Raw genomic sequence first — 72,089 nt, 5'->3', positions numbered from 1 at the left:
AGTGTTTTGCCACTGAGTAGGTGGCAGGATAGCTGAAGCTAAATGAGGGACTGATGGCACTGCCCCAGACTGTGAGGTGTGACAGTTTGAACCCTAAAAACCGAAAGGGTGTTATTTAATGGTGTTGGTGTTGCAAGATTTAAAGGTGTTGCAAGATTTAAAGGTGTTGCAAGACGATAAAGAGCAGTGTAAAATATAGCAAATGAAAAACCACGACCAGTTGCGGAGTTGTGATGCGGAGGTACTGCTGGCTGTTTGCAGGAGGCACGTTGCATCCTCGTGGACCCAGAGAGGGCTGGTTGTGTGTTTCGCAGTGAGGCTAGCCAGCTCTGCACCGGGTCCCGGGGGGGCTATCAGTGTAACGAGGCTGTTTGCAGTAATCGGTGGCAGTGCTGACAGAATGTTCCAAACCATCTGCTCGAGGGGATGGCGTTAACTCTATCAAATCCTCGTATTTTAAGAATGCTGATCTCCGGACCCAGGAGGACTGGTGACAGGGAGTTCTTGCCAGGCCTGCATTAGTCTGCCTTCATCTCATCACCACATACACTAATGCCCCCTAGACAAGATGCTAAATATGTGTGAAATTAGAGAAGCAGAGCTATGGGGTGGAGGAATAACACAGAAAATTTCCTGCTTTCTCTCAGTGGTTCAGATCTCTCTTTAATTGTAATGCAAATACATATTGTTTTGTTTTGCAAGCACTTTAATTTAGAAGAAATCACTATGAAGATGTAGAGGATACTGTATTTTCCCTCTGCTGTTAAAGTCATAAAGTAATTGAAAAGTACACACAGCATTTCAGTAACCCTGTTGCATCTCTGACTTTGGAGATCTGTATGGAAGCTGCTGGTTTGGGGAAAACTATCTCATTTTTAGCAGATAGGGAGCTGGTTAACACCTTGTGCAGAGTATGCTAATAGTCTTAACATCCTATTGAAAAAGGACTAATATTTTGTCCTGAGTGCTAAGGGCATAGAACATTACTTTGCATGTTTCCTAGAACTTTGCACTCATAAGTTTCTTCCATTCAAAACATTGAGCATTATGGAGACAGGCAATGTGCATGCAGGGTTGCTCACAAAGGTTTGGGTTAGCCTAGTGACACCAAGCCCTTGGCTTCTTGTCAAGGTGAGGGGGAAGAGAGGGGCTCCTCCAGGGCAGATGTAGAAGAACTCATCTTCTGCCTTTTCTCACAGTGCATGTGGAGGGGATCAGCCTTTTTTGACCCTGTGGCAGAGCAGGCCATGTCCCCTGGAGCCTGTGGCGGACCACGGTGGAGCAGATCTGTCACTTTTTCCTACCAAAAACTCCTTCTGGTGATTAGTTATATAATTTAATTAGTTAAATTACTTACGTATTCTCTGTTTAAAAACTGCTGCCTGAGATTTTTATTAAAGGAATATTTTAATTTTTGTGATGTGAAAAATAGTGACTAAGAGTTTCCTCCTCCCTGAGATTTGTGACCAGAAGGATTTCACTGAGGCCAAAGTGTTGTAGACAGAAGCTTCTTCATATCTCTGTTCATCTGTGGTGCTCTTCTCTATGCCTCATTCCATATTTTTGGAGGGGCATGATCAAACTGTGGATGCATGTTAGCTTATGTGGTAGCATGACTATATCATGTTTGAACTCACTTTGCGGTCATTTCTAAAGTTATTTACCTTTTTATCAGTGGTTGATCTCTGAGCTGAAAACCAGGGTACAATTCAGTTTTTTCAGGTTTGAGTCTCTTTAGAACTCTTGCATGACTTGTGTGGTTCTGTAAACTTGATATTGTTTGTTTTATTATTTTCTTTTAAAATGTATTCTCCAAACACTACTTTTGACTTCAAATGTAGAAGCACCCAATACTGTGGTTTATATAGTCTTAATAGGTATGTCTTCCAAAGACAGTAGTTCTTCATTTTTATGGAATCTGAACACTGGAAAACAAAATTGTTTTAATTTGATTTATTCTAAGCATGCAACAGCTATAGGTGTCTTCAGCAGTAATGGAATTAAAAATGTGAAATGGCTACTGTTTTAAGTTTTGAGAATATTTGCTTGAAGAACTTCAAAATCTTTTCAGCTTTTTTAAGATACAGCTTTATGACAGTTGTGGACAAAATTGGAAGTTTGAAGGTAAAGTTCTCAAATCTCAGTAAAAATCTGAATTCAGGTGGTGATAGCTCTAGAGAGAAACCCTATGACTTAAATAGTTTCAAATGCTCATTGGGTACCCTAGTGTCTTTATAGTTATTTTGAATCTTGAAAGGTCTTTTGGCAACTCTGAGCACTGTGGGATAATCCAGAGTGCAGCACATGGAAATACATACATGGGGATATTGCAGAAATAGTAAAGAGCTACATTTTTTCTCCTGTGTAGATACTTTCTGTTTTCCTTTTGGTTCTAGCCTGTAAGACTTACCAGTTTTTCTTTGTTAGCATGACCATGACATAGATCTAACAAAATATTGCTGTTTGTTTTTTCCCATTTTTCTCGAGTAGAGTCAATCTGAAAAGGCCTATCACTGCTGAGTACCTCACGTGTATATAGCAGGTCTTTTGTCTGCATGGAGACAGAGGATAGGGAAGGTGCTGACACTTAGGAAAAAAAGTAGGTGAACTCATGGGTTGTGCTACCTGAATTCTGTGACACTGATGTACTAAACATTTCTTGTGACATTCAAGTTGTCATTCTAGCATATTGTGATCAAGTATGTCAGAATAAGGCTTATTATTATCTCCTAAACATGTTTTTTATGCTGATCTGAAAAACAGTAAGGAAATTCAATGTCAGATGTATCTTGTTTTTGTGTTTGGAGGGAAACAATAAAATGGAGGGCGACTAGTGTGTCTTACTGGAGGAAGTGCTTGAGGGCTTTTACTAGTCCCTTTAGTGCATCTCGTCTCTTGCAGGTGCTTTATGGAAGTCAGTCCTTTGTAGCTCATTTTTTTCAGATGCTTCAGTGAGTACACACATTGTGTTTCATCTCCTATGGCTGCTTCATTGGCTTCCCTTAGTGTCTCTCTTCTATTTTGTTAGTCTTCCACCCTGGTCTACCCCACTCCTTCAGCTCAGTAATGTATGGAGGAAGTGATTCTAGCAGTTACGAATGACACTTCTACAATAAGAAATAATATTTGAATTTGTCCAGTTGATTCCATTCCTAGTTTTATATAAAAGGTAAATATAGGTGTTTTTCTATTATCCAGATTATCAACCTACACATTCAACTTAAATTTCCCCCAATGCACACTTTATTATAACTTCTAATTTCCAATAGACTCTGGTCACCTTATGATTTGAATTTTTCATCTCTTGGAGGAATTTAATTTTATTTCTTCAATTTCTAATTTTAAGGATTAAATTAGTTTAGTATGGAAATGAGGATGAGTGGGCGTGTGACCTTTGACAAAAAACTTCAGAAATATTTACAGTAAAGGATAAATATTTTGCTAACTTTCTCGAAAGGGTTGTTATGGGAATGCATGCAATGAGAAGAGCAATTATATGCATGGCATGTCAAGTAACTAGTATTACATGTATAGATAGTTGAGATAGTACTTGAAAGAATTCTGGTAGTAAATGGTATTCTAGAATTGGGCTAGTCATTCAAGATCTCCTTTCCCTTGTAAAGGAAGAACTGTTTTGTATTTGAGGAGAGTTTAAATAACATTTAGCATCCCAAAGTATTTTATGTTAACCGTACTTAGAGATTAGTGAATACTTAAATTACTTTTTCATGATTGCCTGCTTTGGCTTTGTTTCTATACTTTTCATCTTAATAATTGGGTTTTACTTGCAGAGTTCCTTTTAAAAATACAAAATTTATTTTTTTCAAAAATTAAAAAAATCTAGGTTGTAATTCATCAGATGTTTACACTGAAAATCTATACGTGAAGGGAACAAGAAAAACTGAACAGTGTATTCCATCAAAATAGCACATTTTGAAATATGAAATATAACAAACTATTGGAATAAAAGTCTGCATAAAATTTTGTAAGTTAAATAAGAACTGTAAGAGAAATTCAAGTGATTCACAAGCAGAGAGTCAAAAGTCATCAAAACATTTTAGGAACTAATCATTTTGCTTTGTTTCTTATTATGATGCAAATTTAGTAGTTTTTATCCAAGTAAAATATGTTTAAAGGAGTTGTTCACTGAAGTCATTCATTAGGAATGTTATTTTTGTTACCTTTATATTTATAAATTTATACATACTTTGTGTTTTTAAATGGCCTGAAATGTTGAACTTGATGCTCATTTTGCTTTGTTGTCTTAATTTCTGTTCTTCTCCAGCCTTACAGTGAAAATATGCAAGGAGTGTTTATTGTATACAGATCTTGCTTTCCTTTTGTATTTTGAGGTTTCTAAATTCTCATTTGTTTTACAATGCCTTGTGTGAAAGCAGTTCCATAAATTTCAAATTCAGCCTTAGATTTTTAGGGCCTTAAATTAAACTTTAAATGACTGCCACGTTTATCAAGACAAATGTTGATATCTCCTGTGATATGTATTGAATTTTGTTCTGATTCCATTGACAATTAGATATTTGGTAAAACCACAATGAGAAACAGAGAACCAAAATGATTAATAGGACAAATCCCTTCAGGTCTGTATAAAAATTGTAAGTCAAAGTACGTTAAACTTCACATATTCTAGAATTGTTATGGGATGCCTTTCTATGCATGCAAATTATTGTTTAGTACTCATTCACCTGTACATTTTCAGTGCCAGATGATCTGTATTTTCTTCAGAGGATTTTTAGTTAGAAGTTATTTCTTTGAATTAGTTGCAGAGATCGTTTTGTGAAGCAGATTATTTACAGAGCCAACATGTTGACACACTATCAACCATTTAAAAAAAAAAAAGACTAATAAGGTTAATTGTTATACGAACCCTCCTCTGTAGTCTGCAATCTGTAGGCTTTGATTGTTTCTCTGGGGGAAACTCTGCCCAGATGGCATTTTCCTCAAGGCCCTGACCCACAAGAGGCCTGTGGAGATGGAGAACAAGGTGCATCTCCACAGACTAATTAATTTACTATTATAGCACCTGTTCCAGAATAGATAGGGCTGGAAAGGAAAACAGTCCCTGGGCACAGTGGTAGGCTCACTGGTAAATGGATTTGAGCTGATTATATTAAGCTGATGCTTTGATCATCTAAAGGCGTTAAAATGGAAATATGTTTTTGCTGGCTGTTGGCCTCCATGTGAGTGCAGTTTGTATTATAAGTGAGCAGTAAGGAAAAAGCTGTTTTGGACTCAAGCAAATAGCTTTTTGAAAGTACACATGGAAAGTACACTCCCCTGCATTTCAAATTCAGGAATATTAACAGCGAGGATCACTTGCACTTGAAGCATTTCCTTAGATATTTCAGTCTCTTGTTCATATTCGACTAAGTCATCAATATGAAGCCCTAGAAACTCACCCGTTTTTCGTCATCCATCAGATGTCAGTACATACTCTTGCCCTTGATTAAAGCATGTTGAATGATATTTGTAGGAAATAAAGTAACCTCTTCAGTAAAATCTTGGCAAACTGTGCAATTAAATGCTGATCGAATGGTAACAGGGAATGGCAAATCCTTGTGTAAACATTGCTGGGTAGTAAGTGGATTTACGATGTGTTAATCTGTACTCACTTTCACTTTATTGCCATTTGGATTCCCAGAAGGATTAGCTGTAATTTTATTGGCCCTATGAGGCTATAATGTTATTTCCCTTTTCAAATCAACTCAGTGATTTATTTTTTTCCATTTTATTTAACAAGCATGGATCCTATAAGCTTCAGGGTAAAATTAATTGACCCTTGCCACTGTAAGGTTAGAAGTGTGTGTAATTAAGGTCCTGTAAAATAATGCTTTCTTTAAAGAAGCAGCAAAATTGCAGGAATCTGTATCAAAACTAAATAGCATGTGTAGCATTAGTGCACCAGGCAATAGTATTCTCTCCATCAAAAATATATAAAATTCTAGAACTGTTTTCAAACACATACATTATTTTAAAAGCAAATTTTATGATAATTGTATCATAAGTAAATTTATATGTTTTAAAAATGATATCATGACTTATTAATTTGTATTAACAGCAGCATAAATCCTGATAGATTATAAATACATATTAAATTATTAAATCATAATAAATTATATATATATTAAATCCTGATAGATCAGAGTGCAACTTCTGTTGTGCTGCTTCTTTTAAGGAAAAATCTTTAAGGGGGAGAAGAATTGTCCACCAATCTCCATGATACTGGGTTGAGGGATGAAGGGAGTTGCCTTTCATAAGGGAATGAAGTCTGGGTTGGTGGGTGCAACTACTTCACAACCCATTGGACTAATTTCCAGTGACACTCGGGTGCCGTAGTGCACTTAACTTTCTGGCTGGTACTGGGCCTGTGTTTTCTGGTATTAAATACTGCACTGAACTTTGGTAGGTGGCACTCTATGTAAGGAAAAAAAAAAAAAAGGGTCGTTGGTAAGGGTTGGTGTTTAAAACTGAAGGCCAAAATTTGGGATAAATCTCAGTACTTGGTTTCTGACTTGCTGAATCCATTTAATCTGAAATTGATGGCAGTTTCCTTAAAATTGGGGTGGGGAGATACTCGTGTTTTGCAAGATGATAAAATAATTTTTAATAACAGCTTTTTTTTTTTTTTTTTTTTGAGAATGGTAGGATATTATTAGTAAATTTTGCCTTAAAAAGAAAAAAAAAAAAAAAAAAAAAAAAAAACTTTTGAATTGTAATATCTGTTCCAGGATATATTTTCCTCATAATTTTGGGGATATTTTGGAGGATACAGATGATTATCTGAATGTCTACGAGTACATGTATATAAATACTTGTCCCAAAGATAGCAGACAGATAAATTCTGAAATAAAAATTCTAAATCCTTCCTAGAGGGTCAGTTGCCTGTAGAGCAGATGATAAAATCTGGACTCTAATTTTGGTTCTGTAAGCTCAAACCAGACTTCACTGTAAGCAGGAATCCACAGTATATACTGGGAAACTGATCGAGCTTGAGATAACTCCTGGGATTCAGAAAAGTTCAGAGTATAGAAAAAAGGGTGCAACAGATTAATTTAGAGTGAAAGATAGCATATGATAAGAGTTCCATCAAGTAAAAATGAAGCTATTTTCCATATGATTTTTGTTTTGACATGCTTTGCTGAAACTTCAAGCAGACAAGATACTGTAAAAGAACAATTATAATAAGCAACTTAAAAACAGATAATAGAATGAAAATGCCTGATTCCTGGGAGTCCACCAAGTCTGGAGATTGATTTCTCAGTTAAAAGTATTCATGAAGATCTCTGAAATGGTTGTAACTCTTAGAACTTAGACAACAAAACTGCTTCCCATACCTTTTGATCTGCTTAAAATCTGCTTAAAAAAGATGGAACTCCAGTGAATTCACACAGGTGCATATTTATATACCTTTTTCAAATATATATCTTTTAACTAACCTAACACTTACTCCTCCCTAGCTTCCCCATTTCCCCCTTTTTTTCCTCTTCCTCCTTGAAGATTTTAAATAACCTCTCAAAAACTTTTTTTTTTTTTTTCTTCTTCTGAGATGCAGTCTCTCTTTTCTCCATGTTTCTTCAGACATATACTAAGAAAAGGGAGTTAATCCCTGAGTATGTTGTTTGCTAAAGTTGGCATCCAAACCCTATTCTGTTTCAGATTTCCACTTGTTTCTGCTGTGGGCTGTTACCGTGTTTCTCTCTGCTGAACGTCTTCTGAGCAACTCCTCAATGGGCAAAGGGGAAGAAATGTCTCTGTCAGTGTGAAACATTTGTGCTACACTTTTGGGGCTCCTAAAAATAGCTGGAGATTGAGCTGCTTTTTAGAAACCCAGAAGTAGGCTCTTGATATCATCAATCTTCCAAAGAAACAGGGAGATTTGTCAGATACATGAAGCTTGGAACGAGCCAGTTGAGAGACTGCCAAAATATTAAATCATAGAAAACTAGAAATAGGCTGACTACAGGCTAGAGGATTTCCTCTGTTATGATGAAAAGTATTTACAGAAATTTAAAGCTGCTGTTTTCACAAAGAAAAGGAATTTTTTACTCTGAAGTCTGTATAGCTAAAAGTATACCTAGGAAAAACAGTTTGGGAAAGAGAAAACAAACAAAATGAGGAGAATGCCTAAGGCAGAATGACTGACAGAGACTTGGCAAATAAAAGAACATCTGCTGAAGGTAATGCATCTGTTTGTAAGCTATTTTTTTTTTCCTAAACTACTTAATAATTGCTACAGTATTGTGAAATCAGCAGGTATTAGGCTGTTAGCCGTCATTTTTTTAAAATTCTACTTATGCCATTTGATTAAAAACAAGAAGAGTGACTGGTGACTGAGAGCAGAGAGCTTGTTTTGAAGATTTCCAGTGGATTGGTTCAAAGGTGGTGAAGTCAAATGCTATTTAAATTTACTCAAAACTTTCCATGATGTTTGTCACCTTTTGTTAAGTCTACAAAGGTTAAAAAGGTTTGTAACCATTATGTACAAAGCAGTATAGTGCTTTCAAAACTATCCAATGATGTCCATAAACTTAAATAGCATTTTTCATTGCATATGATGTGAAGCATTCCTAGTACAGAAGAAGCAATTTGTCTGAAAATGATGATGAGTTAGGGCTAGGCATGTGAAAAATATTTATCTATTGTGGTTTGTCAAAGAAATCTGGCTGGTGTTTATTTTCAGTTATGTATGCAATGAACAAGAATAATGCAGAGGAACAGCATGTTGTAGCAACTGCATATCCCCAGCTAGTTAGGAGACTTAGTGTCTATTTGCCTATTAACTTTACATGGGTGACTCTCAATCGCCTCAGTTGTAGGCAGAGATAGGAATATTTTTAAAGTTCAAACCCATCACTATAATGCTTGCTTATTCTGTAAATCAGAAATTGTTTGCTGAATGATATTAGGCCAAGCTCTTGCTTTACTGTATCTTATCACAGTATTTGAAGGTACAGCAGTCTGCAAACTGGTACTCAGGAGGCTGTTTACAGTTTTCTATTAACATGAATGTACTGGTTGGCAAACTTAATTAAAAATAGGTTTATATTCAACCAGAGTTGTATGACATGCATATTTTAAAACATAACAGTGGCTTTTTTTCCCCCCCCAATTTGTCTACCAGATGAATAATTTGGTAGCAGTGCTGTTACTCTGGTTTGGTATTTATTACACAACTATTATCAGTGCAACTATTTTCTGCTGAATAAAAACACTGTTGAATCTTTTAAAAAGCAGGAATTTTGTTTATATATATATATATATATATATATATATATATATATATATGTATCATATCTAACTGTTTGCTGGTTGTCAGTAGGGTTCCCATTATTAGCAGACAATGTGTACTGCTACCATGCGAATTAAAAAACTAACTTAGCCACTAAGAGCTCTGGATGCTGTTATGAAAAACAGAAAAATCACATGAAAGCTGCTTAAGAAAGGCATTTATATCAATACTAGTATGGAAGAAGGAAGGACCTGGACAAATAGGGGTATAACACGTGTGTTCATACCATTAAAGAACAGGAGCAGGGTGGGGTCCTCTCTTTGAAAGGAGGTGTGAAGGAAAGGGGCAGCTGGAACAGGTGACTTAGGGTGCAGTAGATAAAAAGGGGATATGGAAAAGGAATATTTAAAATGTAACTATAATTTGAATTTAGGTGTCATTGTCTGCTCGCTCCTGTAGTGATACTTGACTGACACCTCTTTGCTTTCTAAATAATGTTTTTCCTATTCTTTATATTTCATACCCATCTGTAAGTCTTTGCCATAAGTCTGCTTGTATATTAATTTTAAATACAATCACGTATCTAAGTGTAAAGATCTTTTATTAAAAATTCCTGTTGCCAAAGTTGAGAAAGGCCAAGTGTAGCTTCTCATTATCTAAAGAAATCACTAGAAACCTGAGGAGCAGTTTTTACCAGATGGCATTGTCTAACAGTGAATGGCAGCACATGAATATGGAGGAAGTTTCACTGGACTGATGGCAGTGAATATGTTGCATCTTTTGTGGGTGAAGGTGGACACAGAAGTACTACCTGTGAAGTGATACCACTTAAACGTTCAGTTACTAAGCAGGAATGTGTTGCTGGCATCACTTCTGTTCTGCTCGATGAGAATTGTCTAAAAGTATTTCAATCACAAATACGCAGTGAGAACCAAAACAGTTGGGTTTGTATATTTTTATCAATAATATAGTAAGCATCAAACAAAAAATATCTTCTGAGAAGTATGAGCTATGGGAATTATATTAATCTTCTGAACTGGAACTGTAGAGGCTTAGAAAGCTTAAATCAAGGGCATCCAAATTTTGCCCAACTGAGGGCTGTGTTGGCATTTTGTCTGGAGCTTGAGGGTTGCAACTCATTGATTATTGCCGGCCTCCTCTCTAACACGGAGCTGCAGCTATTGGAGATGAGCTTAAAATTAGAAAGAATAAAAGATTCCTGTTACCAGCAATTTAGTTTCATTTTCATATTAAAACAACTATGTATACAGCAGAAATCGTAGTTTTTTTTTTTCATCCTTCAGTAGTTTTAATGTCCGCTGATTTCAGCGTATACTAGCTTGGAATCCAGGAAGCTCATTTCTTTCTATGTCAATAGTCTCTGCATGCAAAAATGAGGTGCCTAACCTGTGCCTATCAGTTCACTAACAGTACCCACTTTGAAGTCTGTTTCTTAGGGCCAATTCTGACTATGCATAAAGTATTACATAACAGGTAGCCAATAACAAATTAACAGAGAAACTTGTTTCAATTTTCGGCATTGCCTTTAGTCAGTTCTGTTTTTACTTGTTGGAAACTTGTAACAGTAGTATCATATGAGGTCATCTTGCAATTGCAATATACTAGTGCATATATTGAGCTCTACTATGTAACTTTTATATTGAACCAGACTGCTCCCAAAGAAACTTTAATTAAAGTGAAAGTATCCTTTTTTTTTTTTTTTTCCTGGCTTTTTACATGAGATAATTTTCCTGAAATTCCTCCTTCACTTATTCAGATCATACAACCAGGTGAACAATGTCCAAATCGTACTATATTCAAATGAGAACAGCTAAAGTAACAAATTCAGACCGTAGTGACATTATGGACTAGAGTTCCTTGTTCCCATCTCTCATATCATCACTGCAATAACCTTAATTTAAGTTTAAAACACATTTCTTGATAACTTAGGTATGAATTTATAACTAAAGGTTAGATCTTCTGATGACTCGCAACACACATAACTCTTACATTTCATGGCACGTATACTAATATATATCATGTTTCAGATTGCACCTGTTAAATGCATTAGTAAATAACTTAGTAAATAACTTTGCTTAGAACAGTAATTTGGATTGTTCAGGGTGCCAAGCGTATTTTTTATTTTTTGCAGCTAGTTAGGAAATTCTCACCAAACATTAGAATGCATCTCTATAAATAGCCAATCCACCACTTCATATCTTGCATGTGTGTTAATGATTGTTTTCAGTGATACAACGTTTTTGCTATAACTTCAATATTAAATGAAAAATACGAGTACAGTGAATGTTGCAGTGTGGCTCAGATACAAAGTAGAGGGAGCAATAAAGACATTCATTGAGGTAATCCCACAAATAATAACTTTTTATTTCTACAAGATTTTCCTCTTTGTTTTTGGTAGGGGGAAAGAAAAGGAGGCATGCATCAAATAGCCATTTAAAATAAAGGGATTATTTGAATGGATGGGTGGGGAAACGTTTATGTTATTTTAAATAGCAGAAAGTTGCTTTATGTGCAGGTGGATTGCTGAAGGTTTCCCTCTTCTGAAGGCCATCTGGGAAGTTAGTTTAGCTCTATTGATGTTTAAGATTCCTTCTTTCATCACAACCACATGCCAAGACAATAAGTAATTGAACTGCATGTTTTGCCTTTTTAAAAAGGTGTAATCTCCTTCTGAAGTGTAGAGAGATGTTTAGCAGGATTTTTCTAATTTATCTGTCATCACACCATGCAGGCGAGGTTCCAAGCCTAGACTGCAGTATCTCTTTATCATCTCCTTTTGATGAACACCTGTTTCTGGTGTACAAATGTGTATCTGCTGAGATGCAAAATTGAAATAATTTTAACAGTATAAGAATAATTAGGAATCTTTTTTTAAAGGTCCACCTGTTCAAAATACTGTTTTTTATTTCTACATTATATATAACACATGTTTAGCAATTATGATTGCATCTGCATAATTTTTTCTGTAGTACTTTAGCCAAAAAATGAAATGATTTTTAATTTAAAAAATAATTCAGAACTCTGAAAATAATAATAAAAAGGTTCATTTAGGTATAGGTTACAATTTGTCTACTGCTTTATAACATAGCTGTACATCTTTTAAAATAATAGATGTCTGTTCCATGTTTTCAAATTTAGAAGAAGAAAATAAATGAGTGCAACTTTATTCACTATATACTATGTATGTATTATTTTGGGGGATAGGACATTTTATTCATAAGACTAAAATGTCTTTCAAGAAAAAAGTAAATGCTGATTTTTTAATTATTTTATAAACAAAAATGGAAATGTACTATAGCACTTAAATATGCTTTAAACATGGATTGTTAATTTTGTAGTTTTAAAAGTAAAGAATTATTTCTGATCCCATTTATTTTTTAAAACACAATTTGATCCTTCTCATTTGTTTTGCTATAGATTATGGAACAACTGAACAAGTTGTAACAATTGAAATTTCAAACAATATATGCACTTATAAATACCAAAATACATGCCCTAGTGAATAAGTTATGTTTCTTTATTATAGACCCTCATCTCTTTATGTGGAGGCATTTTTAAGGTTGATTTTATCTTAAAGACTTGTCATTGATCTACTCTGCAGCAGATTAGGGACATATTTACAGTTACAATGTAATTTTAGTCTGTTACTGTTTGTTTTCTAATTTAATTTCCAAGTGAGATCTGAAGTATATCTAAATTAGTTAAATGTAAATTTGAATACAAAATGTGTCTCGGAAAATATGTTAAGTAAAGAAAATATAACAAATTAAGGGAAAGGAGAAATCTCATAAATACGTAGTTTTATTCTCACTGGTACTGTTTTTCATTCACTGAGGATATTGGGGAGTAACATTCCTACTTCACATACTTGTTTATGGGACTATTTGTTGATTCTTAATATCCATTGTTTTATTTTTTTTAGTTAAATAATTAAACTCTTTTGAACAGATTTCCTACAAATTTCTACGCCTGTCTCAATTACTTGTACTGCTACTGATCTCATGCAACCTTTCGTAGAAGGTTATTCCATTGTTTAATGGAACAATGGAATAAAACTCACTATTAACTATAATGAACACTGTAAATGGTAGTTAAGAATTAAGATTTAACAACAGTTTCCACCTTTCTTTCATCAGCTAAGCCTGCAAAGCTTTAACAATTTGAAAAAATTTTGCTCTACTAGTTTTTGCTCTCAGCCTATGATGTTCTGTGTTTTATTTGAAAGATGGAATAAAATCTCTCCAGCTATTTTGTAGTTGAAGGCAGTGGATACAAAATACCTTTTTGCAATATAGAGGGAAATACAATTGTAAGAATTGGTTTTAAATGGATTATAAAGGGAAAGGTAGAAGCATGGACACAGTCCTCTGTAAATATACACTTCTGCTTACCTTGGGGAAATAACGTATGGAAGCTTCTTTTGAAGAGTGGTCCTTTTTCCACATGCTCAGATTTTAGCAGAGCTTTATGATGTACTATGTTTGAAAGATAAAATTAATTTCTTCTCATGAAGAAATCTCAAAATTTTCATTTTGAAGCATTATTTTTGGCTATGTGTCACTCACTTTCATCACTCTTTTTCAAAAGTTTATGATTACAAAAATTTGTCAAATGAATGAACCATACCTAAACATAGTATACCTAAACATTGTTTAGGTAAATCTGACATTCACGTCATGATAGCAAGCTAATAGTTAAAGGACCAGAGTAAACATGTAACTACAGCAAAGACTTTTTTTCTTAATCTAAGATGGAATAAGAATATGTTTTCTTTATTCTGGTAATAAAGTTCCATATTTCCTTAATACTTCAAAAAGTCATTTGTTTAGAAACTGCCCTGAAAGAAAAAACCCAAATGATAGTTTTAAAATTAAAATTATCAAACAAACGAAATAAAACCTTACCTGCTAATTAAAAAAATAACAATCTTTAAATGCATATTACAAATTGAAATACATATTAGTCTGGTTTTTCACTTCAAAATTACTAGGTTATCTTTGAATTGTATTCATTTTAAAAATCTCAAAATCAAAACAAATTATATGTGATCAAATATTAAGATATTATTTTCATGGCAATATAAAAACAGTGAACAAATAAGCCTCAGGTAATCTGGAAAATACGTTTTTTCAACTTAAGATGGAAAAATAACAGAATAAAATAATTGAATTAATGAAAAATAGTTTGGATATAATTATAGCATGTTCTATGGAAACGTGCAGATAAGGGAGAGCCATGCATTTTTCCTTAATATGCCTGTATTTCTTAGTTCATGCTATTCTACATGTTTTAAGCTTACATTGAATATCTTGAATATCTTACAATGAATATCTTGTTGTTGGCTGTTTTTTTCCTATTGTGGTGATACAGATGTCATGGTGCAGACAGACACCTTGTCATGTTGAATTTAGTCTTGCGGAAAGGTGTCTCTAGGCAAACAATAATAGCAGCAAAAGTGGGATTGCCATGTTCCTACATCGCATTCTCTACAATGAGCACTTCACAGTCTACTTGCAACCATTTACAGTCAAACCTAATTAAACATAGGCACGTTTTTCTTTCTACTAAAAGCAAACAACGCATTTATAATGGTTATATTGTTAACTTTAATAAAAAGCTACAAACTGTGAAGGATGAGGTTCCAACAACAAGGTGAACTCAGTGATATGTTGTATGTGCATAGAGTTTCAGATTTTGCGTGGTGTTTAACAGCTTCACTAGTTAGAAAGTGAAAAGAAAGGTTTTGTATGATTCTGTATGATTCTGATTCTGTGTCAGTTTTGGAAGTTCTAAAAATTTTGGCTTCCATTCCAGGATTTCCCCCTACTTGTTTCCATTACGAATGCTGTAGTTTAATTTTTTTGTATAACTTTCCTCTGCTGCCTTTCTGTTTTTTAAACTTATGTAATAAGTGAATGATGCTTTCTTTGTGAAGCAGATCTGGCTTTTTTTCGCAACTGAGTGCATGTGTCTAAGTATACAGAACTTAGTGGAAAGAAAGGAATTATGTTGGAACACTGACCCTTTCTGAACAGATGAAGGAAAGCTTCAGAAATTATAATAGAGGTATACAGTTTCAAACAAGACTTTCTGGAGAAAAAAAAAAGTGAACAGTTCTATTTTAAAAGTTCTACTTTAAAGCTTTGTGTGGCAAAGACTCTATAATAATATATAAATGTTTAAGTAAATTGTCAGCTCTATTAAGGAGAACTTCATTTGGCACTTATTTATTACAACCGTATACTGTTTACTTGTGTAAGGTCACAAAAAGTACAGGGATGAAGACACTTATCACGTTGAATCTGCATGGTGATCTCAAAGATCAGCAAGTAAAACTACAAGCTAGCAAGTGGAGTCAAAATGAAGAGAGTCTGCCTAGTTGTTTTAGGGTCTTCTGTTCCATAATGTTTGATACTTTCTTCTCCAACTGGTTTTGATCATTTAAGTCAAACCATACATTTCTCTGGATGCTCATTCTAGGACTGATTTATTATACCATATTTCCTTGTGGCTTCTTTCACTTCACTGAGAATCAGCTTATGTACATTGATGCGTGGAGAGATGCCCATTCTGGTTTTAGGTGGAACAGTATCTCTTCTTGCTGAGGTCCTATCTGCAGAAATTCCACACAATGTTTTTCTCATTACAAATTTATGAAACTAGTTCAAATATAATAAATACAGGATTATTATTTTTTAAATCTGAAATATTTCCTTATTTACTGGCCATTGTAAGTTTGGAACCTGAAACTACTTTTGAAAGTAATTTGGAACCTGAAACTACTTTTGAAAGTAACTTTCCATTTAAGCGATCCATTATATGTACTTCGCTGAACAAAATCTTTCCTTTATTTCTCTTATGTGAATATTCACTTCTTTAGCACTTCTGCCTGCATCTTATTTTCTAAACTGTCGAATAGCATCATTGTCTCTTTTGTTTTTCTAATTCATATATAACATATTATGCTGCCCCCCAGTTACATGCATTAATTTGGTGTACAATTTAGTGATTCCTGAAAACAATAATGTGACCATATTTCTTTATTTGCTTCCTTCTCTAATCTTTTCACCATAATTGTCATGTCCTCAGACATACCTGTAAAATACACACTAATTTATTAGAGCAATTAAGGTAATTTTCTTTTTCCAATCCATGTGACAATTCAAGGCCCAGCTTCAGAAACAGATTCTGTAATGCTGTAGTTGCTATAAATATAAGAATGTTCTTGGAGCAGTTTTAATTCAGAAGTGTAGCATAGAATCATTAAGGTTGGAAAAGACCTCCAAGATCATCTGGTCCAACCATCGCCCTACTACCAATGTCAACCACAAAACTATATCCTGGATCACCAGGAAGCTTACAATGTCTACTGAAAGCAAAAACTTTTATCAGAAACATGTTACGAGAATTTAGTATTTTTATTGTATTGATGCTTGAAGCTCTAGCTACTGGTCCAGACCCCTTTTTATATAACTTAAGGTAGAAATACAGAAGAAAAAAAAGTAGACCCTGACCTGAGGAACTTATAGTCAAAGTAGAATCATGAACAGAGAGAGAATGAGTGTGTCAGAAGTCTTTCATTAGAGTGATTGAGAAAAATGATGCATTTGGGGAGATGTCAAAGGGGAGGCATTAAGAGATATTAGAGATACCAGTTGGAGTTAGAAGAATGGCTTAAAGTAAGGAGAAAAAGGCAACCTTGAACTTATTTCTGACAAAAGCTTCTATAGTAAACCTTTGAGTACTATGAAATTCAGTGGACAGTAAGTCTAAGCAGTTGAACTAAGGACACTGTCTTTCAAGAGTCATCTGCTCATTATTCTTTGCTGAATTGTTTTCAACAAGACAAAGATTTTAGTTTTGTCACTGCCATGCCAAAATATGAATATACACACACAATATCCCTATGTTTTCAGCAAGCCTGAATATTCTATTTGGAATTATATAAAGCTATAGATGCTGATGACTCCTAATTTGGATCTCATACTGTTGTTTGTTTTTTTATATTGATTCATGGAAGACACAATGCATCATTTTTAACCTTTATGGCTTTTGGTGTTTTGGGATAGATACTGTAAAGAGCCTAATTGCATTTTTGAGTTATAAAATCCCAAGCCATTAAGAAAACATATGCAAATATTAAAAGGAAATATACTTATTGTTCACAGACCTCTGGGGAAAGTAGTAATTGTCAGTAGCTTAATGATAAAATACTTTGGATTATTTTGTCAGTTGTGTGGAAGGTTATAGGTACCTCCAGGAGGCTCTCCAAATGTCTGTGCTCCTCCTGGTTCTTTCCATCTCTTCCTGCTGTCTTCCAGCCTTTCTTGGCTACAGGTGACCACAAAGAACCCCTGCTTCACCTGGGCCTTTTACAGTACCGCTTCCTTACAGTGAAAAAGTCTGGCAGGGAAAATAATAGGAAAAAATAAATAATAGAAAGGATTGTATTAATTACACTCCGTTGATAATGAGAACCTAAGTTAGTGGAATGTTTCTTCTGGCAACTTTTTATAAATCTTATTGTTTATTAACACCTTTGTAAATTTGCATGTAACTGACGGGTTTTGAATAAGAAGATTCACTTCTTTATCTGCTTGTAGAAGGTAGAAAAGGAATGAAGTAAAAATGTTCTTAGAAATTTTCTTTAACCCTTCAGTTATCCAGCAGACCTTTGGCTGTCTTCAGTTCAATGGAGGATGTTGCAATTGGTTTCTGCTACCTGCAGTCATGCAACCTTGTTTCGTGGGTGTTGGGCATGGGACTTGAGCAGGTTGTATGCTTTAAACTGAAGAAAACGGTGAAGTACTCGTAAACTTTATGCTTTTTTTTTTTTTTTTTTTTTTTTTAAAGAGCCATGTAAAAAAGAGTGGTAGAAGTACAGATTGTTATTGTAGGTCACTCGTAATATGTGACAGCATCTGGTTATTTTCTATTTTTTCCTCCACCCCGCAAAAAAAGTCTTGAATCTCAAGAAAATTAAATATTTAGCAGAAAATACGAGCCCTCCTCTTTCTAGAAAACTTGTTTAGACAAGTCAGGGTTTGTTTTTTTTTCAGCATTTCAAACTTTTTTTCTTGGGGCATGAAGAACATAATTCATCCAGTAGTGCTTATACTCGCATGTTCTTTAACAATGGAAGAAGATGCAGTGGGAAGGGCTGCAGAGAGGCAGAACAAGATGGTAGTTCATGCTGTGAAAGATAATTAGGGCGAAACGTATTCTGGATGCATAATCAGTTATTCAGTAAGGTGAAAGGCCGCTAGTAACATGAGATGTGAGGGAGGCCAAAAATCAGTTCCCTTTGCAGAGAGATAGGTTGCATAGTTTGACATAATCTGTCAGAAACCCATCCCTCATGAAGATGCACAAAATGAGTGGACATTTCTAAAAGAAAGGAGGACATGAGGGCACATAACATTACCCCCTCAACATTACCCCCTTCTGCAGTAGATGGGTCAGAAGGTATTCCCACTGTTAGGGAACTCCAGCCACCCAAGGCTGGAGTTCTTGATTTTGTAAGTCAGAAGAAATAGAAGGTAGGCTCAGCTAGTCTAGTGCCTGCAAACGCACAGGAAAAAGCACAAATCCATCCTTTCTTTCTGATGGTGGCAAGACAGATCATTACAGATTTGAATTTGATGGGTACTGTCATGTTGTCCATCCAAACCAAACCATCTATTACTTGAACAATGATAATGGAAGATTCGCTTGACTTAGAGTACTAACTGAATAAAATTTGGAAAATTGGCTCTGTATTAGAAGAAAAATATAAAGCATGGAGTTGATGCTTGGTTTGATCAATGACTTCTGATACAGTCACTGTAACGTGTTATGTCTTAACTGGATCAGAAAGCATTTTGGAACTATATAAAAGAATTTTCTTACTTTGTAAACTTGCTCGTTTGAACAACTGAAGATTTTTCAGTATGTGGGTTCCAATCTGCTGTATACTGACAGGTATCTTTATTAGTGGTACAGGCTAAATGTTTTTGACTAGTCAGAAGTGTGAAAGCTACCCAGATTTCTGGTAAATGCTGTCAGAAAATAATTGCACATCACGTTGTGTAGTTTGGTACTTAAATGATTCTATTCCCTGGGATCATATCTAGTGATTTGAAAGTTTAAGCCCAATTTTTTTAAAACTTTCTAGAATAAAATGTGTGGATACACACACTCCTGTTCTGAGTTGCAGGATGCCATGTGAACTATTCAGTTGCAATTTTTATGAGTACACAGTAGAATTGTGGATTCCTTTTATTGTAATTTCTTCAAAAAGTGCAAAATATTTGTTTGAATACAGATAACACAAAACACTTAACCCAGCCATGTAACATCTAACTTGGTCTTCCTCATCTCTATCATATTAAAGTAGAAGGTGAAATTAGAGAACCTACATCTAAACATTTCCCGTATTGAAATGCGGATCTGGGACAACTCAAAGTTTCATTGAGATTCCCATTGGATTTTTGGATATCCTTAATTTATACTTACCATGTTGTTAAGAGCAAATGGTCTAGTTCTAAGGGAGCTTGTTGGAATCCCAGAAGCACCTGGTCTACTGCATTATTCCATGCAGTGTAATACATCGTTTGGGTGCTACTGAGAGTTGCTCAGCAATGATACTAATATTTTGTAGTTTGGGTCATTTGAACTCATCTTGAAGTGTAAAACGAAACTATGTCAGAAAGATCCGAAGACTCAGTAGGATATGGCAGATTCTGGTCATAGTATTGTGGGAAACAATTCCAGTTTAAACAAAACAAAGCAAAACAAATCCTCTAAAGCTAGAGAAATAATCATTAACTCTTTTGTGATACAGGATTTCTTTGGTTCAGAAGATATCATCTTCTATTATCTCTGCTTTAGGGTTTCAAGAGGGCAGAAATACACATGGTACTTGCTCTGCCACCTTAAACTTTGACTGAGGGAGGCAAGGGAAATGCTTAGAGCAGAGTCATGGGAGGGCAAGGTTTTAAATAAAAATTGCATTGCAACACAATGCAACTCTTCAGGAGTATGTATCCTGTATAATACAATCCCTGTCCCTGAAATCTTCAAGGTGACCTCCCACTTGTGTTGAAAAAAACTCTCTGGGAGGGACCACCCGGCTAGGAACTGGAGCTGTAAGTGTTGCGTTGTAGGTCTAGCAGAGTTCAGGAATGTCCCTGTTTAGATTGCTTTGTATTTTTTGTTTTAATTGTTCTCTCAGTTCTGAATGAAAAAATGAACAATAATAGAGCTGTGTGAGATTGAAATATATGAATCCATAATAATTTCCCTCGGCTTTCAAGAAAGCTGAAGAGTAAATATCAAACCACTCAGAATTAGAGAGATCTCAGTCTTCTGTCTCTTCTGACCCTTTTTAATTCTAGTCTTACAATGTAGGTGCCACATTGCTACAAAGCAGCATTTAAAGTGATCTGAGAGCTATTGTGGTGGTTTTGGGTCATCAGCTACAGAGAGCTACTTTTAGGCTAGCAATTGTTCGTTTCCCCCTTTCTGTCTCCTAATTTTCTTTCATTTTTTGCACGTAGTTTGGTGTCCTTTGTACAGTAAGCTTGCTCAAGGTTTATAACTATAAGTTATTTTCTTGTTTGTTCTCACTATTTTAAACTTAAATAATAGAGAACAATATGCTAAATGAAAATAAAACCAATTCTGTTGTGCAACTATCTCAGAAAAACTTGTTTCACAGGTTCATATTTTAATAGAAAATCTCATTTTAATCTCATTAATAACAAACATTCTAAAGTACTTTATGGTAATTTTTACATGGATAAGGTAGAAACAAATGTGAAAAAAAAAATTAAGACTAAACATTTTCTGCGGTCATGTTAATGTCAGACTTCCTATTATAGTTTATGGCATTTTCAGAACAAACAGGCTAACAGCAAACATGCCTGTTCTGAAAATGTTAGTTTTGGCGTTTCCTCAATTTAAATACTGTATATCTTGCTGTATTTTCTACATTTAAAGAAAGTCAGATTCTCTTCTTCCCTGCCTTCAATGCAGTCAGCATCTCTTTAATTTTTTCCAATAATATTGCAGTACTTCAGTACTCATTTTAAAGATAGATGGATTTTTTTTTTCTTGTAAAGAAGAACATTGTGGGGTAAAAAAACCCGCTGGATGTGATTTCAAAAAATGTCAAAATATGTCAAACGCAGAAACCACTCAAGGGTTTCATTAACTGAAGCTTTGGTGATAAGTGTCATCTTGTCAAAGACCCACCCATCTCTCCCAATACATTACCAAATGTACTAATTTCCTTGCTGAGCTTGATGTTTATTGTATAGCTGAAATTGAAAATGGTCGGTAATGGAGTGAGCTTCAATCCAAGACCAATTCTGAATCTAAATTACTTGCTTCTTTCAATAGCATTGACAGAGGAGAGCTTTGTGCACCTTGTACCTAATCAACCCTTACTGTGACCCTAAATTCAGCAGTCTTCAGAGATTAATAATAAAATCCTCAGTTCAAACAAGTATTTGCCCTGAACAAGTTGCCCATTTCTTATGCTGAAAATGAAAGGATGTGACATTTTTTAAAGCTCTGCATGTTGTGGACCCTCACTAATTTTTGATCTTTGACCTATGAAGACAGTTTTATGAATAGAATTCCCATTTAGACTTGAGGTATGCTTTCTTAAAGAAAGTATGTTTTTTGAAGGAATAATTTTAATTTTATTCTGTTCAAAAATAGAAAATGAATGACTTCTATTTACAGGTGTAAAATTAAGTACTGGAGGGTATTATTTTATCCAGAACCAAATATAATTCTGTAAAAGTCCAAAGAATTAAAGATAATAAAGGATAGTATTTTCATTGTGTTTTTTTTTTTTTTTTTTTTTTTTTAGATAATAAAACCATTTCAAGCTAGCGATGTATCCAGTTCCAAAAGTTTTCACTAGGTTATAAATGTTTGAGAGCAGCTGCATCTTGTTTGTAGCTGTTTTCCTTCAGTAGAGGGCATTAGTGAGATATTTGATATAGCTCATAACTATTTGTCTACTAAACAGATGAAAAATGTAAGTAAAAGTTGAGAGATTAACAGTTCCTTGCATAATTATTTGCTTGTATCAGGTGGTGGATTTGTCAGGGAAGATGTGTAGAAGGACATCATTCACTTTGTGTTTTGCAGAAACCTTAATTTTTCTTGTCATTTTTTTTGTGTTTTCTGGGTGTCCCTTGGCTAGAGTATCCTTCTTCCAGCCAGTGGGGGTCCTGCCAATCTCCCTTGGAGTGGTCGGTTGAAGTGGAGCAGATCAGTTGTGAAGCGCAGTCCCAGTTGCTTCAGAGGTCAGAAAGAGCTGGTTTCAATGAGATTACACGTTATGGACTCAGTGAGCCATGTCACTGTATGATACAGTACAGGAGCAAGTAATTAGGCGCATTAAAAGTAATAAATTGTATGGTCTCATATTCCACTACCTTTCTTATTATCGCTCCTGTACTGGAGCAATAATAATCCGAAGGCATTTTTGGGAGAGCACCAATGTGCTCTCCCAAAAATGCTTTGTATCATTTTTGTTTGTATGCTTTTGTATCGTTTTTGCTCAGTATTTTGCACATTGAATACAGTCATTGGTTTAGGGGTCACTACCTGACACAAGACTGTACTTACCCTGCATTTTTGGTGTGTAATTTGTCTTCTTAGAAACAAATTTTAACAGAAAAACACACATTCCTGTACTTCAAGGCAGATTTGTTGAATATTTAGTGAACTGCCGCAGCATTTATTTTTGAAGAAGCTGCAGAGTACTTTATATTAATCTAACTTATTTTATCACCCGGTGGAACCCCATGATTTCTCAGGGTTTTTTTTCTCCATCACTATTCATGCCTCATTCATTCCCTGCATTGCATTCCTCTTGCTCTTGTGAGTGGTAGTTACTTGGGTAATCCATACTGTCCTCAGATTGCTTCTATATGCCTGTTGTTTATGAGACTGTACCTACAAACTGGTGTAGATCACTGACACATCTGAACTCCATTCATAAGCCTCCCATATTTTATTCTAATCAGATATTACCTGGTTCATTAACATTTTAATACTGTCCTGGCTATGGCTCAAATATCATGTGATTATTACTTGGCTAATACAAATCACAGACTGAACAAATGACTATATCTGATAAACATTTTAAGCATTTTATTGGCCCATGGCTATTGGGGGTCAGCTGGATGGGTGTGGGTTTTATTGAAGCCAGATATGATGTGAGGCTTAATTCGGGAAGACTTAACCTGTACCTGCAGAGCACTATGAGAATTTATAATTCCATTTAAGCTATGTATGCTAATGTATGAGTGCTTGGACACGAATGACTTTTGGTGCTCCAAGTTGTTTTTGTTTTTTTTTCCATTTATTTTTAACAGTAGCTACAGGGTAAGCTCACGTCCAAAATCAGTTCTTGTGGGAAACGTAAATGTGTATGGACATAAATATCCTGTTTTCCTCTCTTACTCGCATTACCTGCATTCTCTTATGGATGTCTCAATGTTTTATCTTTTCATCTTTCACTCATGAGACAGTATTTTCGAAGGTGTTCCCAGAAAATGTAAACTTTTCCCTCTGTTTTGGAAGAAGTTTTGTTCAGCTTGGAGTGAAAGAGCTGTGTGCAAACTTCACTTCCAACAGTTTCTGCATCTTTTTTTTTTTTTCTGTCTGGAATTTCTCAGCTATTTGATTTCATTCACTAATGAAAATTGTAGGAAAAGATGTTCCTCCTCTTAGCTTATTTAAACATCTTACACGAAGAAAATCTCTTTGAGAGATTTATGTATCCTTGTGAGCTCTGAGCTATGTATTACCCTTGCAGCTGTAGAGCTTAAAAGCTAAATGTTGACAGATCTTCCCAAAAAGCTTTGCAGCAAAACAAAAATAGTTACAAGATCCTTTGGGAGCAGTCTTTAGAACTGATAGTTCTCATACCAATTTCACTGATGACATTTGATCTGCAACCACAATATTTTAGCAAATGGCCTGATGGATGCTGGGTGAAAGATGTTGAATGTTCGTCTCTTTCAAGTACTGTGATTAATTTCTTGCTGGTGCTGGCCAGAATTTCCAGTCTTTCTGCTCCAGGGTTGAACTGGTACTAGTTCCTGTTGTTATTTATTTTCCTTATTTTTTGGGAGAGTTTGTTGAAAATATGCCTTGATTCACACTCCAGTATATTTATGGATCCTTCTAAGGCAGCATGTTTCCAAGGTTCCATATTTATCAAGTCTTTGCTGAGATATGGTGAAGGAATTAATAGATCGTGCTCTTCTTGTGAGTATAGCTACTATGGAGCTTTTGTTCAGGTTTGGACTTGCATTTTCAAGAATTGGCTTGCTACCCTATCTTACATGAATCTTAACCACTTGAGCTTCACATCTTCACTGTTGGACGGTTTCCAGCAGTAGTCCGTGTGCGCTCACATTGGTTAAGACAAGTTCTACCCAGTAGTAGGAACCAGGCGTTGTGCACATATAAGTGTACTGATTACTTTTCTCCTTTGAAACTTTTTCCTGTTATTGGGGATAATTTTCTAGACCTGATGAATATACTAGCGAGTATTTGGAAGTAATTTGCACCTTTTTCAGTTTCTTGTAAAAAGGTGCATTTTTTTTCTACCCTGCTTCCCAGACTGTGTTGTGTTTTTTTTTTTTTTTTTTTTGTTGGTTGGTTGGTTGGTTTGGTGGTGTTGTGGTTTGTTCTTTTTTTTGGTTGGTTTGGTTTTGAGCCCGGATGTGATCTCTAGCTCCAACTGAAGTTCCCTCTTGAGCTTTTTGTGGATTATCACATTACCAGGAAGAAGGATCACACCCTTAAGGTGAATTATCCTTATACACCTTTTTTTCCTAATAGAACAAGCCTTACCCAATGCAGTCCCTGAATTCTGTACGAGATGTGTACATACAACACAAATTATTTGTATCTAGTTTTGTGCACTAAACTAAAATTTCTGTTAAGCATAACATTGCATACAGTACGCTTTTTATTAAAATCTTCAGTTAGTATCTTATATATCATTTTACAGGCTATAACAGGTGGTAGTAATAGACCTAATTTTCATGCTGTCTAATCAGTTAGCAAACCATCACCATGGATTTTGCTATCCGATAATTGATCATTGCATCAATTATTCATCCGAGCTGAAGATATAGCTGCCTAATAGATGTCACAGTCAATTTTCTAGCACAAAGCTTGTAACAAAAATGGTTATCTATTAGTGTACAATAGGCAATGAGCTAGATTCAACAAATGCACAACAGATTTAAGGAGACTGAAAAACTTGCAAGGATTACTACTGTTTCTTTTCCTTGAATGTTATGAGATTATGGAAAGTAAAGGAGAGATCTTTGGATCTCATAGGTTTTGAAATAATTTACTCATCCCTAATCCTTAGCTGAGCTGGAGGATTTATCATTTGGGCAATTTAGCTGCATATTTGCTGTGTATTTTGTGGATTTTAAGAAGTAGCTAATACTAGTGTAGTGGTGGGCAGGTGTGATGGTCATGTACAAAGGCTTCAAGGAACCCTATAAATAAAAACTTCAACAACAAAACTTTATGCCACATTCAAGGATTTGAGGAACCTCTTTAATTTGTTGCATGTTGTTATTTTCAAAGTGAATTTGTTTTTATTTTTGTAATTTTACGTATATTTCAGGTTTTACGTATTATGTTTCATGTTAAAAACAACAAAAATGAGGTAGAAAAGAATGAACACAGTATGTATATTTGTTAAAGTTCTGAATTTAGATGGATGGATTTGTTCATGGCAACAAACAGTCATCCTAAGAGTCCATGGCTATCAAAAAAATGGAGTGGTTAGCAGCTCATCTGTTTCAGTAAAGGATTCATTTCCCTGACAATGTGTTACTGTTCAGCTTTGATACCATGAAAGTGATGAAGCTCTATGAAGAAGGTAATGGGGAGAAGAGGTAAGAAACTATTGAAAACAGAGCAGAACTTCAGCTGCTTTTACAAACTACAGAGATGCTGGGCAGGTTAACAGTCCAGAAAGACCTGCAGAAATTGTGGTCTTTAGCTGCTTTTATTATAGAATTACTGAGATGTCTGCACTGTGTGGTTGGAGCCTCATTATACTACCCATTGTACATAAACAGAGAAACAGAAGAGATGTCATCACTCCCAAGTTTTTGTAATCTCAATAGGCAGTCAAGTGAGAGAGGGAGAATGGAGGATGTGATTTGCCAGAATCGTACTAGAGGTCTAGAAAATACTTTGTCAGTATCAGAGCTGCAATAATATTGGAATGGAAAATGTATCCAATAAACACTATTGTTTTACTCAACTGACCAAGTGTATACAGTCAATTTAATCGATGTGTTTTTCAAAAGAAACTGTAGACTTTCATGTATCAGGGCTCCCGATGACCACTACCAAGAATAACGTATAGATAACACTGTAAATTTTAATGTAATGTTAGCTAAAGGTAAAAGCATTTTTAAGAAAATGACTGCTTAAATTCTCTTAAATTGTATCAACTGTCCCTGCTTTATTTTCAGATTAATATACATATATATACACATTACATTCTAGGAGATATTTTTTGTTCTTAAATAAGGGAAATTGAGACAAAGTTCGATGTCATTCTGTTAATAGAGGTAATATTGTCTACTGTTCTAGAGGAAAAAATATACATGTAAAGATGGCCTTGGAGTTTTTCTTTCTTTCTTTTTTTTCTTTTTTTTTTTTTTTTTTTTTGACTCTCTACTGGACCTCTAGTATTGACTGAACATGTTTATTTCTGAGGCTTAAAATGAGAATTTTCTCAATAAATAGAAACAGCGGTAACTACATTTTGTGGCATTTATGGATATTTACAGCTGTTTGGTTAATAGCAGTGTTTACAGCTACTGTCAGATGCTTTACTTATTAAAAAGCCTGAGTACTTTAACAAAAGATCAAAAATAAAAAGTAACTTGGAATATGCTCTTATAAGAGTATGTGTGTGTAGCCTTGTGACAATGCTTTGGTGGGGAATAATTTAGACAAGGTAATGAATGTAGGGATCTGACTAGTAAAGTTCTGTTAATGCTATTAAAGTTAGTCTAAGACTGAAAACGTATTAAATATTTGGGGAAGGGGGTGCTTGATATTTTGATATCATACCTGTCCTTGGTGTTTTAAATAGTGTTAAATCCTCAGCAGGTGTGAATTGACATTGCTTTATGAACATTAAAATGACAACCGTGACTTAAGCTCTCTGAGCATCACCACTTAGATTTGAATTAAGCATTTTTAGTATTTTCAAATTTTAGATACAATAATGAACAGGTACAAAACCAAAGGGTATTGTTAAGGTGGTAAGATGGTATGTATCTTTATAGCCTTGCGTGTAGTCCCTCACATGAGTATTTTAATAGTTTCTCATTCTGCTTTCCCTTGCATTTTGCTGATGATACCCAAGAATGACATGTTGTGAATGAGTGTTCTGAACTCAGATGAGTAGATATTCTTTCCAGACAGTTTGTCAGATGCTCTTCTCTGTCCTTTCCAGAGAGCAGTACAGAAATAACATATATATTTGTGCGTGAGCATATAATGTATTCATTTTTAGTTGTCTTGATTTTGTTCAAAGCTGTGCAAGATGACATCCATGGATTTGTAGAAATGATAAGAATACAGTCTTGCAGATAAATATGGGAATATTAGAAATTGTGAACTGACCTTATTTCTAGCTAAGACTTGATGTTTCAAGAAGTGAATGTGAAGTCTCCCAAATGGAATTCCTCACCTCAGATCACAAAGGTTATTCCCTGACAACCAGTGACAGAGTAACAAGATAAATGTAATGAAAAATAATTTTTTGAATAAACAGCTGGGGACAGCCGGGGTCCTTGAAGAAACCCTTAATTGATTTATCCTGTCTTTTGGCAATAAAACTTATCTGGCGTTCCCCATGTTCTTTCAGTAACAAGACTACAAAAATAAAATTAGACTGAGTAGGCCAGCATCTTATATGGGATCAGTATTGAGACACCAAAAATGAAGTGGTATCTTGAAATGAAAATAATTTCTTCACCACACATGTAAAGTAATGTTAAAATTTTAGACCAGCCCATGGTAAATCCTACAAATGCTGCTTGGATTCCCTTGGCTGCCCCTGCCCTCTTCTATGGACACAGGTTACCTGTTTGAAGAGTGGGGAGACAAGGGCATGATGAATAAATGAGCTACAGTTGGAGGAAACTGTCAAACAGCACTTCTGGAATAAAGATGTCAGGGGACACTGATGTGATATTGCAGCACCCAGGCCTTTGTTGCAAGTTGTCTTCCTCTTCCACAGCATTTGGGATTCACAGCACTTCTAAATCTGTTCAAAAACAGATTTTCTGGTTCTTCCAATGGAATAATCTCTGACAACATTTCAGAGACTCTCATTTTATTTCCTCTGAAGAATTTCACTGTAGTTTTGTCAAAAGAGGTGACATTACACTGTAAAATCTGTGTGTAAAAAGTTGATTGTCTTTAGATACTCATTAACAAATGTCAGAGAGAAAGTGCTGCAAATCAAGCAGCATGAGGGAGGTGAATCAGATGCTTTGTATGCAGGGAATATCCAGGAGCTCTATTGACAGGAATTAATCTTTATTCCAGCAGACGTTACTAGAGGGAACCTAAAATATATTTGCAAGAGCAAATTGGCTTCTGGTGCTTCATGGCCTTATTCAGTCTCACTGAGAAACTATTTGAAAATTTAATGCTCTTGTCTTAGTCTTCTTTTTCAGAGGTCAGACACAAAACTTTTTTTTAGGGTTATTGGGGGATAAAGTCCACTCCCTTAAATCTGCTACTGTAGAAAGTACCAGTAGGGTATAGTGAGCAGCAGGAGGATGAGAAAGAACTATATAATCAGATGCATGCTGATTATATACTCCAAAAGAGTATGTAACCTGTCTCTTCATCACTGGCTCAACAGAAATATGATTTTCTTTCATCCAGCCCTTTTTTCCCAAATCATCTAATAGAATTTACCAGAAAGAAAAAAGAAATATATATATATATATATATTAATTCAGGAGAAATGTACCATGTCAGGACAAATTCTGACAGCATCCTAGTAGAGAATCGGAGACACAACCAGCAATTACTCAGCCTCAATCTTGGCTCTGATTTCCAAGTTTTGAAACTCTATTTTTGCAGTTTTGCTCATCCAACACTAAGTTCATATTTCAAAAAAAAAAAAAAATCAAAAAAAAAAAAAAAAGCATCCTTTCTACCTCTTCTGGAGTTTTCCTATGGCTCTTTTGTAGCACCTTTTGAAGCATTTTTTTTTTTTCTGACTTTGAGAGTGGCCTATGCTTGATGAATCCCCAAAAGCTAAATACTTTTGCAAGTTTATAATTGAATTTTACGTAAGTCAGTTTTCTGGTTGTGCTTCCAGACTTCATTACCATTAAACAAAGCAAATTTTCATGGGTCATATGCTGCAAAACCTTACCCAATTACTTAAAAATGATCAGAGAATTTTGAGGGGCACACTTTTCTTACATGTGTTGCAAATAATTAGATCACAGAGGTGAAGTTGGTTAGCCTATATATGGAGAAGTATGAACTAACATTTCTCCTCTGTTTCAGGATTCAGTCATATTCCACAGGGCAAAGGTGACCTAGACTGTGTGATGTAGACTCATTTTTATTATAGAATTTTCTCAAAGTTTGAACTCTGCTCTTGCATTCACAAAATACTACGTAGCAGACGTGGCACACCATTCAGCTGCTCAATTTGGCAAAGCAGTGCTCTGCTTTCTGATTAAATAGTGTGCCATTGTCAGCTTGCTTAGATGAGAAACTATCACGGAATGCTTTCATAGTGTTTCATAAGTAGGACTACTTAGAAGACATTCAAAGAAAAAATGAAAGTTACTTACCAATAACTACATCCTTTTTTTTTCTTTTTTTTTTTTCAAAACGGTTTCTACATGTTCATACTCCCCATCAATCTTCCCTTCTTCAGATTCTTAATTTTATTCTTGTACTTAGGTAGGCAGCACTCATTTAAGTCATTGAGTGTCACATCCCCTATATGTTCTTGCATTCAAAACACTTAGGGATGAGGAGGAGAAGGGCAGAGCTCCAAAGCACTGCAGCACATGCCTCCATGGGAAGAAGCCAATGTCAGAGAACTATCTGGCACAGATCCCATGAAAGCTGTTAGGAGGAGTGATTAATCTTATTTTATTCTACAAAAACAGGTTTCGTTAAGTTATAAAGTATTTTGTATATAAATCTCTATTTTATAGACACTTTATTTTCATTTAACAAAGGTTGCTACTATAAAGTTCTGGGCAGCTGGGGAATCTAAGGTTCTGTGAAACTGTAGAATCAGGTGGTTTTGCTCAAAAGAAGCTGCTTTTTGAACAAATATTGGAAATAGCTGCTCAATTTTTAGAGGTGATACTTAGTAGTATTGTGAAGTTGAATATCAAGAAAAAGAGTGTATAAAAAATATATTAAAGGTGCATAGTGTGTTTACCATGAACATGATAACCTTATCATTACTGGAGCTACTGATTAATTCTCTTATAAGGTAGATATTCATACACAGCTGCCTGTTAATTTTGTGAGGTTACTGCTCAGCTATTGTTATGCTATGCATCAATTTCAGCTCTGAAAAACACAAAAAGAATTTGTGGGGTGGGGAGCAGGAAATAAGAACACGTAAAGCCTATACTTACAATGCAGCATGGTGAAAGCTGCAGGACCTGCATCATTTTTATATCCCAATTTTTATAGTGCCATCTACATTATATCAGTATGTTGTGTTACCCCATAAAAGTATAGAGTGAAAATAGAAATCTGAGTAATGAGGTAAATGCACATAATAAAAAGAGACTTCAGGCACATCATGGTGCTCCTCCAGTCCTATGACCACTATGTGCTCATCCACTGTGTGAAAGCATCTTAAACATCTTTAACTTGTGCTTATTCCATGGTTCAGAAGGGCTCCCAGCTATCCTAAGGCAGAAGTATCCTGGAGGGGTGTTGTGGACACGCTCCTTTTTATCAACTCACTTTATATTGCGAACTGGCAAGAAGGATAATATAAGGTATTAATTCCATCAGCTTTATACTCTGGGGGATTATACTTTTACTAGCCTGGTACTTCTGGGATTAGATGTTTTAGCGTAAAGCCATGTTGCATCAGGTGTGCTTTACAAAGTGGTGACCACTTTCAAGGAGAAGCCAGCTCAGTAAAACAGTATGTTCCAGGGTTCACAGCCACCCAAAATAAAATGTGTTATGTTCTCAGTGAGTGCAGTGAACATATTTTACTGGTTTTAAACTACTTGCTGTTAGTTTTATATACAATTATGAAATCAAGAAGTTAATCCAAGTTTTAAGTTTTAAATCTTTTACTTTGGAGTTTGTTACATTTTTCAGGATGTGATAACATGATCTTTGGAGTAGCTGGTTAAGCTCTGGCTTGAAAAATCCTTAAAGCCAGATCCTTAGCACATATAAACTACTGCAGCTCCTCTGACTTTAGTGGAGCTAAGCTAATATGCCTCAGCTATAAATGTAACGCTATTCAAATTAGTAAACGAAATATTTCCATGTTTAAAATCTATAGCATCTTAAGAAATCAACATTTTGGTGAAATGATCCAAACGATACCATATATCACCATGAAAATGATTTTTCCCTTTTTATTCATATTGTTTTAATAACATTGCCACATTTTTTTGGGTGGAGGGGTGAGAGCAGTGAGGAGATAAGAAAGAAAAATGTAATGACTATGGTGAATGTAGTATGCATGCAGCATGTGTTTTTTTGTTGACTTCTTTTTTTTTTTTTTTCTTAGTACTGCTTTTATAAACATTACTGGTTGGGAATTAATTTTATGCTTCTTAATGCTAGTCCACGCTGCTTTAGTTCTAACAACAATTTGAATGAGATTTTTATGGAAAAAAAAAAAAAAAGGTTTACCCAGTTCACATCTTGGAGGCTACAGTATGTTTAAACAGATATATTTTCTTTTAGTCTAACCTTGTCTGGAAGATATAGGAAAACTAATTTGCCTTATTTACATATGGCACAATCTATCCAGTATTCAAGGGTTTGTCAGAAACAGGAACATTGTGCATTTCCATGGTAACAGATGGCATGCTGACAGTATCTGGCTCGTTGCAGCTTCGTCTAGGCAGGCCAGCAATTAATCAGCCATCTACATGCACAAAATTCTTTGTGAGTGAATGGCACTGCTCCTCTGTAGTGCTGCCTGTGCTTTTACAATTTTTGTATTCCTGCAGGGCGAAGTACTTTTTTGTCTCTTATGCTCATTTTCTGTAGCTTCCAAAAAAAAAAAAAAAAAAATCAGTAAAGAATATGAAAATGGAAACAAGTCTGCACATAATTTAGAAAAGACATTATTTCTTCAGCATATAAGATGCATGGGGCTCTTGTTTTTATTCCATTGCTTTGCTTGTTTCCTCTCCCTTCCTACTATTCATAGGCTTTCTGTGTGATGTGCCTCTTTCAACCTATTTGACATAAGCGAGGTTTTTGCAAGCAGGTAATTCTCCAAAGGTGTGCAGAAAGGGAGTGGTCATCTGGCTGGCTGGTCTAGGGATTTTATGCCAACAGGAGCGTTGTGGTTAAGGACAGCCTTGAACAACATGCTAAAAGCCCCTCATTGTCTTTTTAAAGAATGGCATCTTAAATCTCCCTGCACTGCCCCGCTAGCAGCTGCTTTGCACTGTCAGGGCTGGGGAACTGGCCGCATCCTTATATTGTGACCAATCTTCTTCATAATTAATGCAAGACTCAATTTATCAGAGATCTTTTTCTCTATCACTGTTTGAATGTGCTGTGGGAGAAAATAATCTACTTAGGTTGTTTTCTCAGTCACGCCTCTGCCTAAGGCTTTGCTCCTGGTATTCATAGATGTAGTTCCTATTGACAGCACTTCATACCCAGCTGCATAACAGCATCCTTCTCCCTTCATCTCTTGGAGAGATCATTCGTGGATTTTCCTTTTCAGGATGGTATTTTCTCAACTGCTGCTTTACAAAGTTCTAAGTGATTTCAAAGTCATGGGATGTGAGACTTTAGAGGGTTGTGCTGGTGAACCTGGAATCTAGTGGCCTATGAGCTGTCAAGGTCAAAATATTTGCAGTACAGCTGGATCTGTGAATTTTATTTTTTAAAATCTCTCTGATAAGTTCATAAGTTTTGTCTCTGAAATGAATCTGTATGTTGAATAGTATTAACCTTTTTGAGCTAGCCTATAGGCAACCAAAGCAAATATGAGTTTTGTCTTTCTTAAAGGATTAATTTATCCAGATATAGCGGTTTTAAGAATGACTTTTTTCTCAAATATTTACTTCATAGTATAGCTGCATTTCTTATTGCCACTGAGACAACTGACAGTTAGCAAGAATTTCGGCCTTAGTTACAGCAAAGTTCTAGTTATGTGACCTAAGATGTCTAAAAAGAATATTCAAGACTAGTCTTCACTCTTTTGCTTCCAAATCGGTTATTTTTTGGCAAGTTACAACTATCCAGCCTCAGTTCTAAAGAAGTCGTGGTGCATGTTATTTTAATGGTAAGGTCATGTTTGTAGTCAACTCTCTTAGTCTTCATTAATCTTTTGTACCAGTTTGTCGTGTCATGTCAAAGGTGTTTTATGCTTGTTATGGGTTTTGTCACTGCATGTTTCTGTTCTCCATTCTAACTGGTCTCTGTAGGCTCGTGATGAATCCAAAGAAAAATTGTGAGAGATGTAGTTGTCAAGGCTTTGTGAACCTTTAATCCTGGATGTTTCTCACTTCAAACTTGTAACTGTCATTTCTGACTTGGAGACTCTGTTAGGCAAGAGAACACAACGTCATTATATCCTAAATGCTTATTGTCAATTAACTGGCAGTGAAACTAAGTACAGCCCAGCAACTGACTTCTGCATTGGCTTATATTTGGGCAATATTGCATATGATATATTGTAGTATATCATACATATGTATATATGTGTGTACACATGTATTATATTGTAAAGAGCATATTGTGGAAGTTTGGTAATGTTTTCCCATAAATATTTTCCCATAAATATTTTATCTTATGGGCTAGCCTCAGTAAAGCACTGCAAACATGAATCTCACATGGACATTTATGGGTATGAAGGGTGTAATCACTGTTGCAGGATTCGTACCTTTATGAGGAATGGTAAGTAAAGATAGCCAATTGTTTTTAGTCTTTAAGCTATATTTGTTGGGGAAAACAAAAATAAATAACTAAATAAACAAAATCCTTAACTGTGCAAGTTAAGCACATTCCTGAGTGAAATCATGGAAGTACCCTTACTGAATTCAGTAGGGCTGCTTCCACACTTATTAATGCCAGGCATGTGTTGAAGTGCATTGTTGTGTTGATGTCAGAGCATATGGAAAGCATACTCTTATATTATTACTTAATATACCCTTGTAAGCCATGACATTTATAGTGACAGAGTTGCACCTGCTTTGGTTCCTATCCAGCCAGGTCAGAGAGTGGTCCGTTGCAATATGAGATAGTTTGTGCCTGACCACAACTGGATCCAAAGCTGTTGCAAAGCCCAAGAGCCCTCTAGAAAGGGTGCTTAAGGGCAAGATATCACCTGCTTGACCAAAGTCTGCCTGATCTCATCTCTCTTCCCTCAGCTGCATGGTGCTTAAATTACAAAACAAGTGAGAAATTGCCACAGGCATATTAGTTTATTATTTAAACTAATCTCATTAATGTAGTTGTGAGTTTTGTGCAATGAACTGCCATGTAATATATACATTATTAGCAGCTTCTTTTTTTTCATTCAGTAACACAATCTTGGGGTGTTGTAGGATATTGTCATTCAGCCCTAGAAGGAGTTGGCTGACATTGCTATGTAGTTCTCAGAAGACTGTTTATTGTATTTTAGTGGAAAAGATGCACTTCTGTGTTAGAACAAGCATATAGAGATAATACATTATATTGCATTGCATACTGTATTGCATGGGTATGTGTATGTGGACCCTTCCTGGTTAATTTTGCTCTAGCAAATAGTCTAATCGTCATTTAATTATAATTGATAACTCATTAATTACCTTAATAACCCATTTTAAAGAGTTATTTGTAAAAGTCTGTCACCAATTATCACTTCCACAGAAGTTTGTTTAGCACTTTCCTTACTTTCTAATGGACTACCTCAATGGAGATAACAAAGTGAATATTTCATCTACGTTTTTAAGCCCCACTATACCTACAATCAATGTACAGCAGCAGTACTGCCAACACTATAAAATAAAAATCTTTTTAAAGCTTTCTTTGTGGATTTTTAAGAAATGTTTTATCATTATCCAATAATTTCTTTAAGATTTTGGCATAATATTTCTGTGGTCTCATCAGCAGTAGATGTAGTGATCACTCTGAAGATAGTTCAAGCAGGTGCAGTACAATCTCTTTGAAAATTGATGTATGTTACCTGAATGTAATCCTCAGTCATCATATGCTTGAGTCACTTTGTTGCTTCTTGTGGTTTCTGAAATTTTAGCTGGCAGATTGATAACACACTGCTATATTTGGCTTGTAAGATTTTAGGTTTGCAAATAATTTAAAAGTTTACTCTTTGTGTGTGTGTGTGTTTTGTTGTTGTTGATTGGTTTTGCTTTAAGATAAAACTACATGATTTTTTAGTTGGACAAATTTTTCTAAAAAATAATGAAACCACTTGAAAAAAAGGTCCCTTTCTTGTTAATTTCATTTATTTCTCAGATTTTTGCTTCTGATCTTTCTGACTTTTTTTTTTTTTTTGAAAATGTTTTGCCTGAAAACAGGTATTTTATGTTTTATTTTCTGCTCTTCAGATTTTTGACTTGACTGTTGAATGTTTTCATAAATCTAGAAATGGCAAAGGTTTTTCTTTTTACTTATCTTTATAGATAGATACATTGTAAGGAATAATTAAGACCTTTAGAAGGAGAGAGCTGTAAGAAATTGGTTGGCTCATGAGGTCCATTTTACTAGATTTACAGGTGACAATATTACATGGTTGCCACAAATAATCTCTTAATCAAAATAAAGCTGATTTCTCCTGTGAAGACCCTGAGCAAGGATAGGATGTCACAAAATCTGTAATTTAACTGAGCTGATTTTCAGATGAGATCCAGGTGTGACAGGAGGTTCTTTTATGTGGAACGAGTTAGCCACAGCATAAGTAGCACCCGACACAAACTATATGGAATCAACATACTGAAATAATAATATGGTGACTATATATTTTAAAAAGAAAATGAGTTAAGTATTTACTTAAATGCATAGTAATATTATAAAATGTTTTACTCAGTAATGCATTAAAATCCAGACATTGTTAGTGAAAAATATCATCTCATCAAACATTTGGAATAATTCATAGTTAAAAAAAATAAATAAAATAAATGAAACCATGTTAACTCATCACAAGATATCTTAAAGGATAAATTTTGATACCATCTTTAGGGTTCCTTACATTTTTACATCTAAAATTTCCAAACCTCCTGCTCCTCCTACTTTAGACTTTATTTATCCCAGTAGGAACACAGGTTTTCCTCGACAGTCAGCTTGGCTAGGGGAAGACATGGGGGTTGATTTTGCTGTATGTGGCCAATTATGTTGACCTTTGTGATGGCAGGCCTGGAATCTTGAGTTTTCCTCCTATTCAGGACTCCTTCATAGCTGCATAATACATTGCTGCCATGTCAGTTTGTGGTCTAATATTTTTACAACCCAGCAATGCACATTTGGAGATTGTGATTAGCATCCTTAATTCCTAGAAAAAAAATGTAAAAGCCTTGTTAGAACTAGAAAGCTGAAGTCTAAAATAGTCCTCCTGCTGTTCTAAAGAGTATTATTTTAGTGCCCTGGGGACATGCAAAGTTGTAACCTACTGATGTCAGGATTAGATTTTATAGGGCTTTTTTAATGCAAGTGTTTTTGATAACTTGGCAGAGCTTTTTCTGTTCATTTCTGTTTGCTGTTTCTTAAAAACAACATTCCAAGATCCACAGAGATGGTAGCTGATAAAATGGATGATACTTCATTTCTGTTTCGCCACAAGATAAATTATTTGTCTGATAGCAGATTAAGATGATTATTAATGAATCACAAAAGGAAAATATTTTTCCTGGAGGTATTGTTTCAATTTGAATTTTACTTAATTTATAGTTCTGTGATTAGTGAATGTGGTGGAATTGATTTTTCTTGTTGTATGACTAACTTTTAATAGTGTCTTAGACATAAACAACATTATAAACATACACAAATTCATTTCCAGTAATGGGAATATTTATGCTACTTATTTTAACACTCCTAATTGACAGTAGTGAAGCAGAAATGACTGTTTGGTGTTAAATGGTGCTTAGATTCATAACTGCTATTGCAATAAAAATCTCACCATCGTTCTGAGATGAACCAGTGTTCAGATAAAAATCTTTTAAAAATGTGAATTACTTTCCCCCTGTAGAGTTTAAGTTTTGGAAGTGAATTGGGTGACATTATCATCTATGGAGTTAGCAGGGAACCATTTCCCAGTCACAGCCTTAGTGATGGTACAATACCAGCCTCACTCTGTTCAGCAAGAAATTTAAACTGAACTTCTTTTCCTTATTTATCTTTATTAAAGTCTCTGTAGCTAACCACATTTTAACTGAAATGTTCATTTTCTCCTCACCTTTAATCTTTTTTTTTTTCTTTTTTTTTTTTTTAAATAATCTTCTCATTTTCTGCAGAAAGTTTAGATTTTGAGATTATTTTTTTTTCCTAAAGTTGGGGATACAAGGCAGATGAAGCAAAAGGGTTTGTGGCCACACAGATGAATGCTGCCATGAAGTTTAAGATGGTAGCTGGTACCTGTCTGTATGGACTGTTATTTTCTTTTGGTTATGTTGTTTCTTGATTAAGATACTAGATACAGGCTGTTTTCTAATAATAATAAACAAACTTAGGAATTAAAATTATATTTTGGAATATTTTTGAGAGCTTATTTTATCTTTTATTATTCTTATTTTATTTTATTTTTTAGTAAAGATAATGGTTTATGGTAAATAACTTAAATATCTTTTTTGTTGTTTGGATCTTAATTGCATGCAGCCTACAACTTTCTTAAATCTTTTGAAAGTTTTGTGAACAATTCCTTTAAATAATTTTCTGTTTGCTTTGCTTTCACACTGCCCCCTTTATGATGTACTCGCTAAACTATTGCTTTCTGCTATTTTATGTTTTCTTTATGTTCTTTTTCCTTTTTTTATATTCATGTGGGGAATGCTCATTCCTGTTAGAGGGATGAGGAGGCCTCAAGTGGGAGAATTGCTGGAAGCTTTTGGGAGAAGCAACACTGCAGGTCTGTCCGGTTTTTATACAGGAGATTGCACACTTATGTATACCCTTAGAGAAGATAGAGCATTAGCAGACCTTTTGTCTGGTTCACAACAGAGAATCTGGAGCAGACCTAATATTTGTCTTTTCCAATCATAAAGCTGCCACTTTTTGAGCTCTTTCTTTTTCTCTCTCTTGCATTAAGGATGTTAGTTCTTTGTCTGCTGTGTTGTTGTTTGTTTATTTTTTTTTTTCTTTCTTTCCTTCCTGTAAGTGGTTGAATGTAGGGCTTGGCAGAAGTGAGCTGACTGAGTCTTTCCTGCCACAGAAATCCAGTGTTTAAGGATTTACTACTGGTGGTCTGAAATGGTAGTTTACAACGTTGTTAGTTTACAATATTTGAGTGACTGATGGTGGCCTAAAAAGGGTCCTACATGAAGTCCTGGCTTCTGAAAATGCTGCCCGTGCAGGCGGATGCAGGACTTGCTACCATGTGATGAGGACACATGCTGTCCTGCTGTGAGCCACCTGCAGCCCCCTCCACCAGTCCCTCTGACTGCCAGCCTGTAGGAAGAAACACGTTACCTACCGGGGATTTTAAGGAAGAAGTGAGATGTTTTTGAGGGTGTCTCCCAGCCTTTTGCACTTGTACCTCTGAGAAGAGTTGTTTTCTACTTGAAAAACAGTGTGATGTTTTGAACTACTGTTCATTTAATTAAAATTCCCAAGTCTGCTTTCAGTTCTACTAAGGCGAGCCTATCATTTTGCTTGCCTTTTAAAAGTAGTCGCTGAAAACAGACACCAGGTGTTGAATCCTAGCTAAACCACATTTGCTTAACACAGTCACATACCTCACTGCACATATGGCTCAGATGATCTTTTTCTTCTTCCTCATGCAGAACAGGTAGAAAAATAATATACAGTCCTAAAGAAGAATCTCAGTGATCCCAATTTGTCAGAGTACTTAATTGAGAGCTTGTGAATTTGGCCTGTTGGCTGATGATGAAGCTTCTCAGGGGGTCCCTATTAACACTAAAATTCTTGAATATTTTATTAATCAATTATCAATGCAGATAATGCTGCTATGTATGATCCATTAATAAAATGTGTACTAAACCCCTAAAAACAATTTTCTAAATGTTGAAAAATGACTGATTAATAGCAGACTCCTACTAAATGTTAAGAAACAAAATGTACAATTTTTTTTGGCACTAAAAGAAAATTACAGGTAACTCCGGATGAAATGATAATTAGAACAGCAAGTGGCACAGTGATGGAGCAAATTAAATCCTTTAGGTATCTTGTGGTTATTTTGGATGAATCTCTACTTTCTCTAATCACTTGGATTATATTGTTGAGAGAGTAAACTTGTGATTGGGGGATTAATACATGTATAATTTGACTCTGGATGCCAAGAGAATTGTAGCTCTCAATAGTAAACATTGTCAATTACTTATTCTGGTTATATAATTTACAGTGCAGCCTCCTGATAAATTCTGATTCTAATCCTATCAGTATACGGTAGTTTTTGTGTTTACTTGTTTAGCTTGGTATGAAAAATCATTGTGTTTTCTATGAGAAAGAGAAAAAGGGGAGCAGTAGTCCTCAAATACCTGCTGTTCAGCTCATTGCTACTACAGACTGCATTGGGAGCCTTTTAGGGCTCTTGCCTAATCTCTGTGGTGCTATATTCTTTCTCATCCCTCTTCACAACAGTGAAGAAAAATTAGATTTTCCATCACAGGGATCACAACCACCTGCAAAGGCTTAAGAGCCTGCACCAGTTCCGTCTAATATATGCTCTTCTATCTGTCACTAGAATGAGGAGGTGAGAAAACCACTGGTCAGTGAAATGCCTATCTTTGTTTTCTTATAAGGCAAGATACTTAAGGATGAGCCTGGCTTTAGATATATGATTAATCCCATTTTATTCGATGTGATTTAAAACAGATATGTGCTAAAGTACTCTGTTGATTATCAGTGTAGAGAGTGATACACTGGTTTTGAGATAGAGATATATAGCGGATCTATTTGTGGGTGTGTTTGTTGTTGTTGTTTTTTTCTTTACTGTCTTAAACAAAAGGATACTCAGTTATGATAAAAATCTGAAGTAGGGAGAACTGCTTATTACAAGTAAAGCTCAGGGATATATTAAACACATTCACGTGTGTCAAGAGTTTGAAGAAATTTTGGTTCTATCTGAAGTAACCCAGTTAAATTTTTTGTAATGATTATTTTGTAGAGAACTATCAGGAATTATGAGGGACTAAAAATACCTGCACAATGGGCAGGGAAACCTTGTATACCTCTCCAGATTCTGGGACAGTGCTAATGGGTCAGGAAATGCTGAGTACTCTTGAATTAAATAGAAACTTAGTCAACACTGATGAGTCAGTAAGGGAAACATCAGAAACCTGTTGACGTGAAAACTGAAGTGAAACAGAGATTCATGGCAGGGGCACCAGTCTAACAGATTTTATGTGACTTTCAGTTATTTAACAAGTAACAGCTCTAATCTCAATGCACACTCATTTCAACAAACCACTACCCCGTATGTTAGGGTTATTCCAAATCTTGAGTTTGGAGGTTTTTACATCTATGTTTTGTTCCATCCTATGAAAAAGAGTAAATAAATACCCTAAGCATTTATACAGTTCTGTATTTTTCTTAAATGAGCCAGGATTCAGTCTTGCTGGGCTGGGTTTTGTGTTTGTTTATGCATATTTTCAATGCTTAGATAAAAGGACACTTATTCAGTCTACCATCAACACATTGCCGTGGTTTAAGGGGGAGGGAAGAAAACTCTTGGCATATATGGAAAATATATGAAGATCTGAATCACATGGGTGTTCTTTTATTTGCAACCACCATTTATTTTCTATTTAAAAACAAATTAAATAGGAAATGAAAGAAAACATGATACAGATCTGGTTGAGGCAGAAAATGGTAATTAAAACAGTGAACATCTGCATGACAGGATATTTCTAAAAAAGGAACTGTTTCTTGATTGTTACATATTTTGATTTTTAAAGGAATGCAAGGAATTTAGGACCTCAGCAACCACTGAATCTGTATAAGAGCTGGATGTCTAATTGCTTTTTGTGCCTTTCTGAAAATTCTCCATGTGTCTTCCTTGTTTTTGGTATTTTTGTTGGTATCTCAGTTCAAGGAGCCCAAACTCACAAGTATGAAGCTGAAAGATGTAAAACCTCCAGTGTGTCCCGACCTTGAGAAAATATTTTGCTGTGTAACTACCGCGTTGTATATTCACTTTTTTGTTCCTGCACTAGATCTGTTACAATGAGCACCGTTTGTAACTGTGTGATTAATGACTTCTGTCTCCAGTGCACTGTACAGAAGCACAACCAAGCAATACCCTGTGGGAGTCCCATAATTCCCTGAAGACATATTGTCACAATGAGACACTTTTTCAGTTATTATACAGCTTTTTGTGTTTTGTTTTGGTATGAACAGACAAATATTTATTCCCTTTTTACAGATTTTCTCCATACACTTTGTTATTCCAACTTACAGACACGGGTACAATTTTATCCACAGTAAAACTGAACAGTAAGAATAATGCATGCTAATAACATAATGTAAAATAAAAGCATCCCAAATTCTCTTGATGTGAATTGTTAAAATGGAAGCTAAATTGCACCAAATTCACGTTTTTGATTATTTTAAAATTTAGGATTTGTGTGTGTGTGTAGGGGAGGATAGTTTTGCAAAAGGCAACTATTATCAAGGTGCTGAAATTAATTGGCTGCTTTAATTGAGGTAGATTACTAGCTAATGCTTTCTTGAATACAGTAATTCTCCTATTAAATTATCTTTGAATAATTACCTGAAATTTCTCAGCTGCAGGGACTGATGGCTATTTAATTGCACAGTGATGTTGCTATATAATTACTTAACAAGGTGTCCTTTAATAGTTTAATTCCCCTTTTCCAAGAAAAAAAAAATCTGCAAATACAACTTATATTTTTAAAGTGTTGTGATTTCACTTTTTTTTTTTTTTTTTTTTTTTTTTTTTTTTTTTGTAGTACAGATAACTATAGGTGAAGCAGTAAAAGAAAGCTATTTGTTGACTTGCTTTTAACAGCAAGTCTTTAGAATGTTCAAGCATAGATTTGGACTCAGAAAAGTTTTAGAAACAACAACAACAAAAATGGTTAGGCATTTCTTTGGCTTCATTACTTTTATTTTTATTCATTTAGTTATTTAATTGTAACGTTTTACATCATACTTGGAATGAGACATCACAAACTTAGGTGTGATATGTAAAGATTTAAGATTTGAATTTTATATGAATTTGTCCAGCTAATGGTATATTATATGCTGAACCAAGGCAGATTGTTCAGGATTTTTAAGCCTATATTTATTCACCCTGGCCAGAGAGGGTGTGGAGATTTTTTTTCTTGCTGGTCCCTAGCAGCTGGAAAGAGTGACTAGAGAAAACGGCCATTTGCACAAAGATGTTCAAAGAAAAGTTTGGACTATACAGGGGTCACAAGGAAAATATCCTGGGATCAAGGATCATGCTGCATGAATGATATACATTTTCTTTATAGTTCAAGGAGAGATTGTTTTTACTGTCTGGAAATATTCCATATTGAACACAAAACTTGGCAGGTATGGGGGAGCATACTGTTAAGTCAACACCTGAGGCTGGAACTGCGAAGCTCAACACAGCATTCTGGAAAATTGCAGAGAGGTGTGCTAAGGACACCTTACCTGTTCAGTTTAGCTACATGAACAATTGTGCCTTTTCACTTTCATGTTATATGAACATGAAAGTGAAATGTTATATGTTATATGGTATGTTATAGATCTGCTGGATCTATAGATTAGTCCAAGAGAACAAGTTCTGAACTTTGTACAGAAATAAAGTTCTGTTTAGAATGTGAGGGCTTTCAAATTTTCTTCTTAAAACTGAAGTACGTGCACCTAGGGGTTGCTGATCAGTATGTGTTCCATGCTACTTCCATGCCGAGTGATGGAAGGTGTGATCTATGACCATCTGTACCTGGAAGCTTTGCACTGTTGTTCAGAGGCTTGGGACTTTCATCCTGGATTTGCCAAGTTCCATCCTAAATAGCCTTCAGTATAGGCAGAAGTCTTTACAGACAGCTGGGGAGACTGGTGCAGAACATGCACAAAATGGGCAGCAATGGGCAGCATTCATTTTTGAACCTCTTAGAAACGTTCCAAAATCCCTATTTGTATACACCACTTCAAGGCCAGCAGAGAATAGTCAGTCTGGTGTTGTAGAACTATGCTCTGTCCACAATGATTTTTTCTGTAGGCAGATCTTTAAAGGAGAAAACTAGCATGCTGGCTATACTAGATTAAAGCAAAGGCACACATGGCCCAAGCTGTCAAGAATGAAGGCATCAGTGCTGCATGTGTTATTCCATGAATCAAGAATTGTATGTTCATACCATCTAGTGTTATCTTCACTTTATCAGAGATGAATAGCAAAGTGTTGTGTTGTTTTTTTTTTTTTTTAAATATCCATCAATCTTGCAAGCCTGATATGAAATATTTATTGTCTGATTTTCAGCAGTGTTCAACTTTACAAGATGGCCAACAGTGTGTTCAAATCAGCCACTAAAGATAAGATTTTTTTTAAAGCACGATAAGCTGCTGTAGAGCTGTCGACTGGATGCGATTTTTGTCAATTTGCATAATAAGTCTGAAAATTGCAAGACATTCTTGAAATATTTTCCCTAATGCTTCAGTCAATGTGTGAGAAAACCCAGAACAGGAAAGAAATGTTTCAGCCCAAATTTCTTGTCTGAGAACAAATCCATCCTTTTTCTACTCTAACTTCTTAGTAGTCAGTGACAAAAAGGCAATCCTTTCTCTTAGCAGACTAAGACCTTTACTTTATTTGATCTAAAAACCTTGTAATCTTTGCAGAGTGCCACTTCTGCCAGAGGCCCATGCCTCAGCAGGGGCTGAAAAACTCTGTGTGAGTGGAACATGAGCAGAGCACTAGGCCGCTGCTCTCCAGCAAATGTCTCTGCTCCTCTGTCATCCAGAGAGCTCAGGGTCCTCTTGCCGTAGAGCTGCACTGTACCACTGTGCTTGCATTGTCATTAGATGTGCATTAGAATACGGGGGAACATAAGCAAAGTCTTTGAGCTTAGCCATATCCAAGGGCCTGACATTAGAACTGGAGCCCATGTGTGCTAGATTCTGTATCATGGTGGTGTGGTTGTTTGTTTGTTGTTTTTATTTTTGGTCCCATCTAGGTATAGGGATATAAATAAAATTCCCTGAGACAAAATACTGTTGTCCTGAAGCCCTTCAGCCTGCTGGAGATAGAAGGGTAGTAGGTGGGATATATAACTGGCAAGATTAAGGCATATACCAGTCACCTCTCCACAACATTTCCAAGTCTCCCAGAAGTAATTTAGTTTCCTCAGCTTCTCTTGCTTTTTCATTCTTTTATTTTTTTCCTATTTTCTTTCTTCTTTGCTTTGACCTCTGTTTGTTCTTCATCTCTTTCTTCCCCCATCCAAACCCTCCCTTTCCCCACTCTTTCTACTTTACTCCTCCCCTCACTCATTCTCTTCAGCATTGCAGCAATGGTAGTCAAAAGAAGAAAGGCACAGAATTATCTGTTACTAAATGGGTGGTGCTGATGGAAAATTAGGGAGGAGGAAAAGAAGAATTAATTATCCATAATATAAGGGTTAAGAAATAAGATTTTCCCAACACTAATATCTGAAGATATCCTAAATTTCTGAGAAACATTCCTTCTTCCTTCATCAGAAAGCAGTAGCTAAAATGTTAGAAAATGAAAGGTTCAAACTTATGTTTTTATCCCTGCTTTCTGTAAGTAACCTGTAAAGAGATTTTTTTCAAGGTTGCCGAACATCCACTGTTCCATTTTCTCTGCTTCTTAGGGAGGATGAGGCGTAATTGTAATCTGTTGCTTTGAGATCCTCCTATGAAAGACACGAAACAAGTGCAAGGTGTTACTGCTAGGAGGTAGCATGTATAACCAATCACTGCCTAGAAGACCATTCATTAATTTTTCTTTTGTTTATTTTTAAAAAGGTATGCGGCTGATATGGAGAATATGTCAAGTCAACTGGATGAGTCAGCACGGGCAACATAAAGTGAGTTTGCTTTTTAAAGAAAAATATTCACGCTCTAGGTGAATTTATTGCGATTTTACCTGCAAGGTTTTTTTCAGTACTTGCCTTGAGCAAAGGCAGGTAACATACATTAACACTGGGAACATCTTTCCACACACTTCTTTTTCTTAAGAGATCAAAAAATCAAAAGAGATCAAAAAGATCATATCACATAATATCAAAATCATTATCCTCTTATCAATATGTTTTGCAAGAATGTCTGCATTGGCCTGAAGACTCACTGACCACTCATCAGTGCAAATAAGGTTTTGAAAATCATTTCATTTCTTCCCTATAGTGGGAATACATCAAACATTGTCTCACTCAGTGTGTATGAGCAGGCACTGTTTTTGTGGGCACTCTGGCTTTGTAATTTTAAATTAAGTGGGGTGCTGGTAATGTCCAAGCAACCTATTATAGAATTAAAATGGCAAATTGAAATGTAGATGCAAGATGATATGCAGACAACTAGACCTTTTATAACGCTATGCAATATTTGGGAACTGAAGAATGATATTCAGAAATTTGGGGGGAAAATTAATAGGAGGCACAGAGTTGGTCACAGTGGCATTATTATTACATGTATACCTTTGCATTATTTCATATAGAAAAGTAGCCAGAGATAAAGATGGTGGTCTTCCTTCTGATGTTTTGCACAGATGTAATACAGCTGTGAGATTTGATCCAATACCCACTGAAATAAGTAGTAATGTTTGTGGTGCAAGTGGTGGATTACATGTTAGGACCAGAGATATTGAATGATCATGAGGCTGCTCTGAACCGTGGGAGGGAAGGAGCTGAACTGCTCTCAGCCATTGCCAGGGGATCTCAAGGCCATCTTTTTCTGCAAAGTGTTGTGATAAGCATTGTGCTGAATCGGGGAATCTGGGCCTCAGTTTCTTTGACCCTCTGTCAGGAAGGAACACTGTCCACTTTCTGGTTAAATGAAGATGAAGTGCTGATCTTTGCTCTTTCTAAAATTCTTTCCCTTCTTAAAACTAAGAGTTGTTGAACACAGGCCATTACCTGTCTTGAGTAGCTCTTTTAATTTCTTTTTAATGCCATACTTTCAGTGAAATGCTTGGGGAGAAAAAATGGCTGGGAAAATGTGGTTTAGGTTTAGAATTCCATTTTTGAGCGATTGATTGACTCAGAAATTAGTACTTCTCTCTCTCTCTATATATATATATATTTAATTTTAAAATTATTTATATTATTTACAACTTCCTTCTTCCATACCTCAATCACTAATGATAAGATTAATATTGGTGTTATATTGGTATATTAGTTTGGAATAGAACAAAGCAAGTAAGCTTTTATTCACTTAATGGTTACAACGAAAGTGCTATATCAACTCTAATATTTAATGCTTTTCAGAATTAAGGGTAGCCTTACAGTTAAAAAAGAAAAAAAAGTCTTAAGGTAGAAAATTCACATACATTGAAAGCTATGAAATTCCAACATTTAGCAGATTTGTTTTCCAGTTCAGAGATATTGTCCATCAGTCTTTCTGTTGAATGAATTCAGGTACGAAGGTGCTGGTGCTTAGTTTTTATTCAGTTTTGTGATATTCCTTCAGAGGGTGAGGTGAGGAGAGTCTGCTGGGAGGGATGCAGGTCAGCACCTTTGTGGGCTGCAGGGCCTGCTTGAGAAGGAGACCCCAAACTCTGCAGGTGGAGACAGCAAAATGTCCTACGCAGAAGTGGGAGCCTGCAGCTTGCACAGAGGCTGTATGGTGACAGGCATGCAACAGTCAGTGATGCCTTCAAGGCATGAAAGGAAGAATTTTCTGGGGACTGGGTAAAGTCACCTGCAAACCGAAGTCCCCACATCTTATGGAACCAGGCATGGAGGCAAGGATCTCTCTGTAAATATGCAATGGACAGGGGTCGAGCTGAATCATCTTCTTTGCAGTTCTGTCCAGCATTTTGCTGTCACTGAGAGAAGAATGGAGAAAAAAAAAAAAAACACCAAAAAAAACAAAACAAAACAAAAAAAACAACAACCAACCAAAAACCACTGAGATTAGTCAAGAATTACACAGGCAAAGTTGCTTTAATAAAAAACACATGACTTTGTATCAGTAGAACATGATGCTAAGTTTGTATACAAGTATGAATTCCACACCTCCTGTATTATATTTTATTTAGCCTTATCATTCAATTTTGTTATTGTTAATACTTTTTTTTTCCAAAATTCTTCCTTTGTCTTTTGAGGAGTTTGTATGATGCATATTTTCATCTAGAATGGAACTACTGGAATTTTCATGTGGGTCAAGCACCAGGTCACATCTGGGTGTTTGACAAGGGTATCACATACCATGTATTGGGTGCACAAAGTGCCTCACACTGCGTTAGCTGGGTCTCCTTGCCAAGCAAAGCTATGATGTGCAGGTACAGCCAGGGAGCCACACTCCCAGGTGGTTTCTTGGAGACAAGTTCTCATTGGGAAGCTGATATCCCTATGCCTCCATCTAGCACAAGACCTTTTTGCTTGTTCAGGCATCCCAAATACCAATGTGATGGTGAGTAGGGTCAATTCTAGCACCTGAGATCGTTAAGCAAGAGAGGAGACTTAGCTCAGTCCATCACAATATGTAGACCCTCATCTGTAATATGGAGAGTTAAGTAGGGGCAAATCAATGAGTTCATAGTTCAGGAGACTTGGTAGGTGTGCTAGTGTTTCTGTCAAAAGAATGTGTTTGTTGTTGTTCCTTGTCTAGATTAACCCAAAAATCCAAATAAATGTCAACACATGAGGTCACTGGGTGAAAGAAAAGTTTTTTGTGTTGGGGAAAAAAAAAAGTATATATATATATACTTTAAAAAAAAAAAAGTATATATATACATTATTTTCTTCAGAGTAAAGCATTTTAACTGTATCCTCTTCAGCCTTCTTGCCATGCTGTAGAAAAAAAAAAAAAAAAAAAAAACATGATCTTGATAAGTTTGATTTTATATCTGGATACAGTTTATCATGAGAGACCATGACCTGTGAGACACAGCAATCCTTCAATGTGCCAAGTATAAAATAGCGTAAGTGATATTTATGAAATGAATGCATTAATTAAGAAGCTTTAGGATGGTTTTTGTCGTTGTTTTTAATAAGGAGTTTTTATATATAAAAAAAAAAGTTTATAAGGCTGCAGTTCTGGGTATTTTATACCTCTTTGGGTAGCTACAACTCAGGCAGATGTTCTTTTAGTGGGGAAGAATTGTTTTCTTCCTCCTACCTTAGTGGAGGGCTAGTACTTGTTTCTCTGGTGGTACTTGAGATGAGAGGAAGGCAAGCATTGGGTCATCAGAATGGCTCAGACCTAAAAATTTCCTAATACTGCCCCTACAGACAAGGTGCTTGGACATTGTGGCAATTACAAATTATATCAAATTCAAAGGTATGCATGTGTCCCTTATCACAAAACCAGTTAGAAGGATTGCTGTAACTTTAGATGTAGACTTTAGTACTAGGAAAAGCTCAAAGTAAAGTTACAGGAGTTGAAAATTAAGTAATTTGGATTGAACACATTGGATTTAATTCAGATCCTTTGAATAACAGGGGTTGAACTAGGTCTTCCCTTGTGGATGTCCAGAAAAAAAAAAATACTAATTCATCAATTCCATATCAAGGTGCATACAGCTTTTGTTCCCTTTTACAGCCTCTTGTAATTCTACTTTACACCTTCTTCTTTTCTTTTCCTCAGTCCTGCAGCTTTCTTCTGTCTCAGATTCTGTTTTCTGGATATTCACTTCCTGGTAGTAAAGGAATACTTACCTGGTTTCTGACTTTCTGGTGAACTTTCATATTCTCTTTATCTATATGATAAGAGATGAGATATTCATGCTCAAAGTGGTCATAAAATATTCTGTCTTTGATTTGGATTTACCTCATCTGTTTAAAGAATAAAGATTAAAACACAGGCTATACATATGAAGTTTACATATTCATATGCAGCTATTGTATCTTAAATATCTAGTCTACAATCATTACCAAAAAAGTGCAATGTAATTATAATTGGCCTTAAACCATTACACCCAAATTACACATGGTATTAGAATTACACTACCATCTAGTGACTCTTAGATGTCCACATTAGATTGTGCTTCCAAACCCTGGTTTTGTTAATAATAAAGGAAGCTTTTTTTTTTTTTCTTTTCTTTTGTAGGTATGAGGTAGAGTTAGTACAGACTTAACAATGTGTCCTGTATTGAATCTAACTAGTAATGTGATTCAAGAGAAAACACCGTCCTTTTAAATGTTTCAAACTTTTGTAGATTTTTCGATGCAAAGTACTAGTTATCTTTATTTTAATGCATTCATTTTGGAACCTTGAAGATCCTCATATTTAGCATGAAAGTAATTTGGTTTCATGTTATTGTGAGTCCATTTAAAATAGCGATGCTCAACAAAGAGAGGGCAGGCAATGTTTCGTGCTGCCCTTGCCCTTGGTTAGAGGCTGCAGTGGAGCTGCAGCCAGGAGGGGGCACAACGAGCAGCTTTTCCCGTTAACCCTTTGAAAAGTTGATGGCATAATCGGGGAAAATTTATGCGGGGTTTCAGACTGTACCTTTTTGTTGCACTTCTAACATATCAGTGAAATAGTGGCAAGGAGCGAGAGTCACAGTGTTGCATAATAGAGGAAATATATTTTAATTTTATGTTCCCTCACATCTTTTTGCCCTGTATGCATCTTAAATCTTCAAACAGTACTTAGAGCACAAAAAATCAGAATGGTTTTCCTTTGGTTATAACAGAAATAATTTTTGCCAGATCTGTATAAAAAAAACTCGTTTCTGCAATCTTGTATATCTGGATTAATGTAGCAGGTTGTTGTGAATGTTGCTGATAGGCATGTCATTCATGTGTGAGAGGTGTAATCAGATCTATAGGTCCTGAGGGTCTAGAAACTCAAAGCAACTGTTAGGTGTGACATTTTTGACACTGGGTAAGACTTTTAGCACTCTGGGCAATTAAGTATTTGTGTGTACCAAGTATGTGCTCAACTGCTTGCATAATTTGCATGAATAGCTAGTTGCACACACAAGTACATAATTAATTAACTGCCTGTGCTATTAACTGCTGTGGACATACAGCTATATCTATTTTATTTTTTTTTAGGAACGTTTGTGTAAAATTTTTAGTGCTTGTAGGATATAACAGTAGAAGAAGAATAATATATATAGCACTTTGTATGTATAAGTAGGATTCATGTAAAGTGTTGTTTTCATAAACCAGTAATTGCTATTTAAAAACAGTGTTTGCAAAATGCCCAAGAATCATTTTCAGTAAACTTCTCTTCATTCTGACCTGTCAATGCAGACAAGCAGTTTCAGTTCAGGTGTTTCAACTGGAGTACAATTTTTATGTACAAATCCATATTGTGTGTCCCAGCTTGGCCACGCAGTTCTTTTAATATAAAATGTTTGTGGAGGAGACAAGAATTCAAGAGCTGAAGCTGATGCAAGTTGCTTCCATCCCCTCACTGGGCTTTGGATCAGGCTCATCAAGCCCAGCAAGGGGCAGGTCGCTTGCACGACGGTTATAGGGGCTCTTCCCTCTGAATGAATAAACCATTTATAATTGTATTTTGTAAAGTGCACAGACGCCATAAATGGTATGAGATTTTTTTTTTTCTCTGAATTGGGTTCTTTGTACTGAAATGTGTAGTTAGCACAAATATTCATCCTGCTTTGCTGTAGAAGCTGAAAGGGTCCAGAGGAAACTATGAATGCGCAAGTCATACTGACATTTCACTCCTCAGTCCTTTGCCCTGATATTGTAACTTCACTATTTCTCGGCAAAGGCATAAGTGTGGAACGTATCCAGCTAATATGAAAAAAAAAACTTTAACTTTTCATGAGCGGTAAAATTCAAAGCTTAAAATGGTGATGTTATACCAATTGAATTTCCCGTTCCTTTTTCATATTTGTGAGTTTTAGGAGCATGAACCTCATGCAGCTATGAAGCAGTAAAGATGTGTGTAGACTGCTTATTTATTGAAAACCAACAGTGAGTGCTACAGTACTTAGAAGGGAACTGTAATTGCTCTAAGCTTTTCCTCTTCTGGGGTGTATAGTACTCTGATCTTCATAATCCTGGGTATTGAGAAACTGAATAACAGTCGTCTTGTTTAAAGTAAAGTGAAAAACATCAATTGCATCTCTCCTCCCTGACTCTTACCCTGGCAGTATTGCCTTGAAAAGCAATTTTCCTGCAGAACCACTGACATATTAGTGTCCTTAAAAATTAAGATGCTGATTTGTTAGCCCTTGAAATTCTGGAAGCAAATCAATGCAAATTCTCTTTATTTGAATATATTTATGAATTTATAAAAATAATTATTAAAAAAAAAAAAGATACACTAACAGTGAAGTTTATATACTTTAAATAAAAAGATTTAATTTTAAATGCTATGATTGGGGTGGAAAGCTTCTTTAATTAGTTTTAAGCTTCAGAATTAATATAGCTCTAATAATCAACATCCCCATAAAAATGTGCATGCTCATCATAATATTTTGGGTTTTTTTGTTTGTTTTTTTCCCTAGCCAGAATCTCCCTATATATTTTACTGTAGTGTCTTTCCATTAGTATTTACTTCAAAGTCGTGTTAGAAATAACTAATGGACAAAATCCTTGTACGCATGCTTTAAAGTAACAGAAACAAACAAACAACACCCCAAAGTAATTGTCAGCCCATGTCAGCAATTCAGTTATTAGGATCACATAAACCCATGTCTTATATATTCCACCCAGAATTGTTTTAAGGTCCTTGTATGCATAGAATTTTGAAATATATTATTTGAATATAAAAGTAGATTATGTATTTCCCCTGTGGCTGGCCAAATGTCTTTCCAACAAAGGGTAAAATAAGAAGGCTATTTTTTTGTGTAAAAGAGTGATCTTTTTAGTCATGCTTGATTGCTTTTTCAGGACTGTCTCCATTTATAATGAGATATTCTTGGACTCATTTGAACCAGAAAGTTTAGTAAAATTGTTACATTTTTACATAAAATACCTTGAATTATTTAAACTATCTCAAACTCAGTATTCTTTAAAATATGTGATATATATTGGATTTTTTGCTTCACAGACTGAATATGACATAAAATGGCAATACATTTAGCATATTTACAGAAATATTTGTTTTAATCTTTCATACTTGTCAGCACTTCACACTAATTTAGTCTTATCTGCTTCTAAGGAGTTACACAGTAAAGGATGCACTTATTATTCAAATCCCTGTTAATGTTCCATATCATAGTTTGGCAAGAGAGCTGTTACTGTATTGGGCTATGATACAGGAAAGTTTTAGTTATCTGTACTCTTCAGAGAACTTGGCCTAGGATGGCTGTGCTAGAGTGATGAGAATAATCAGGAGAATTTACTTTTACCAGCTGTTTAAAATGGTATCACAAAATCTGTTCTGAAATAATGTTTAAGTATCTAACGTGCAAATAAATGTATATACCTTGAGAAAAAATGTATTTTCATTACAATCACAGTCCCCAGATAAAATTATAAATATGTTATGCTTTAGGAATATTTATTTGTAGTTTAAGATATTTTTCACAATATCTACGTTTGTTTTAGTTTTGGAATTTATGCAATCATAAATCTTTGCTTAGCTCAATCCTAGTTCTTGTATTGCTCTACAAAATACATTGAAAACATTAGATATAAAGTATTTCATTTTAATATTAATAGTTTTCTTAAGCATTTCTGTACTTTATAAGCAAAAATATCTTGATCAGATGTAAATCAAGTATCAAAACCCTACAGCAATTCTTTTTAAATGAACCAATTGTTTGATATTCACAATTTTATTTTACAGTATATTCTTCAGGCAGCATGAGAAGTAGTTCTTTTACTTCTGAACCCACAGCAAAAGCTGTGTCTCATATCTCCTGTAATTGTCCATTCTTTTTTATAAGATTTATTTTTGCCTGTGGTGCTGAACTGAAAAAGTCACCCAGCTAAAATGTAGTTACTTCATTTCCAAGTAAAAACAATAGTGTTTTCATGTCCATACTTATTATTATTCTGAGAATGTACTAATTTGTTACATCCAAGATGACGGTTAGTTTGGTCCATGAAAGGGGCACTGTGCCAACTACTGCAGTTAAGTAAAAGGACTTCTTTCATGGAAAGTAGTGGGACAGAAAGTAGCCTGCAGTGCAAGTGGGTACGGGGAGGCAGATTGCCAGCAGAGTCATCCTGGTATCAGGCTTTACTGTGTTGGGTTCTGAATGAAGCTAAAACTATGATTTCACTAAATGTCGGCATGGGCAGCCAAATTTTCAAGCCACTAGTGCTCTAAGGAGCAACTGATAAATGTTTTATCCCTGCGGGCTGTAGTTGATGTTGCACAAGGATTTTGCATGTGCTCAATGCATTATCATTCTTGGCATTAAGCTTAGATAATTGTCTACTTATATTGAGCCTGTAATAGCAAAATACAAGTGAAGAGGCATGTTTTACAAAGTAAAACTATGAAATGGGTTTAGCTATATTACTATGGATTTTTTTTGTTGTTGTTGTTCTATCCTACTGAATTTGAATGAGAATGAAGTATGATTCTATACCTTAATTCTGCTCAAACCAGGGTGGTCTCATAATTTTGTTTTACATGCATGACATTGCTTAAGGTCATTAGTTGTAAATCTTAGTATAAAAAGACTGAAAATATATTCAGTACTTTGTAGTTACCGAATACATATTTAAAAGCCTCTATGAAAAGTCGGGACCTACATGGCAGATTTTCAGTTACTGAATGGTCAATTTAATGATGTAGATTAGCTGTATCTAAACAGTAAATGGAGATAGGCTGTTGCAAGGCTTTGATGAATCTCTCTGATGCATATCCCAGTTGATCAATTTTCTAATTTTAGAGATTAGTATTCTGCTGTTCAGTCCTAATATACTCTCTGGTTACATTTTATTTGACATTCAACTTAGATGAGGTGTAACTTTGTTTATGTTTTTCTTTTGTTTTGCTGTAGCTAGTCTAACAAACAGAAATCAAATTCAAAATCCACCATTCTCTTTTCAGTGGCAAATATGATGGTCTTACTTTTTCACTTATTTTTTCTTAGTGTCACCTGTCTTCTAATTAATTCCTTTCCTATTGCCTTAAATGCTTTAAAGAAAAGTGGATTGCATAGAGAGACTTTTTAACAGTTGAATTTAACTACACTAAGAGTTTAACAGTGAAAACTTAGAAAAATTACTTCTTTATCAGACAACTACTGCAATAGTAATACTGTGTATAGTATGACCAACTATATGTATATAAATTCTCTTTACACAGTGTGTATTGAGAATATACAGGGAGCTTTATGTGTAAATGTTAAGTATTGTTTAAATAATGTAAGGAAAAATCCTATATTGTTTTTTTTATTCTTGTTGGAGCTGAAGTAGTTTCTGTAAGTGTATAAGTACTTTTTTTTTTTTTCATTTTCAACATGAAGGCTACTAGAGTCTATCAAATTGATAAAATACCCTCTCAGACACATGCAGATCAAACTAAATTATCGAGAATACTATTTACTTTGTCTTACAAGGATAGGATCTTTAACATACAGAATAATTAAATATTTGTAATGAAGCAGTTAACTCAAGCAGTTTATTGCTGTGATTTGCAAAACTGCGTTGAGCTGCTTTCTTTTCATTTCAGTGATGGTGGAACAAACATTTCTTTAATAAGGCTACAACACATTCTAATTTTGTTGCAAAAGCTTAGATAAGGATCAGGCCCCCTCTGAATCACTGCCTTGACCTATGACATTGAAAGTGCTGAAGCGCTTTGGCAAAAGAAGAGTTAGTCATTCATTATTATGCACAGGACTTTCCAGTTCTAAAGGGGCTCTGTGCTTTCTCTCAGATAGACTTTGTTTGTTGGAAATGAGAACTGTATTTTGGCAGTAAAGGACAAGAACTGAAGCAACTCTGCAGGCAGACTCATTATGATATAATCCTTCATTAATCCTTATTCTCTATTAATAGATCATGACAGAAGTTTTGCTTTGGTTGACCATCTTCACCAGCAAGCAGTGAGAAAGCATTACTAGACAAAGGTTCAAATTCAGCTTTTATGGCTATCAGTTTATTTACAGTTTTAAGAAAGTATGTGTGATCACCTTTGACCAGTTAGTGTACTAAATGATCTGTTTTCATTGAGTGAAACCAAGCTATGTATCTTAAAAATGTGATTTATCTATCTGAAAATAGGTTACTTATGTGACTCACCTGGCAGATAAATACAGTGTAAACATTAGGTGTTGACTGCAGACTTGCTGCACAAAAATATAGGATGCAAGACTCCACCAGTAGTGGGGGTGGCAAGGAAAGGCAAAGGGACTGAAGGAAAAGAGCATAAGTGTCATGTGTAAGTATGACTGAGAGAAGAAAATCTAAGGTTATTTTTTTGTTTGTTTGTTTTGGACAGGATCAGGAGAAAAACTTGGAACATAACTGTGAGCTGTGTTAGAATATCTTTTTGTAACAAAAAAAAATATATTTTTTTTATTATTAGAATTTTTTAAAAATATAAATAAAGAATAATGAGGTTCATATTCAACAAATGTAGCAACATATTGCTCTTGGCCATTGTCAAGTCATCATAAAGTCATCATAGACTGACAGTGATGAAGGACAAGTGCACAGAAAAATAAAAACAAATATTTTTAGTGTATTATTGACCATTGACTAGGTTGTGCCTGGTTCTTGTTAGAGTTGGATTTATTTGCATTAAACCTTGACTGTGCCATTATACGCGGAACATGAGAACAGTTTGCTTTTCTATTGCAATATTCCTATAGGGCTGCTGCTGACAGAATAGGCTAGTGGGTGTTATACAAATTACACTTCGGAAATATTAACACATATTACAAACGCGATTTGAATATAAGCCAAAACATAATTTCTGAATCAACTGTCTGCATTCTACAGAAGCTATATTGCATCATTTGTTTAAATGAACTGCAGTTTAAATGAACTGTTCTTTTAAAATGCAGTAATCTGTGAGATTTTAATCCTTTAATGAGGTAAACCAGACTACCTCCATTGTCTTCTGTGAAACTATGCTGATTCACATCCATTGTGAACTTGACTACAAATTTTATTACATCTTCTTATGCTTTTGCCTCTCTTTGTTATGGATATGTTCTCTGTAATATACGATTGACTGAGGAAAAATGGTGTAGAGGTTCCAGAGTTTTGGAAGTTGGCTTGAGAAGAGCTGCTTTTTCACATAAAAGTATGTTGGATCTTTGAGACAATTCCAGGATTAAATGCCTAAAATTTTTTTGGGAAAAAAAAAAGTATGTCTGAAAACATAATAATAATTAAAAAAAAAAAAAATGACAAGACAATAATTTATGTCTGAAATTCTCCATATATTCTTTCATGTAGTTTCTTACCATTTTGACCTTTCTGGTCAAAAAGGTGTGAAATATGAATAGATAGAATATATTTCCATAGGGAAGCTTTGTGATCCAAATAGAGGAGATAATGCAATGTATTTTACAATTTATATTTCTTACTGCCACTTAATATGATCCGTTACACAAAGATTCTATATTTGCTGCATACTGTGTGAAACTGTTGTCAAGTTTGTTTGTTTATGTTGTGTTTTGTTTGTTGTTTTTTTTTTCCCTCTGCAAGTAACATTAAATAATTCAGCTTTGCTGATGAGAATTATTTTTGAATCTGATTTAGTCATAGCATGACTTTTCAGATACAGTGATAGAGAAGAAATGGGAAAACGTAATTCAGAAGTTCTAAACTATTTTTCTTGTACTCTTGTTTTATTCTTCGTTGGGAGAATGCTCAAAAAAACTAACTTCTGTGCTAGGCTAGCTAGTATTTATACATACATGAAATGCTGATGGCTTTGACCTTAGCTAGCTGTAGATACATGAAGGCCTTTGAGTGTCCAAGTCCTGACTAAAGCTCACTGCCTCAGTTCATCTGATTTTATTAATTGCTTTCTGAAGAAATTTCTGATGGTAGGCAGTCTAATCTAGCCAATAAAAGACATAACAGGTTGCAATGGATGATGCTAACACCAGACAAGTTCAGTCTGGAAATAGGGTATCAATGTTTAACTTTGAGAGTAATTAACCATCAGAGCAACTTACCTAGCAACAGGCTGGAATGTCTATCATATTAAACTTTAAAAACAAAACATTTATTCAAATAGATGTTAAGCCTTGAATGCAAATAACAGGTTGAAAGAAATAGGAGATGAGCTTCCCCATGGCTGTGTGTTATATGTGTATTCTTGTGTATTCTTGAAAAAAAATCCTGTTGGTATCATATAACTATGAGACCTATCAAATCTCTCTTCAGAAACCTGGTCTACCACAGACAGGTATGGCTATGAGTGACATTTCTGGGTCATAAACAAGTTGTCAGTCTTTTACACTATAGTCACATCAATCTTCAGTTGCAAAGTCCATTGCTCCTTCATTCTTTACAGAGCCTTCTGAAATGGGTCTGTAATAGTAAGAAGTTCTCTCACTTTCTGGTATTGGGAGCGAAAGGAGGTATTTCATCTAAATCAGAAAGGAGGTGGTTTTGTTTTTTTTCAAATTCTGAAGAAAAAGGAGCATGGAAATGCAACTTGATTGCAATGAAACACAATTTTGTTCATCCAGAAGCTGAAGTTCAAGAGGGCAATGCTGGTCACCAAAAACATCACCCAGAGTTCAAAACACTGTTTTCTGCACCCCAGAAGTAGTACCTGAGATTGTGGTAGTTCAGAATTTGTATCAGTTCAAAGTTCTGTAGGCATTCATTCGAATTCTAGCAGAAGTAGCAGAATACTTTGGAAAAAACAATGTATAACCATATATAAATGGAATACAGTAGTTGCTTTCTGCAGGTGTGTGAAACCACTTGAAATCATCTCTGCTTGGTTTTCAACTTAATTCGAAAGTAAATATTTAGACGTTAAACCTAATAGCATCCTAAGGAACTTTGAATCTGCATCAATGCTTGCATTACTTTCCTCAGGACAAACTTGGGACATTATCAACCTCATTTTTCTATTGGTATCTAATTCAACTGGAATGATGACAGCTCAGTGCCAATATAAAAACACATATCATAGTGCAACCGTGGTCCCATATAGTGCTGGTTAGGATCAGCATGTACTCTTGAATGCAGTGGTTTTCTTTATCCTGAAATGTCCCATGAGACCTTCCACTCTTTTTTTTTTTTTTGTCTCTCTCTCTCTTTTTTTTTTTCTCCCTACGCCTGTAACTATCATGATTGATGCCTCATTGCTGGACATGAGAGTGAAGATGGATGACCTTGAAGCTCAATGCTTGTGTGTTCAGAAAGAGAAATGTAATTGCATGATAACATTTGTGAGCCCAGGGTGATTTGCAAGGCATGTAAATCCTTAGTGCAGCAAATTTTAGGAGAACTGATATGCAGCCAAGGCTGGTGCTGCTGTAGTCATGTTTGTGTAAACAAAGCAGTAGGAAGTCTTGAGTCCCTTGAGGAGTGATGAAATCTGTACACAGAGTATCAGATACCAATTTCCATTCCCATAGTTCAAATACCTATTCACCCGTCCTTCTGAACAGGTAGGCAGAAAGATTTAGGGACACTTATCTTTTTTTAAAATGTAAATGGCAAACCAACACAAAATGGTATTTCACATCATGATTACTGCAAAACAGCTACTTCTTTAACTCCATCCAAACTAGAAGACTGTTTTTTTGTTGTTTTTTGTTTGTTTGTTTGTTTGTTTTGCTTTTTTGATGTCAAATACCTGGGCTGAAAATACCAATTCAGTCACTTCTTGACCTGTCTGTACTTTTTGACTCTGAAAAGCCAGATAATGTGTGTCAAATCTTATTTTGTATTATTCATGCCAAAGGCAGTTTTGGTTCCCAGGTATACTATGTGTTTTAGGCAACTGTTCTGAAATGCTGTGCTCTGTTCTGAGGTATTACATACCGTAAACTTTGGTTTGAATATTATATACAATAAAAAAGTAATCAAGTAGATTAGCTATATGCTTTGGGATCCTCATATGTAATACATACATTCAGTAGTTCACTCAAATGAAAAGAAGTTCTTACTCTGTAGTAGCTGGACCATTTCAAGGTGTTGCACACATGACTTTCCTGCCCTTGTCTGGATTTTTTTTCTCTTCACCCTTTGACATATCTGTAGCTTCAGTACTGAAGGAAAACTGAGGTGCAATGTATGCATTTTGTCATTTATATGCCATCATACAAAGTATGAGTACTGACAGAGAATGCTTGCTCAATTTGTGGGTCACAGTGATCTCTGCCTGGAGCTCATGAAACACGATAGAGTATGTATATGAAGTACAAAGCTCCCTCTCCCCCCATTAAAAAATAAAAATAAAAAGAGGTTTGGTTACTTTAATAAGTTCTCTAAATTCATGGGACATGAGACTTCTGTGCCACTTCTGACTTGGTTTGTCTGCATTCCTATTTTGTCAGCAGTAGATGGCAGATCCTTGTTGCGTGTACCAAAGCAGTCTTTGTTACAGTGCCAGTCAGGGTCCAAAACAGTAGTGTGCTAGGCTCCATAAAAAAAGGCATTTGTTGATAGGACAGTTGATGCTGTTAATTAACATAAAAAGCATCACTTCCCAAGCCCGAGTCTTCTGTAATGTCTTTCCACAGTACTGGTTCTTCTACTTGTGGCAATATACGGAATTATATCTGTAATAAGGCAGTAGAGAACCAAAGTATACATATTTGTAAGCTATATATGCAACTGGGCAGCTGATCCGTGAGCCTGTAGTTAATGGTCTGATGGCATAAAGTAGAAATTGTTGTGTGCACCAATATTTTTCTGGCACTAAAAAGAGCGATTCTGAATCATTTTAGGCTCTAGGACTGCATGCGTGATCCAACACATGGAATATGGTGAATCCAGATATTCAAAGGAAAGTGAATGGAAATTGCCTTTTTTTTTTTTTTTTTTTTTTTTTTTTTTTCATGATAGGAGAATGAGTTTGTCACAGTGCCAAATGAAAAACAAATATGCGCAGATTTGTTCTAAAGATCTGTCAGTAGCATTGAAACTTCTGGTAGCCAAAGGATGAATTTCAGATTCTGAAAAAAAACAACCAGAAAAACAGAATATAACAAAAGTAATTGAAAGCATGTGATCTCAGGTCTTGTGCACAGATTTAATTAAGATCTCTACCTTCAAATGGTTTTGCCAAGCAGTTTTTCTAAACCTTAGGCAAAATAGGTTGGCTAGTCCACATTTGGAGACACAGGCATTAATTTTCATGGTACAGAGGGAATCCCTTTGTTCAGAACTATGTTACTTCAAATGACTATTTCATTAGGGTGAATATTTATGTAAATTTTGGATACGCTCTGTGTACTGGAAAAACTCTTCCCGAAAATATGTAGCACATCAGTAATGAGTTGTTTTTTCCCTCTCCCTTGTACAGTTCTTAGAGATGTAAAGCAACACATCTTATGTTTCCTCCCCTTTTTTGCACGCAGAATAGAAATTACAGCTACAGCTTAGCTTGTTTTGCCTGTGGATCAATGCCAGAAAGCAGTTTTGAAGGTGTTTTAAAATGAAGACATCTGGCAGCTGGCGTACTTACAATTCATTTGCCAAAGACAAGTTGCATGCTGTTGGAATTTTCAATTGAAGGTCACGCACCAGGTAAAAATCACTCAGGTGGAGCTCGTGTGTGGTGAACCCACACACTTGAAGAATTGTTGGCTCAGGGATGTGTGGGTGGGCTATACTGTGAAGTATGCTTGTCTATTTTTTCCTCTTTAAAATGTGAAACTCAAAGCTAAAAAGAGGTCAGTAAAGCTGACAAGAAATCACAAGGCTATGACATTTCAGTGGAACCACCATCAATTAGTTTGAGCAGAGGGTGCCAAATTAAAAAAAAAAAAAAAAAAAAAAAAAAGGAATAACAGAATCTGACATAATGTTGGACAAACACTCTGCTGTCAACTGAGTGGTCACACAGTTTTTACTCTCATTTTTTTTACAGTAAGAAATAGCCTAGAGGATTATTTGTATACAGCTTTCTACTGACAGTGAATTAGTAACAGTGTGTCATTGTGCATTCACTTGCCCAGTGACAGCTCTGAGACTAAGCTGTTTAAATTAATTGATGTTTAATGGTATTAATGCAATATGTTTTACCATTATAAACTTTCTCTCTATCGGTCTGGTTACTTACTAAGTTACTAAAACTTTTTAAATCAAGGAATCTGCACCCAGAATAGCATCTTGTATGTTTACATATTAAATGCTTGCACTCTTTTTGAAATGGGGAAGTATTGTTCAGTTTTACTCGGGGGGGGGGGGGGGGGGGGGGACGGACGGGGGGGTGTTCATAAAAGAAGCTTCTTTTGCTTTAGTAGATCTACTTATGATTTGCATCGAAGTACAAAAGAGGAAAATGAGGCCTAGGATAAATACGTGCTACAACCTATAAAAGTACGAACGTGGCAGATTGTTCTGTGTTTTGCTAGGTGGAAATCTTAATGCAGCTTTTTAGAAGGTTTTGCATTCAGATGCTTGTTAAGTTCCACATGAAAACAGTTCAGACAGCATTGGATTTGCTGAGGTATGAGAATAAGAAAAACTATCTGCAGTACTGTATCGGAGAAGTAAAGTTCAGAAATTAATAGAGCAGCAGTACTCACTTGGTAAGACCAAATACTATGTCTCCTCAAGCAGTGGAGAGTATTGGTGTTTTTTTTTTTCTTTCTAAGTACATAAAAAGACACTTTTGTCATATTTTACCCAAAGCTCTTCAGCAGAAGGACCAGGGATACCAGTTGTTCCCTATAGATCTGTCTTCTGGAGTCTAGCCCCTAACTCTTAGGCTGACTGAGAAGGTATTTTTACTGCTCAGACTATGACCTTTCTGCACATCTTAGATGAGGAGCAGAAGAAATAAAGGGATGTTTGATAGTGGTATGCAACATGGGTACGTGAACTTTTCTGCTTTTAAGGGAGATATTTGCTACTGTTTGATTGCACTGCCATATGGACTTACGGCTAAAATGCTGAAGTCATTGGAGCCAGAAACTCTCAAACCCTAGTAGAATGCTATTTGAGGCAACATGTATTGTAGAGTTAATGCATCTCTTTAAGTAATTTTTTGTCAATAAAGACTAAAATTATATGAAAAATAAAATGAACATTTATTTAATACCCCCAAATTTGATGTCTTCCCAGGTAAAACTGAAGCTGTACCCTTTTTCTTCTATCAAATTGTAAGCTACCTATTTGCTACTCATATTTTGGACACCTAGACCTTGCTGCAGTCCCTTTAGGTCCTCCTGTTATGTCCTTTTGCAGTTCACATGTCAACAGTAGCATGTGTCTCAAGCCTTGAGCATTACTATTAAAGAAAAAAAAAAAGGAGAGAGAGAGAGTAATTTGGTTCAATTACTTTGAACCAAAGACTAACTGGTGTCAGAATTAGGTGTACAAAAAAAAAGATGAATCTGTTTCACTTCTTGAGGTGTGCTACATAAATTGTATAAATGTGGCATAGTGTAAAATACTGGATAATTTTTTGCTTCATGTGAGAGGAAATGCAGAGTCTAAAGTTGAAATATGAAACTGCTTTCACATGAGGATCTAGAGAAAATGCTGATGATTTGTCACAACTGTTCATCATTGCACTAAACCTGTTTTGTTTTCCTGCTCAAGTTCCTGACAGATAATGGCAATCTGACATTCTTACTGTTTTCATTTTACTAAAAAAAAAAAAAAAAAAAAAAAAATCTACAGATAAGGGGCTGAAACCAAGTAGTGTTATTACATTACAAGGCTCTTAGTCTCTGAAGATTGATTTCTTGAGTAACATAAGCAGTTTCTGCTGCAGTCATGTGAATATTTTGAAGTTATTCTTGCTTAATGTGAAATTCCATTACTGGCTGAAAGGAAGCTAAACTATCTTTACCCTGCAAAAAAACATATCTGAGCACATGACATAATATAAGTTGCCCGTTAGCCAGCAAAGGGGAATTATAAATATAATCTGGAACATCTTTAAAATAATGTATGTAAGGAAGTATTCTGATTTGATTCTAAATAAAGATTTTGTTAGCTTACCTTAGGCTTCTAGATGTCTGTAGGAATGACAAGTGCCTTTCTCCCTGATTTTGATGTAAGGCATGATGCCTGCTAGACTTACACTTGAGTGTGGCAAGACATGCATAACTTTTTGACTCAGTTTCACTATGACACTGCTTTGTATGTTATCTTGGATTCTTGGGCTGTTTCAGGAGGTTACAGTTGAGGTCTCAGAGAATATTACAAGTGTGCCAAAGGGCTTCAGTGGTAGCTGCTGGAGCCTAGCATTTGATGTAGTCTAAATATAGTTTAGAGACTTGGTACTCTATCTGATCATGCCCCAAGCCTGTTCTAGTAGTGTCTTTCCTCATTTATTTTAATGGGAGATGAGATTCCCTAAGCTACTTTTATACTAAGAGATTTTAGTTTTGCTGACGAATTGTTAGCAGCATGAAAGCTCCTGATTTTGAGGATCCCTTCTACTTGGGTGCCAGCTAGAGCCAGTTTTACCTCCCAGAGCATCTTCAAAAGCTCTGTGTAGTAGAGATTCTACTTTGAGTGGTGTATCCATGAAGAATGTTTTCAGTAATGATTTCTGAAGCTTTAAGGATGAGGCTATTAGCCTCATGTCTGTGTTTTGATTATGGTGAAAGGTTAGCTATAAATTCAGTGTTTTTATTGCAGCCTTTCCTTTCCATAATGATGTACTTGGTTTAGTTATTGTTTCTGTTAATTCTAATGCCACCTGCTGCTGAGGAAATGGCACGTGCTTTATAAAAGAAATTATACATATTTTAAAGGATATAAATTCCAGTCTTCTAAGAAGAAAAGTGGGTATTTGGTAAGTAAGAAGTAACACTATGTTAGAATGCATCTTCAGGACAGAATAGATCCAAAGACATACCGAAAAGATAGTAAGACATAGCTATAACTGCACTGTGGGAATATTCTCTCTCATGTATATAAATACATATATATATTTCTCTCATGTATGTATATAAATACATATAAATATATCAAGCACTCTGCACAACTCTGCCAATATAGAACAGGATAGAAGGATGGATGTAAATAAATTTTAGAAAGAGATAAAGTATATTCAGTGGAAATGAGACAGACTACAGGTGAAAACTTCAGAACTTTCAGAGCCTTCTCCTATTTTTCTTTTTTAATTGATTTGCTTTGTCTGAATATGGGTGTTTGTTTTGTTTTCTAGTTTTGCCATCCTTGATTTAAAAACTGTTCATCTTTGATAAAAGTATGTTACTTTAAAGGGAATTAAAATTTTAAGTTACAGAATTGATGGGTGACACAAGATTTTATGCAGGGAACTTTTAGTCACAATGCATTCTTCTGAATTTAATTATCTGGACACTCATATGGAATGAAAAATGCTTGACAAACAGATGGAATACTAATAAGCATTATCCCAAGGAAATAAGTAGTTAGAGACTAAAGACTGAACAAGATTGAATTTGCTTAAAGACCCTGAAGAAGTACTTCAGTGTTATTTGAAGATGAGGTAAAATTGAATAATGTTGTAGAAAAAAAAAGACTATAGATATAATGAACCACTAAGAAACCAGTATGTAGATATGCTGTAGATCTAAATAAAACCCAAGAATAATGAAATTTTGCTGAAAAAATGATAATTTATTATAGTGAGATGATTCATTAATGAATATTCATTGGGGGAGAGAACCTTGGAAATGATACCAAGGAAAATTATGCATGGATAGCAAAGAAATATAATGGTCAGCAATAATTATTAGATAGTGTAGTGCAATAGTCACACATAGCAGGGGTCATTTGGAGAAAACATCTTTTCTTCACAAAAAATTTGTGTAAGGCTGTACTGTACAAAACTCTTAAAAATATTAAGAAAAAAGTAAACCAGAATTTCACAGGGAAAAAAAGGTCTAATGTCATGATGAGTATTTTCCATTATTATGCCTTTGTTACTCTGTCATAGGTGTACAGCTTTATATGTGCAGTTATATGAATATACATATATTTATCTGTTTCTTGCCTAATATGGTCAATAGTTGATTTAATGTGTACATAAAGCCTTATTTGGATGCATTCATTTTAGCATAGCTACATCCAGCATAAAGCAGTACAGAGTTTGGTCCCTTTCCATCTCAATAATATCCAGAAAATTGTATATTTTACAAATTCTTTTTTAATTTCAGAACGTCTTTTTAATCTATTTTGACACAACTTCCTTTATTTTTGCATCTCATTTGTATTTCTACATGAACTTCATTACTTGAAGTGAGGTTGTCTTCATCATAGTTACCTTGTTACATTGGTTTCTCTTTCTCTTGCGAGGCAGAGAAAGAAGCCCCTCTACCCAATGATAAAGTCGGTTGACCTAAAGTCTCTAGTAGGGCCAACGCTGTTTCCATCACTCTTGCGTACATAAAAAATGCTAATTTTTTAACTCTTTGTCATTTAGTGTATGAATTTCAAACAGACAGTTTATTCCCCCTTGAATTCCTCATATTCACAGTTGTTGTTTTTTTTCCATCTCATTCAAGAAGAAACTACTATGCTCATGTAGAGTTCATGCAATGGCTCATGTAGATAGAAAATTAGGTAGTGAAATAAGTGGGAGTAAAGTCTGGACTTGGGAAAAGGGAATTCGACTTCTGTGTTGCAAAAATGTGACATTTAGTAGTTCACATGCTTTGCCATGAACACATCCTTTCTCTTTGGCAATAAAATGTGACCAGAAGAAAGAACATCACCTCTCTGATGAGCTGCTCTTTCAAAGAGATTGGGGGAGCATTCTTTCTCACATCCAGATGGTCTATGTGTGGCATGCAAAGATGTGGGCTACCCAGTTGCCAGAAAACAGGTACAGACAGCATCTGTCTGTTACAGGGAACTGTAGAGGAATTTAGCCCTTCAACTCTGGAGGTGCCCAAATAAGAGTTTAGGAACCTCTGAAAAGTACGTGTTTCCTACATTGTATAAATGAATTAGAAGTTACATTTTCCTGATCTATTCCCGAACTGAAACATTAGTTCAGTTCCTTCAGTTGCATAGCTGTTTGTGAAGAGACTAAAATGAGTTTGGTAATCTCTCAGTATTTCTATATTTCTATTGTAACCCATTTGGGAACTTTTTTGTTTGTTTGTTTGTTTTTGTTGTGTTGTTTTTTTGTTTTTTTGTTTTTTTTTTGAGTAGCTCCAGTGTTTCACTTAGTACTCCTAAGACCAATGTTATTAGCTGTGCCCTCCTGAACTGAGCTGGTTGGCACCTTCAGCTTAATAGTGCTGAGCAGTCTGGTGGTTTGGAACCAAATTCTACTTCCACATTCAACACCATAATCACATATAAAAGAGCTTCCAGTACATACCTGAGGGTATATGCTGGCTCTGTGTGATTAATGCACATAGATTATTCACTGAAGCTACTTGAAAATTTTCATAATTGGTATCAGGAAGTTTGGATAACTGTATACTCTGCCATATCTTTACTACAGAAATTTTCTGTCGCAAGCTGCCATGCTCAAGTATGCATTTATTTTATGAATGAAGGTCTTTTGTACATTAAGATTAAAATCCTCTGCCTCTCTGCTATGAAGGAAAAAAAAAACTCTTTGAGAGTGCAGTTCATGTAAACCATTTCTTTAAAAACAGAGCCCTTAAATAGCTCCAAGTACATTTCTGTGTATGACACATAAATGTCCACTAATTGCATGAAGGGAGAACTGAGATTCCAATAGCAAATTCTGTAAAAAGTAGATATACAAAGAAAAGTGGAAGCATCTGTTTAATATATACAGCATTAGAATTTAATTTTACCTCTGTGATGCTTTTGTGTAGCTGCAGTGTTACAGAGGAGCACATAAGCATAGTAGTGCAGTGTCAGCAGGTGCATGCCACCAAATTACTGCTTTTAATTTGCATATTCATCTGCTAAGAAGCATGTCATTATCATATCAAAGGGATACTAAGCAACATCTAGCTTCGAGAGATGTGGCATAGTTTCAATACGAGCAATTAATGCAAGATGAGGACTCTCTTTTTGTCATGTCTCCTAGGGCTAGCTGTAATCGGGCTTATTATTGGATACCAATAAGACTGAGGTACCAGTTGGCAGAGAATGAGAGAAGTACAGAAAAACAGAGCTGTATGAGGCGTCTTAACTATACACTTGATAGCAAACCAATTCTCTGGTCACTTTTTAAAAACAAAAGCTGCTACTATCTGCTGAATAAGTCTGATCAAAGATAAACATTATATGTAGCACATCTCTAAAGGGAGGCTAAAGAGAAAAAAGTTAAACCGAAATAGGCTGTATTTTCCATGAAACAAGTAAAGCTGACTAATAACATGTAGAATCAGGATTCTTATAATTCCTCTCTCGTAGAGAAAGGGATTTTAAAGTAAGTTTTATTTCAAAGATCTTGTTGCAGTAGGTTACTACTCTGTGAGACAAAGGAGGTAGGTCCAGACTGCACATTCAAGGATGGCAGGTCTTGGGCCACCGTTTTGTGCAATGCACTGTCAGCTTTGTTTACATACACAAATATAGCAGGAAAGTAGATGGAGTCTTAATAGTTGAAGAAATTAAGTATTCAAAACTAGTTTCCTGTGGGTGAAGATCACTTTCTCCAATGAACTGTTTAGAAAATATTCCATAAAAAATAAATGAATCGTAAGTAAATGGAGAGGTGTGTGTAAGGATGTCATGGATCAGTTTAAGGCCCTCAGCATTCAGCATGTTCTGTCCAAGATGTAAGAAGAAACAGGAGCAAAGCAAGCAGATGGATATTTCTACCAGAATATCCTCTGAGCTTCCACCATTTAGCTGGGTTCTGTTAAGACTGAGTTGACATCTGTGTTCAGCAGCTCTTGGTGAATTTGGGGGAACAGTTATACTCTGGCAAAGACAAATGGGTCCTAAAATGTGATCCATGGAGGATTCCTCGCATTGTTCTCAGACTGGTATTTCAGAGTGAAAACTTCAGCTACAAACTGGGTGATAACATTTCTAATTTTGTTCAAGAACATTTCCATCATTTATCTGTTGTACTTCAGCTCTTCTGAGTGATTCAAGCACCGCAGCTATCATAAAATGCACTCAGTTTTAGTCTCCACAGTCTGAGAATCTGATTCATAAATGCAGAATTTGAATTTTAGTTTTTTTCTGTCTACAAAGAAACCTAAACTACTATGACCAACTTCACTTTTTCAAGAATGAAACTTCTACCCTTTCTATCACTGTGCTATGATCCTCTGTAACGCATGCTAGTTGTAGTTGTATTATGAAGTCCTACTTTGCATCTTTTAGTACTTTAACTCCATGTTAGCCACTGAGATAGATTAATTTGCATTTATTATTTCAAATAATTTCAATAAAGCTGGAATTTTACCCTCTCTACGCACTATAGAATTGGATTCATGGCAGTAGCTGCCCCAGTCTCATGGTAATAATCAGCTGTTAGTGGCAGACAGTCATTATATTATAGGAATGAGAAAGCAGCTGTAATGTTTAAATATCATGATTATAAGGTTAGTAGTAGTCTTTCATGATTTATGCAATTATGTATAGGTACAATGACATGTGCTTCATGTCAGCAATATGAATACAGATAAACAAAAAGGTGTATACGCACAGGGTATAGCAGCTTTTGTTAGCTTTTCTTAACAACTTTCATAACTGGAATTACTGGATAAATAATCTTAACACTGGTATTTCACTACATTTTAAACACTTGGAAATTGGCTGTTAAAAGGTTTTCTGTCAGTATTATCTATAGTAGTGATTGTCACATTATGTTTCATGTAATGATTGACAATAGGTAATATATGGAACTTAAAATTTGCATTAAGAACTTCTGTGAAATCTTGTATACTGCTTCAGTTGTTTCAATGCTTTCAAAAGTGTCATTAACACCTCATAGGCTAAGCTAGAACCATTTTTTTTTTTTAAATTAGGCAACTATAAGTGATAGCTTGTCTTCAGGAGTTGACTCAAGAATGGACTCTATGTTTAGTATGGTGTGCTTTTACTGAAACCTAAATGTAATATCGAAGTACAGTACAGCAAAGGCAGTCAGCTGGTAGTGCGGGTTGTATCACGATGTCATCCCTCCTGTTTGCTTGGGAAGACAAATAACAGATTATGAAATGCATCATGAATTGTAATAGTTTATGTGCACATTTTCCTGATGTATGCTGTGATAGACACACTAAATTGAAGTAGCTAGGCTCATTTTTCCAATGACCTTTCAGATTTGGCTGTTGAAAGAGAGAGCCTAAATTAAAAGGCCAGAGTCCCATCCACTTCAATAACCCTTGGGCATATACAGTAAAATTTAAGCTACAGCAGCAAATGTTTACGGGTTGTGAAGCACTTTTCTTACAATCCTGGGTTGATGTAACTGGTGTCAGTAACAGGGTCTTATTGTTTAGACTGACAGTTGGCTAGAGCCAGCCCATGCTTACATGTGGCTCTCTACTCTCTTAGGGTCCAGTCCTCCCTGGCAGTGAATACCCTCAGCTCCCTTTGATGATTTCAGTGGGAGCTGGAGGACCTCACAGGAGGGTGCTTGATGCCTTGTGAGATAAGACACTGATAATTGAAATGGGCAAGATCGTGGTACAAGAAAATTGTTTTCTTTCCAATTTTACTCTGATGAAGTCAGAGAGGTTTTCTACAGCATGTTCACAGGTGCCTCAGGGCTGGATCCTACAAGATAACAAAATACTTTCGGTTTGTGTTTGTTTCATTAGGAACTGAGGGCCCTCAAACTGTTTCTGGATTGGACCCCTTTATTGTACTTCATTATTTTTTAACGTGAGCAAAACTGATAATTCAGTCCAAATCTACTGAAGTTTCTTGCAGAGAATACAGAAGATGGTATCTGAACAGAAATGACACTACAGACTATGTAGTGTAAGGTATTACTTTTCATAAATAAAATTTTACAAGCATTTAAAAGAAGCAGAATTCAAGCAAATTATAGCCCCAGTTTTTTTGCAGATTTATTTAAAACGGATAGTAAATGCTTTGAAATAATAATCTGCTGGTTAAAATGCAAAGGTTGGTGTAAGAGTAAAATCATATAATTTCAGACATGATCTTTCTAATACAAATAGAATTACTATAAATAGACTGGTTATATTGTTGAGTAATGTGTTCAGTTCTGCTAGACTAATAACTCTTCAGCTGTGTATTAATCTACATTGTTTTAGTGTCAGTAAATGTTCTAATCGGCTCAGCTATAGCTTCTGGACATAACATAATAGCTGGCAATGAAAAGTACATTTTAACTTACCAGTTTTCATTTAACATTTGCATTTTTATCCTCTATATAAGACACATAGTGCCTCTAATAACTTTTTTTTTCCTGTAATATATATTATCTTCGGTAATTCTGCATGGTGGAAGTATCTGATTTTTCAATGTCAAATATTTTTACGTAGCCTTTGATGTCTGAACTTCTCAGTTAACAACTGAGAACTTGGAGATGATGAATAAAGTTTCATGTTTTCAGTCTTCTCCTGTATTGTCTTCTCTCTAACCAAGACTCAGCAGGTGAGACTGCATATTTTACTTCACTCCGTCGATACAGGTCTCTCTTCCCCAAGAATTAACATTCTCCTTCCAGCTGTGTCCTGCTTTCAAAAGAGATGTGAAGCCATTCTGGAACTTGAGATGTGAGTGATTCCAAGAAGAAGAAACCAGAAACTGCCTCTGCTGTGATCATTACAAATCACTCATGAATTAATGTTCTGAGATACTTAACCCCTATATGACTTCAGCTGTTGTTCAAGCATTAATTCTACTAGTGCACTGATTACTTTATTCACAGTTTGCAGAGAGCATATTGAAGCCCTAAGTTTAACTGATTTCATTAAGGCTGTATGCTAGACAATGCTGGAGCTCACATTACATCCTAGGAGTTCCTAATTCTTACACTTAGACTCTTACAGTACTGGAAAAAAGGACTACCAACTGAACTGTCCCCTGGGAGAATGAGTTGATTATAATTCAATATTGACTATTTTGAGTCAATACTGAATGGAATAGAGATATGACAAGATCTTTTTTCCCTGTTGGCACCAGAGATATTAATAAAGACATTGGCACTGGTATCAATTGCTCTACTGGCATCAGGTGTGGCAAATCTTGAAAAGGCAGTCCCAGCTTTAAAGCATATTACAATGCTTGTTGCAGAAGGGCCAGGGCTGCCAGCTTCTTTTGCCAGCTCTAACCTGGAGAGCTTGGGAGACTTCTGGGGACTTTTTCTTTTTTTTTTTTCCCTGAAA

The sequence above is a fragment of the Aythya fuligula genome, chromosome 9 (assembly GCF_009819795.1).
Source record: "Aythya fuligula isolate bAytFul2 chromosome 9, bAytFul2.pri, whole genome shotgun sequence".
Classification (NCBI taxonomy): domain Eukaryota; kingdom Metazoa; phylum Chordata; class Aves; order Anseriformes; family Anatidae; genus Aythya; species Aythya fuligula.
Note: the sequence above shows the minus strand (reverse complement) of the source record.